The sequence below is a fragment of the Eleutherodactylus coqui genome, chromosome 1, assembly GCF_035609145.1.
Source record: "Eleutherodactylus coqui strain aEleCoq1 chromosome 1, aEleCoq1.hap1, whole genome shotgun sequence".
Taxonomy (NCBI): domain Eukaryota; kingdom Metazoa; phylum Chordata; class Amphibia; order Anura; family Eleutherodactylidae; genus Eleutherodactylus; species Eleutherodactylus coqui.
In genome coordinates, this window is record NC_089837.1 from 98,612,100 (window position 1) to 98,684,188 (window position 72,089).

Below are 72,089 nucleotides of genomic sequence, written 5' to 3' on the forward strand. Positions count from 1 at the left end.
CCTGCCGGCGAGCACGGGATGAATTGTCGGGAAGGGCTTAAATATATAAGCCCTTCCCTGCAATTCATCCAGAAATGTGTAAAAAAAAAAAATATATATATATATACTCACCTTGTCCCGACAGAACGATGTTAGCCCATTGAATTCAATGGAGCCGGCAATACAGCCGGCTCCATTAAAAGCAATGGGCTGCCGGCGATCGCGGGATGAATTGTCGGGAAGGGGTTAAATATATAAGCCCTTCCCTGCAATTCATCCAGAAATGTGTAAAACAAAAAAAAAAAAAATATATATATATATATATATATATATATATATATATATACTCACCTGGTCCCGGCAGACGGAGTTCAGCGTGGCCAGCGGCAGTCCTTCTGAACTGCTCTGAACAGCTGTGAGTAGTATTCAGCAGCCGGGGATTTAAAATCCCCGCCTGCTGAATGAGCTGCCTCTAATTGGTCACAGCCTAACCAATCAGAGGCAGATTCCACTCACACACCCATTCATGAATTTATGAATAGGTGTGTGACTGCTGCCTCTGATTGGCTCAGCGGGACTAATCAGATGAGAGGCAGCTGTCACTCACCCATTCATAAATTCATGAATGGGTGTGTGAGTGGAATCTGCCTCTGATTGGTCAGGCTGTGACCAATTAGAGGCAGCTCATTCAGCAGGCGGGGATTTTAAATCCCTGGCTGCTGAATACTACTCACAGCTGTTCAGAGCAGTTCAGGAGGACTGCCGCTGGCAGCGCTGAACTCCGTCTGCCGGGACCAGGTGAGTATATATATATTTTTTATTTTTACACATTTCTGGATGAATTGCAGGGAAGGGCTTATATATTTAAGCCCTTCCCGACAATTCATCCCGCGATTGCCGGCAGCCCATTGCTTTCAATGGAGCCAGCTGTATTGCCGGCTCCATTGAATTCAATGGGCTAACATCGTTCTGCCGGGACAAGGTGAGTATATATTTTTTTTAATTTTTACACATTTCTGGATGAATTGCAGGGAAGGCTTATATATTTAAGCCCTTCCCCACAATTCATCCCACTGTATTGCCGGCTCCATTGAATTCAATGGGCTAACATCGTTCTTCTCTGCCACAGCTGTTACAGCTGTGGCAGAGGAGAACGATCTTTATGCTAACAGTGCGGGGGAGGGGGGGGTCTCACTCTTGCCACTATTGTGGCTTAATAGTCGGACCTGGGAACTTGAGATGCAGCCCAACATGTAGCCCCTCGCCTGCCATATCCGTTTCTGTGTCGTTCCCATCACTTTCTTGAATTTCCCAGGTTTTCACAAATGAAAACCTTAGCGAGCATCGGCGATATACAAAAATGCTCGGGTCGCCCATTGACTTCAATGGGGTTCGTTACTCGAAACGAACTCTCGAGCATCACTGAAAGTTCGACTCGAGTAACGAGCACCCGAGCATTTTGGTGCTCGCTCATCTCTACTGACCATATCAAATTTTGTACCAAGCTATACACGATACAATAGGGTACTAGAACCTCCAAACCCACCTGTATCACATCTTCCATCCAAGCTAGAGGTGGTACAACAGGGTACTAGAGCCTCCATGCCCATATCACATCTTCCATCCAAGCTAAAGGTGGTACAACAGGGTACTAGAGCCTACATGCCCACCTGCATCACATCTTACATCCAAGCTAGAGGCGATACGACAGGGTACTAGAGCCTCCATTCAAGGGGTCAGTTTTCAGCAATAAATGATCCTTTTGCTCTGATATTGTAATCACTTACTTATATCAACGTTACGATCACACAGAGAACGTTTCATTCCATTCCTACAACTTCTAGGTGCTTGATTCTTTCTTAAATTACTGTACAAGATGTTTATTTCTCCAGGAACAAAAGAATGAGCTGCTGTTAAACACCCAGTGCTTATGTCATGGGGACCCAAGGATTGGTCATACTGAAATGTAACTGCCTAATACCGGTGGCATTTGATTCGTCCTCAAATTATAGTAGATTGCTAGCAATTATTGCGCAGCCAGGTTTCTCTAATATGTACAGCCTGCTTTATCTGCTGCTACTTTAGAACCAGCTCTTACAGCATCTGCATTTTCCTAATAAATACTCCTACGGCCATGGAACAACTAGTATATTACATGAGTATGACTCATTAACGTCTGTGCAAAACTTTTATTAGACTGGACAAAGGGCACCTAGAACTAATACTCTCCCCTATAGTAATAAGGTACAATGTGCATTCGAGAGTACAGTCCACACTGGAAGCCTGCTAGTATGTCACTGTATATGGTGAGGAGACCCAACAACTATGCATCCTTCTATTACATCCTATATCCCTGTCAAGTGAAACAACTTGTTCATACATATGCCTATTAGGGCATATTGACATTATGGAGGGGGGGTGTCCACTCTGGACCCCTCTATGAGCCAGAACGGAGAGTCGATGCATGAAAGTGGCTCCCAATATGGCAGACTTGAGCCATCCTTCTGTAACACAGAGTACCAATTATCTGAATGGAAAACATGTAATACATTTCCCATGCTGTGGCTGCTGCCGGGGACATATCTCGTTGGCCACAGCTTCTCCCAGCAAATTTAGCTGTATTTTTAAAGGGGTTGTCTATAATGCAGGGGTATCAAACTCATTTTCACCGAGGTGCACATCAGTCTCATGGTTGCCTTCAAAGGGCCAATTGTAATACTATATAGCAGTGGTGGCGAACCTGCGGCACACAGAGCCCTCCTTGCTGGCACGCGCGCCGACGGCTGCTCACCACAGTTGTGAATACCGGCCGGGGTGCCGCTGCTCCCCTGCCGGTATTCACTCAGCGACACTGCTAGTGTGCTGATCCCAGGTGCACACTGTGGGTCAGTGTGCAACCGGGATCCTCCTCCCCTGAAGCCTCCTCCTTGGTTCCGCGAGAGCAGAAGGGAGGAGGTGTCCGAACACTGACACTGACATCACAGTTTGCACCTTGGATCAGAGCCGAGCAGCAGTAAGTACATGGGTCTCAGGAGGTCGCTATTACTACTGGGGCTGATATAGGGAATACTATTAGTAATAGTGTCTCCTATATCGGCCCCAGTAGTAATAGCATTACTACTAGGGGGCGCTTTGGGGGTCACTATTTCTGCTGAGGCCACTGTGGTGTCACTATTTTTACTGAGGCCACTGTTAGGGTCACTGTTACTAGTGGGCCCGCTGGGGGGGGGTCACTATTACTACAGGAGCCGCTTTGGCGGTCACTATTACTACTGAGGCTACTGTGGGGGTCACTATTTTTGCTGAAACCACTGTGGGGGTCACTATTACTATGGAGACCACTATGGGGGTCACTATTACTACGGAGACCACTGTGGGGAACACTATTACTGCTGGAGCCGCTCTTGGGGTAACTATAAATGCTAAGGCTGCTGTGGGGGTCACTAGAACTACTGAGGCCACTGTGGGGAGTCACTATTACCGCTGGGGCCACTGCGGGGGACACTATCACTACTGAAACCACTGCAGCGATCACTATTTCTAGTTGTGCTACCGTGGAGCTCACTATTACTACTGTGGGGGTCACTATTACTACTGAGGCCACTGTGGGGGTCACTATTGCTGCTGTGGTATGTTTACATGTGGTGGAAATGCTGCAGAATGTCCTCAGCGGAAATTTCCGTGGCAAATTCTGCAGCATTTCCGTATCCAAAAAGCAGTCAAAATCTGAACCCTGTCTATTTTGAAACAGCCTTGTCCTTTTTACAACAACGGAGGTAAAATCATATGTCGTGATAAGCCCCGCCCATGACGTGTTAGCACTTTGCGATAAATAAGTGGGCTTTGGGTTGTAGTTTAGGCACTTGATCTCCAAAAGGTTTGCCATCACTGCTATATAGTAATAGTGCCCCCCATAGTAGCCCCAATAGTAATACTAACTGCCATGGTGACACCCATAGTGGCCTCAGTAATAATAGTGACCCCCATAGTGCCTCCAGTAATAATAGGGTCCCTCATAGTGGCCCCAGTAGTAATACTAACCGCCATGGTGACCCCCATAGTGCTTCCAGTTATAATAGTGACCCCCCCATAATGCCTCCAGTAATAATAGGGTCCCTCATAGTGGCCCCAGTAGTAATAGTGACCCCCATACTGGCCTCAGTATTGATAGTGACCCCCCCCCCATAGTGGCCCCAGTAGAAGGAGTCCCTTATATTGGTGGCCCCAGTAGTAGGAGTGCCCCCCATGGTGGGTCCAATAGTAATAGTGTCCCTCATAGTGGCCTCAGTACTAATAAGTGACCCCATAGTAGTCTCAGTAGTAATAGTGACCCCCTTATTGGCCTCTGGCCGACCAGCATCTCTACAGGTATTCCACTCACCGCTGACCTCTCCCCTTGGCATCAGCGCTGTGTGGTGGCCGGATTCGTCCCGTGGGCCTTGTGTTTGACATGTGTGCTCTAATGAGACAACTGTCTCTACGGTGGTTACTCTGGCTAGTACTGTTTATAGTAATGAAGGCTCTGGTCCCTGGAAACCCATCAACCATTTATGACACCCAGTAGGCAGCATAGATAACTCAAGATGTGCAGAAGACTCCCGAAGGAAAGAGCAACGTGTCAGAGGAGGCCATTCTCCCAAATACCCTTGGTGCCACCGTTGGTGGTTCAGTCACCGTAGTGGCATGAGCACCTGTCTCTGCCACCAAGTGGGTGTTACACATGGGCAAATTTTTGGTCCGCATTCAGTCCATATGTTTTAATGGCTGAATATGGACGGCACGCGGAGCCCCTGGACTACATTGGTGCATTCAGATGTGCGCAGAATAATGCTACACGTAATAAAGAATAATCGCAGAGCATCCTAATTTGGCGCATATTCCTGCACCAAATCGCACATTAAAGTCTATAGGTGCGTAAAATAAAACAGCGAACACGGATTAGAATCCTATTTCACTGGATTTCTTTTGCGCACTGTTTTCTGTGGGTTGTGATCAAAAAACTGGCATCACTTGGGCTTTTTCGTTTTTAAACTTTTTCGCTTATATGAAAAATGGCCGACATACGGATGCAAAATGGATGAAAAAAAATGCACACATACAGCATAAACGCCTGAAACACGCATGTATACATGTAATCACATGGTGCGCTTTTTCCAGACCAAATTTGTATACCGTGTGAATGAGCCCTGAGCTACCAGGGTGTCGTGGCAATGGCTGTCCATTCAGCGGATAAAACAATTGGCGCTGTGGCTTTCACTATTTCTGGGGGAAGCGTTATGTGCTCTCTGAGGAGCAGCAATCATAATGCAAGCCCATTAGGTTGTGAGGTGTGGGAATAAATAGTCTGAAATGTTAGACATCCACACTGAAGCTCCTCCATGAGGTATTTCTTAGAGAATGACATAACTAAATAATCTGCATTATGGATTAAATTTAGGAAGAAAAAAACAAACAACATAGTGCCAACCACAACATGGCTGACCGGAAAGGGCAATGAGTCCACGTCACGGAATCGCCTCATATTGCCAACCACAATATGGCCGCGGAATTCCCCCAGAAATGAGCACAGAAGCCGGAAGTGGAAGGAATGAAACCTCGCGAGATCTGCTCGTAGTCCCGGAAGCTCCACGTCAGTCAGAGGGAGAGAGAGACCAGGGGAACCGGAGACATGGTGAGTGCAGCTGGGGGGCTGTGTGCTGGAGATGGCAGGCTTGTAAGGGGGCGCTAATGCTTGTGGGAGCGAAGACGGGCACTGGTGACATCAGGCTGGGTCTGGCCCACCATTCATGGACACGTCAGAGTGCTGTACATGGTGCAGCTGTGCATGCTGGGACTTGCAGTTCCACCGCAGCTGACACCTAGTTATATAGACCTTTTCTACAGGGAGGACATTCTTCCTAATGTCACACTGGAGGGTTTATAGCGGACCTCCCATGTGGGCTCTCCGACCGCCAAATGTGCGCCATTTACAGTAATTTGGGTGAGGGGGTGAATTCTGCTTCCCAATCGGCACCAAATGTTGCGTTTTTTGCAGCGTCGCTCCGCTGGGGACCCTCTGCCCCGTGTGAACAGAGAATGGGCCCCTCGCTTTCAATGGGTTTGTTCACATTTCCATACGTTTGTGCGCACATTTGGGGTCGTGCAAAAGAACAAAAAAAACACACACTAGGGTCATTTCACTCCGGCTGCTTTTCACCGCCATTAGCGTAGCGTCCCGAGCACCGCGGTATAACGCCGCTCTTGATTTTAATGGGACCTCGCAGACATGCGCTCAAACGCAGTGTTTTTAACACCGTGATTTTTGGGCGCTGTCTGTTCAATTTTCGCGCTTTTTAATGCACCTTCCAAAAACTCTGCTCAAAATCACGGTAGAAAAAAAGCCGCAGTTTTGAGTGTTTCTGAACGAATGTATGAGAGCGGCTTAAAGGGCCCCATGGCAGTCAGTGGGACGGGTGCGCAAATGTGCACAATACGCTAGAAGATTCACGAAACGCGGCTGAATTCTGCTGGGAAAAGAAGACATCTGGGACCAATTAGTCATTTCAGTCGGTGTTTGTTTGCCGCGCGCAAATGAACTTGTCCTGTGGGGGCAAAGGGTGCAGCGATGCATACGTAAAAAAGCATCGTTCGTTCCGCAAAAATGCAGCGCTCATGTTCGTGCGAGCCCCGCCTCAGAGTGTAACCGATGCCTGTACCTGGGAACATTTGCGTAACACACGGGCATCGGGTGCCGGCAGCTCACTATTCTGGCCCCTGATAGGGCATATGGGCAGGGATGGCTGCATGTGACCACCTTTTATTTCCATACAACCAGGCAGTCCCTTTAAACCCTTCCCTGCCCCCCTCCATATTTGTACAGAGCTGGTGCTGGCTGTCAAAGGGCTCATGTCCACAGGCGGGTTTGGATTCCAGGATCCGCGTGGATGATCCGGAGTTCAGGCAGCCCATAGACAATTCAAGGGCGCCCACAGCTTAATTAAACCATGCGGGTTTGTTTTCCTTCTGGTCCGGAAAACAAATTGCAGCGTGCCACGGGGACGGCTTCCATTGAAGTCATTGGAGGTCGTCCGATCTGCGGCACACCCTGGACTGTCACTCCAGGTGTGCTGCGGGTCCCGCGGGAAATTTACCCAACCCGCCTGTGGACATGAGGCCTTAGGCCGGCTTCAGCCCCATTGAAAACATAGGGAGTACATCACTGACTTCTGCCACAGCTGTGACAGCTATGGGAGAGGATTCCTTCATCCCCGCGGGGATGAGGGAATCCTCTGTCACAGCTGTGGCAGAGGTTCGTGATGTTATCCCATTGTTTTTAATGTGGCTACTGCCCAATTAAAAGCAGTGGATTGCAGGCAACCCCTGCAGTGATGATTTTCAAGGAAGGGCTAGAAATATAAGCCCTTCCCTGAAAAATCATCCCTAGCTATTAAAAAAAAATAAAAATTAACTCACCTAGACGAGCCGTCCGTCTGTCCGTCGTCTTCTGGAGGCCAGAGATTGAAAAATCCCCGCTTCCTGGAAGCGCTGCCTCTGATTGGCTGACCACTGTGACCAATCAGAGGCAGCGCCCGGCCATCATTGAATTCATTGATGAAGGAATCCCTGCCTTAGCTATCACAGCTGAGTCAGGGGAGCGCAATGTACTCCCTATGCTTTCAATGGGGCCAGCGCTGCTGCCGCCTGCCGAATTGAAGACAATGGGCAATAGCACAGATTTTTTTCTTAGCGCTGCGAGTGTGCAGTGAAGGCATCGCCAATGAGAATGAAACCATTGAAAATCATTGGTTTCATAATCATGCGTTTTCACGCCCTCTCGCATCAGAAGAAGCCCATCGCCAGTGTGAAGCCGGCCTTAGGGTACTTCTACACGGGACTACCTTGTGCGCTCACACAGCAGCAATAGTCGTTCCGTGGATAATGTAGCAGTGTTTTATGCTAATAAGATGAAGTTTCAGTCATTCTCGCATCTATTATTTTCAGCCTCTGCGACTTGACATCAAGAGGAAGCTGACTGCTCGGTCCGACCGGGTCAAGAGCGTCGACCTGCACCCTACCGAGCCATGGATGCTGGCCAGTCTGTACAATGGCAGCGTGTGTGTATGGAACCACGAGACGCAGGTAATGGGAGAATATGTGGTAATATATAGGTACAGCGGGACATCCACACTTTCCTGGCCATAAAACTTGTTTTTGTTCCTTCAGACCCTGGTGAAAACTTTTGAAGTTTGTGATCTGCCAGTCAGAGCAGCCAAGTTTGTGGCAAGGAAGAACTGGGTCGTCACCGGAGCAGTAAGTATGAACAGACATGGCTTAGTTATGGTGGGTTTTTTCAACATAAGACTTTATGACATGCCAATCACTTTAGGAATAATAAGGGCTCTTGTAAGGTTTCCTCATTCCCATTGAGAGGTCACCTTTTCAGTATACACATAAACGGGGTTTTCCCCTATGCCTGAGCCCACGTCCCTCCGGACAGGGACCTCCCAGATGTGTACAAAGGTGGGGACACCCTTCACTCCTAATATTACCTCCCACAGAAAGTTTGTGTAATAAACTTTCTTTGTGAAGCCACGTCCGTATGTGAAGGAGTAGTTGTAAGCTGCCTTCACCCTTGACTTTTTGCTTTCACTAGGCTCTGTTTTTGTTACTGCGACTTCAGTTCTGACGTGACAAATAGAGATGAGTGAGCGTACTCGGAAAAGCACTACTCGCTCGAGTAATTTGCTTTATCCGAGTATCGCTGTGCTCGTCCCTGAAGATTCGGGTGCCGCTGCGGCTGACAGGTGAGTCGCAGTGGGGAGCAGGGGAGAGCGGGCGGGAGAGAGGGAGAGAAAGATCTCCCCTCCGTTCCTCCCCGCTCTCCCCTGCAGCTCCCCGCTCCGTGCCGGCACCCGAATCTTCAGGGACGAGCAGAGCGATACTCGGATAAAGCAAATTGCTCGAGCGAGTAGTGCTTTTCCGAGTACGCTCGCTCATCCCTAGTGACAAACTATCTACACGAATCGTCCTAAATTTCCGGTTTAGAGCTGAAACTAAAACCTCTGTTCAGAAGGAAATTTGGGAAAGTTTGTTCATTGCAACTATTTTGGTTGCAGCTTTCATTCTTCAAAGCGCCTCTGAATGTTGTTCTCCTGCACTATCTTAGATCAATCTCCTATTTCTTGGAGCAGCGGTTCTTACTAGCCAGGTAATCCTGTAGGCAGTTGTGTTGATTATGCAGTCATTGATCTGATGATCTGTCTTCTCAGGATGACATGCAGATCAGAGTGTTCAACTACAATACATTGGAGAGAGTTCACATGTTCGAGGCTCACTCTGACTACATCCGCTGCATCGCCGTCCACCCCACTCAGCCTTTCATACTGACCAGCAGTGGTAAGACTTTAGGCTTGTTAGCTGAAACTTATCTGTCTTATAGGATTTTGTGTGTGTATATATAGCTGGGAGAGTAAATCACTTAATATACGTTCATTAGCAGTATTACTTCTGCTACAAACTTAATGAAAAGCAATTACAAGGAGATGAAATTCGCTGCAGGTGCCCATAGAGTCTGTAAACAACCTCAAGAAAGCTTTTTATGGTGATTTACAGGGTGTCCACAGAAAAAGGCCCTTTTAACACACAACGATTATCGCTCAAAAGTCATTTTTTGAGTGATAATCTTTGTGTGTGTATGTGTGCCCATCGTGCACTTTTCATCCATCGCTGAGTTCAGCTCAGCTTAAAACCCATCGGGACTGATGAGAGGGACCTCCTCAGGCTGCGCTCATAACATTCTTTCAGCAGCTGTCCCACTAGAGAACAATAGTGATGTATTTAAAGAACAGACCACCTGCTGTTCTCTAAATACATGCAAATGAAGCTTGTTAGCTGCTAATGGGCTAATTAGCCCATTAGTACCTAATGCAAAGTGATTGCTCAAAGCTGTCAGTTTCTGACGAATTTTGAGCGTTCATCTATGTATGTGAATGCACCTTTAGGGTGCGTTCACATGAACGTATATCGGCTCGGTTTTCACGCCGAGCCGATATACGTTGTCCTCGAGTGCAGAGGGGGGAGGATGGAAAAGCCAGAAGCAGGAACTGAGGCTCCCGCCCCCTCTCTGCCTCCTCTCCGCCCCTCTGCACTATTTGCAATGAGAGGAGGCAGGACGGGGGCGGGGCTAAGGTCCGAGAATTAGCCCCGCCCCGTCCAGCCTCTCCCCATTGCAAATAGTGCAGAGGGGCGGAGAGGAGGCAGAGAGGGGGGCGGGAGCACAGTTCCTGGCCCTGGCTCTTCCATCCTCCCCCCTCTGCATACGAGGACAACGTATATCGGCTCGGCGTGGAAACCGAGCCGATATACGTTCATGTGAACGCACCCTCACAGAAGGGAAGCAAATTACAAACAAATAAACAAGTTCTGACTGTAAAGGATAAAGACTAATGTAGGTCTTGAAACAAAAAATAAGCTTCATTATCTTACAGAAAATGATCAAAACGACCGCCGTCAGTAGCCACACAAAGATGTACACGGTTGAGCGTGGCGGAATGGAGGGCAGGTAACATTTCTGGGGTTGCCGCTTAAATTTGTCTCTCCAGTTCGCCAACATTATGAGGTGCTGCTGGGTATCCATCCTACACAGCTGCTTTAAGGTGAACCCATAATAAGAAATCCGGATGGGTCAAGTCTGGGGAACGTGGTTGTCCAATCCAGCGGGTTCCAAACTGAGCTGCAAGCTACTGATGCAATCTCTCAGGGACTGAGGTGAAGCACCATCTTAGGCTACTTTCACACGGCCGAGAAACTCGTGTGAGATTTGTGCATTGTGAGATGCACCCCATTCTTTTGAATGTGGTACTGGAAAGAATCGTGGCATGTCCTTGGGACGCATCGCCTATTGATTTCAATGGAACCTTTAACTTATTGCATGGCTCTCGCATGCTGTGCAATGGGAGGTTTTCCATTGAAATCAATGGAAAACCCTTCCGATTCTCTATCGCTCGTGAAAGCCAATGCAATGTCGTTTTGCCTGAAAATCAACTTGCATCTGTGAATAAGTCAGTTGTCAACGAGTGTGATATTGGGCTGAGTTTCTCGGCCTGATATCGCACTCGCCGTGTGTAGGTAGCTTTCCTGGTACTAAACCCATTGACATCGAGCCAGTAGCAAGACATTAAGCCATTCCTGTACCATTGTGTTTACAATACTCAGATATTGGTCACCATTCAGGGGGATGTAAATGAAAAGGGGAGAAGCTGCTGCTGACATCGAATTCCACACCAGACGTTTAGTGCAAAACTGGCATCGTGTGTTGGAATAGGATTCATCCAGATTTGTGTTATGGTTTGCATCTTGGCCTGATGTTAGAAAAATGTACCTATTGCTACTGATTTACCGTGCGGATTGTCGCTGCACGCTTTATTTGATTAATTTTATTTCCCCGATTGCAATAATTCAGTTGATGGTGTTTTTTAATTGCCACCATAGAACTGCTACATTTTTATGCAAAATTGTCTTAAATTGATTTCTTTTGTTTAGTTTAGTGCTGGAACAAGCATTTTCCACACGTACCCCCGTGCAATGCTGGAAAGATCTCTTTTGCCCTGGATAGGTATTTCTGTGGACGCCCTGTATAGTTTGCTTAGGCTACTGTAAAAAAAAAAAAAAAACTCATGTCAGTTGATGAGGGGAAAATAGTGAAAGAGAATTTGGTTTTCCAGTTTTTTTTCCCCTCTGTATTAGGAATAGCCAACAATAGCGCTCTTATAGCATGACCCGTGGACCTCCGTACTGGGGTACTCTGTATTCAGAATGATCCGCATTGTGAAATGTATACACTGATATCCAGTAGGAGCCACAGGCTGTGACTGGAGATCCTAGTTATTCAGTTGGCCCAAAACATGCAAAGCCTGAGCCTACGGTTTACTTAAAGGGGGTTTTGTGGCTAAAATCCTCTTTTCCTGTTTATAATGCAGTGCCTGCACTTCGTATTTAGAGTTGACCTCTCCGACTTTCACATGCACGGTTCTGCTGCTTCCCTGCTAGTCATGTGACCACCCACAGTCCGATAAAAGGTGCGTCTCTCCAGCCTCCCAGAACACGGCCAGATGCCATCCGTCTGGTTCACAGCCCATGCGCTGGGCTACGGATATAGCCAAGACTGATAAACCAGAGGGGAGTTGTTTAGGTCACACAATGCTGTGATGCGCCAACTACCAAGGACGTGTTCAGCACTGTGATGTAGGGCACAGTTGGTCATTGCCAATGACAACCAATCGTCTTTAGGGACACCTCGGTCATGTGACTGGCAGGGAAGCAGCAGAATGGCGCATCTAAACACCAGAGAGTTCAGCTCTGGGTAAGAAGTGTAGATGTTACATTGTATACAACAGAAAAGAGCTCTAACCCCTCTAATTTGCATGCTGGAGTGCAAGGGGTATATCCGGGCACTGGTCATCCTTATAGACCTACATAGAAAAAAGTAAAGACTAGTATTCCTTGGAGAGCGTACAAACGTATATGATAATTTCAGGTGGAGGAGATGGCGGTGTAGTGAGGTACATGGCATATCGGATGAGCAGCGTAGGTGTGCTGAGGTTCACAAATAATTGCACTGCTCCTCCATAAGAGGCCTGTTGAGTGCTCGAATACCATATGATACATGCTAAACCCAATGTTACATCTGGTACCTTTCAGATGACATGCTCATTAAGTTATGGGACTGGGATAAGAAGTGGTCCTGTTCCCAGGTGTTCGAAGGCCACACACATTACGTCATGCAGATCGTCATCAACCCCAAGGATAACAACCAGTTTGCAAGTGCCTCTCTAGACCGCACCATTAAGGTAGCGTATAACATGTTCCTGTATTGAACAAGCCAGATGAATTGTCAGCTTTATGTATTTCTGTATTCACTCCGCTAATCTTTCTGCTGTGCAGGTTTGGCAGCTCGGATCCTCCTCCCCCAATTTCACACTGGAGGGGCATGAGAAAGGGGTCAACTGCATCGATTATTACAGCGGAGGTGACAAACCTTACCTGATCTCCGGAGCTGATGACAGACTCGTCAAGATTTGGGACTACCAGGTTAGTTAAACTAATATCCTAGCAGGAGGGACTTTAGATAATGCAAGATCCATGAGATCATATGAAGACCTTTTATTGTATTTTCCCTAATTTAGAACAAAACTTGTGTGCAGACCCTGGAGGGTCATGCTCAGAATGTCTCCTGCGTCAGCTTCCACCCTGAGCTTCCCATTATAATCACTGGTTCAGAAGATGGTAAGTGTGTGCCGAAGAACGTACTTGTCATTATCCGGTTGGTTTATGATATTTACAAAGCTGATCCACATGCTGCAGACTTTTTACATGCAGTGCGCATATCGTAGTCTGCAGCATGTCAATTTCTGCTGCAAAACTTAACGGGTTTTTTACGCAAATGCTATTGATGCCGTTTCCACAGAATAAGTCTTCAATAGTTGATCAGATCCGGTCAGTATTTTACATCAATATTTTGGAGCCAACAACAGGAATAGATCTTGAACAGGCACTAACTTTTTCAGACCGCTTCTACTCATATACTAACATGTTAGTCTCATCCTTTCTGTAATATACTTGCATTAAAAATTGTGTTGCTTTACCCCAGTAAATCACATTTGAAGTGGCTGCTACTAGGGGTCTCCCTTCCAGCTTTCCTGCAATCCACTGTTCCATTGGGTACAAAGGCTTTGTAGTAACAAGGACACAGACATTTCCATAGCAACAGGATGAGGGGCCATCTTCACATGCACTCAGAGGTTATAGGCTGACAGATCTGCAGACACTGTGATAATGATCTCCATAGTGTCTCCCTCTCCTGCTGTTACAGCGGATGTGTGCACACATTACACATATTATAGTGTGTTTACTAGTCATTTGGTCAGAATGTCTCTGTAAATGCCTGATCTTCTTGAGAGAGCAGAGGGGTGGGCATTAAGATATGGTCTCCCTGTTGATTGGACTAGAGACAGTGCAATGCAGAATGGGAGGTAAGAGCAAGGAAGTCAGGTCATGAGCTACCGGCAGAGTGCTAGACCTGCTACAGTGAAGCCCCCCCCCCCCCCCCCCCCCTCCTAAAAATCAGAACATACAGACAAGCAACAGGATGCAAATAGCTGCAAATGGGAGGAGAACCTGGTGTAATTTAGAAAACTTGTTGAAAACTCAGGTACACTTACATTGCATTTCGCCTGTGCTTTTACTACTTTTCTTTGTGTGCACTTCTGATTTCACTGAAATATACTGACCAGATCTGTCATGTGTGAAATAATGCCTAAAGATGTTTTTTACACTCCTTATAACCTTCTTCATCCTCTAGGTACTGTGAGGATATGGCATTCCAGCACCTACCGTCTGGAGAGCACCCTGAACTATGGCATGGAGCGAGTCTGGTGCGTGTCTGGTCTCCGTGGCTCCAATAATGTGGCTCTAGGATACGATGAGGGCAGCATCATTGTCAAGGTGAGGTCTGCTGTTTGTGCAAATAATTATGGCAAGCTATTTTTCTCTCTGGTAGTGTTCTTACAGTCGTCTGTTAAGGTTTTTTGAATTTTTGGCATCTTCACCGTCCACAAGTCGGTATGACATTTTATGCTTTCACAAAACCATACAGTTCTGTACAATCTATAGGAATTATTAGAAAAGAGCCAGGTAAGAAACCAATGACTTTCCACAACTGGAAATAAGGAAGATGGAACAACGCCTCTGCAGTGCCACCTATTGGAGGGCAGCATTCCTACAAATCAATGTCCGACCCTTTATACGGGTCTGTAGAGATATGATTGGGAATTTGAAAACCAAGCAGAATCCATACATATACAGCTGTTTTGTGGTTTTGCCACCTTATCAGTGTGCAGTAGGATCCTGGCTTAGCTAGTCAGAGGTCTATGATGTGGGGTGGGAGGGTATCCTCTCTCCTTAAGAAGAGCACCTAGAGGGGGAGTGAGGAGGTAAGTCTCCTCACTGACCTTCTAGGTGCTCTCCTTAAGGAGCGATGATACCCCTCCCGACTCTTTTTCACAACTATCAGAGATGCAATGGAGAGGGCAGCACTAAAGCATGTACTCGCCTGCATTGAATCTGCAAAAGAGGGCACGGGAGACTCGGCTATCCTGTGGACATATCTTGTTTAGCACAGATGGAGATACTCCCTTAAAGCAAATGTTTTTACATTTATTTACTTTCTGAAAAGTCATTATGACATGTCAGGGTTGTGTTTGTGGGGGTCCTTGAACTGAGAAGTCTACCGATCAGCAGAACTAAGGGGCCTAAAGTGTATAGGATTTTTTTTTTAGATCTCTATGAATAGAAGTCCCATCATGCTTAATAGAACTGTGTAGTTTAATTACACTTCTTTTTTTTATTTTTTTTTTTTTATACCGATGACCATATATAGTCAGTTATGATGCATTTCCAAAGTTGCTAAAGGTGTATAAACTATTCTTTGAATTTACTCTCCTGCCTTCTATAGCAGTGTCTATCACATCATTTCTTTTTATACCTGTAGTTGGGTCGTGAAGAGCCAGCAATGTCCATGGATGCAAATGGAAAAATAATCTGGGCCAAGCACTCTGAAGTGCAGCAGGCTAACCTGAAAGCCATGGGAGAAACCGAGATTAAAGATGGAGAGAGGCTTCCGCTAGCTGTGAAGGACATGGGCAGCTGTGAAATATATCCCCAGACTATTCAGCACAACCCTAATGGAAGGTATGACTATGGGTGTAGAACTTACAACAGAAGTGTGGACTATGGCTGTGGGGTGTGTAGTGGAAGTTAATATGACTGTGGAGGGTACAATAGGCAGCCTGTACAGCTGCAGTTAGGGTCATTTTTATACCAGTTTCCCACTTATTATTTTTTTCAACTCTCAATACCATTCCAGGTTTGTAGTTGTGTGTGGAGATGGAGAATACATCATTTACACTGCCATGGCCCTGAGAAACAAGAGCTTTGGATCTGCGCAGGAATTTGTGTGGGCTCATGACTCCTCTGAGTAAGTCTTAATTTTTATTGCAGTAATGCATAGATGTGATGTATAGTTTTAACCTAAATATCTAGTAGTATAATTGGCAGACTGTAGGTATTCATTCCCTTCTACTTCATGTGATTTTTTTTTTTCCCCCTTCTAATCAGATCTCCTTTCTTACTTATAGATATGCTATCCGTGAAAGCAGCAGTGTAGTGAAGATTTTCAAAAACTTCAAGGAGAAGAAGAGCTTCAAGCCAGATTTTGGTGCAGAAGGTTAGTTTTCTCGTATCTTGTATCTATGAAGAACATTTGGTGTATATCTTTAACATGTGTATGTATAAGACACAGAGCCTTGATGCAAAATAGGGACGGGCAACTTATTTCTTGCAAGAGTCTTCTGGAATGTGCTTAAAGGGAATGTATCATGTACTCAGTTTTTAGTTTCAGTAATTAGAATATAGGGCTGCATTTTAGTGTAGCTGATTTGTTGAGGATTTTCCACAATGAATCCTCTAATTCCACGGCTCCTCAAGAAAGTTAAAATGGAGGGTGTCCCACTGATCCTCAACACACCAGACTAGCCACGTTGTCCTTGGTACACTGCTCACGTGTCACTACTGGTCGTCACATTCTGGTCCTTCCACTTATAATGGATCTACTGCGGCAGGGCTCAGCTTTTCACTCACATTTATGTATGTTACATTTGACAGTGTTTAATCCGCAGTCTTGAAAGTGCGAGGGATTGCGAACCCTGTTGTCTGGGCTATGCTCAGGGCCAGAAACCACCTTCCCTGTCGGATCTACCATATGGTGTTAAAGTTCTTCAGATGGTGGGAGCAGCATCATCTTCCCTGTGTATGTTTCAGTTCCCAGAATCGTTTCCTTCCTCGATTGAGGCGTGGGTATGTGCTTGAGCCACAGTTCCTTAAATGGTCAAAACTCTGCGCTATCAGTCCTTTTCCAACGCCCCATGGCTTCCAAATCTGCAGTGCGTACATTTCTTCAGGGAGTGGCACACACTGCCCCTCCTTGCCATTCGGATTCTTTTGTTCCTCATCCCTAATGGTCCTCATTGAGGTCTGGCGGCCCAAAAGTTCACAATCACCCGCTGGATCATGTCGGTGATCACGGAGGCCTACCATTCCAAAGGCAGTACTCTGCCCCTTCGGGTCACGGCTCACTCTATGCGCGTGGTGGGTGCTTCCTGGGCATTGGCTCATAAGGCTTCTGCTTTTTAGATTTGCAAGGCCGCGACCTGGTCTTTCTTTCAAACGTTTATGAAGTAGCATCTTCTGACGCTGTACCCTGACCAGTATTTTGGGCCCCACCCTAGGGCTTGCTTTTGAACATCCCAGGGTTTTCGCTGTATCCCCAAATAACACAGCTAAGCCAACAGGATTTTTTTGTATCAGTAAAATCAATTTTTCGGAAATTCATTCAGGCGCACAGCACCCACCCGTTTGTTTTGGTGGAATCCGCTGTTTTTCTGTTTTAAGCTTCCCTCATAACTACTTCGTTTAATTCCATGTTTTATTCGATTTGTATGTTCAGTTAAAATCGTCCATAGGTTGAAAAAAATTTGAGATTTTAATTTTTGCCAAAATCGATGACCCTGCGTGTGAATGCACCTTTAAAGTGAACCCGTCTGAAAACAAAATATGATAGAGGGGGTGAGTAGGTTTATATGGTTTGGAACAAGATTTCTGAGTAAAAACCGGAGTAAATCTGGGCAGTGAGTCCTGATCCACCCACACAGGATGGTGAAGTGACAGAAGAAGTAAATCTAGGTGCTACACTTAACCCTATCTGTTGTGAAGGGTTTTCCCGATCCTTGATGATGTACAATATAAATAAACAATTTATTAGGCATTGTATGAAAAAATTACTTGATATTGCTTTATAAAATGGCACGTTCTCATTTCAGGCATCTATGGAGGGTTTCTGCTCGGTGTGCGGTCTGTTAACGGTTTGGCTTTCTATGACTGGGAGAACACAGAACTTATCCGAAGGATAGAAATTCAGCCTAAACATGTGAGTTTTTATTGGGGCAGATTTACTTAGATTGGTGTTTTTATACATGAGTCTGAGTAAAAACTGTCCGGGGGTGAAGTGCGCTAAATGGAGTTTCTGGTAAATTATTGCAAATGTGATGGACTGGCTCAGTAATGCCAAGCCTTATCCACTTTTTTAAAGAATGCAGTAAGGCCACTGCAAAATCAGAGTTCCAGACAAGTAGCCATGCACCCAAAATGTGCAACCTTTTAACGCCAGTCTTCTGGTGTAAGCTGATCATAAATCTTCCCTATTGCATTGGGACTTGCAGCATCCTTTTTTCCTTACCCCTTCTTATTGTTCGGCAGATCTTCTGGTCTGACTCTGGAGAGCTGGTGTGCATCGCTACAGAAGAATCTTTCTTTATCCTAAAATACCTCTCCGATAAAGTGGCCACTGCTCAGGAGACTCATGAAGGAGTGTCTGAAGATGGCATCGAGGATGCTTTTGAGGTAAGCAGAGTTTTTATAAATTTGTCACACAGTAATGTGGCCTAGAGCAAAACAACTGGTAACTACCTGACTATATAGCTCTAGGTGCCAGTTAGATGGTCATTGCTCCAGATCAGGCAGACAAACTTTGACATTTCTGAGTTCATTAAGATTTATAATTTTTCCCATTTACAAACCAGTATATGTTTGCTGCTAATAATGCTGTAATCATCTGATTTTCTTCTCAGGTGCTTGGTGAAATTCAGGAGATAGTGAAAACCGGTCTCTGGGTTGGGGACTGTTTCATTTACACCAGCACAGTGAACAGACTCAACTATTATGTAGGTGGAGAGATTGTTACCATTGCGCATTTGGACAGGTGAGTGATAAAAAATGTTCGTTTGTCCAACAGCTATGTAAATGGAAAAATGGCATAATATCTCTGCAGCGCCACCTATTGGAAGGTAGCGTTCCTTGCAAGTCAGTGTCAGGTTTTGTTTTTTTTAACGAGCCTTATAACAATGACTGAGAATTGTAAGCCAAAGCCAGAATAACTATGCACAGAGAGCTGTTTTGGGGTGATTGCCCTTCATCAGTGTGCAGTAGGTTTTTGGCCTATAGACGTGGGTGAGGAAGGGTATTATTTCACCTTAAGGTGCTCTCCTTAAACTGTCTTTGCATGGTTATTCTGGCTTTGGCTTACAATTCCCAGTCATTGTTATAAGGCTTGTTTAAAAAATGCTGCCTTCCAATAGGTGGCGCTATAGAGGTGGTGTTGCATCTTCCCCAGAGGGGCATGGATGGCCCTACAAGTCTCTTCACACACCTTCCAACAGCTAGCTTATTGTGTATGGTCAGCATTAGATCCATCTTCCATCTCTAAGTGAAGTAATAACAAATCTGAATGGTTGATAATTGAGCAAGTTGGTTGATAATTCAGTCTTCCAGATGTGTAGTGCCGGCTCTGACTTATCTGTGCCCACCGTCTTGCATTGTTCTCCTTTCTAGAACCATGTACTTGCTGGGGTACATACCTAAAGATAACCGCCTGTACCTGGGGGACAAAGAACTGAACATTGTCAGTTACTCCCTGCTGGTGTCTGTTCTGGAGTATCAGACTGCTGTGATGAGGAGAGACTTCAGCATGGCAGACAAAGTGATCCCGACCATCCCTAAGGAGCAGAGGACACGTGTTGCCCACTTTCTAGAGAAGCAAGTAAGGAAATAACATGCAGTCTCTTGTATGTGATTGTGTCTGGACATTCTGAGAAGGACGTGTGAGGTTATGTTGTTCCTTCTCTCATTGTGCCTTTAGGGCTTCAAGCAACAAGCGCTGGCTGTGTCTACGGATCCTGAGCATCGCTTTGAGCTGGCATTGCAGCTGGGAGAACTCAAAATCGCGTATCAGCTGGCAGTAGAAGCGGAGGTAAAGTGCTTTTTTGAAGCTGCCGTGACATGTTCTTCACTTATGTTCTATTGATTTCTATGCGGCTCCATCACATCTGTACTACATTATCTTCCCTTTTTATATAAGATTCTCACATTACAGCAAAGTGTAATTAACATGAACCATTTCGGTTTTGAAAAACGGTAAACTTTTAGATGGGCTATCTTGTGTGCTGTCGGCGGTGTTGGTTGCAGGCGGATGCATACTTTATATGCCACTTATTCACATATAAGAGCCATGTAGTATATTGTTTATGATTAATATTCTCAGTCAGAGCCATTGTTAGCAACTCTTAGCTCTGCTTCATAGAGGATGCCCCCTCTCCATGATGTCAGTGTGTCCTAGTTTGACCTATTGGCATAACCCACTTTAATAGGGTTGTCCAGGATGGCTGCTTTCTCTTAAGAATTATCACTACACCTGCCCACAGTGTGTAGTATTGCAGTTTGTCTCCTTTCACTTCGAAGGAGCTGAGCAGCAATACCAGACACAACCCATGGACAGTGGTGGTGCTAATTTTTGGAGAAAACTGACGTGTTTCTGGTCCTTAACAACCCCTTTTTTTTTCCCCACTTTTTTTTTGAACAGTACAAAAATAAATCCAAACCCAGCCCTAACCCAATAAGGTACACCACTTATTCAAATAGGAAATGGAGAGCACACGTTCAAGTTCTACAAGCCATTCCTTGTGGAGAGCACCTAGTAGGCATTAGACTTTAAAATGCCACGCAATGTTCTGGGAAATTTGATATGCAAATGGGAGATGGCACAATGCCTCAACTGAGCCACCTATTAGATGGCAGCTATCCTTGAAGTCAGTGTGCGACCTTTTAACAGGTTTTGTAACATGACTGGGAATATTAGCCCAAACCAGAGTCCTCTCCAGAAGAAAAAGATAACCATGTACAGACAGGCTGTTCCTGGGGTCTTTTTCCCTCATCAGTGTTCAGCAAGTTTGTGGCTGGGTGGGTGACAGGCCAATGACATGAGTCCGGATGGGTAGTTTCTCCTTGGGGATACCGCTTAATGTAGAGGTACTGTGCCATCTCCATTTCCACAACAAATTTCCCACAGGAGCATTGCATGGACTTTCAGGCTCCTCACACCTAACTGGGTGCCCTCCATAAGGAAACATCATACCTATATCACAAAATAAGCCCACCGAATATTGAGATTATAACATTCTGGACACATTGGTGACCATCATTGTGCAGTTTCGTACCCTGAAAGCAACTGAGTAAAAGTGGTAGGACCCTACTTGTAGTTAAATTGGGTGAGGCAATACTAGACCGATCAAACCAGTTATACTAGAGGTCTTCAGATTTCTTCCCTGCTTCCCTATTCACATTTCCTTGCTAATAAGCCAATTAATCTTGTCAGTATATTCCCGTTATGTAGGGGGAATTCAGGTATATATGTTTGAGCAATGAGATTTCTGGACATATATAGCATTTTTTTGCCGCCTCCAGTTTTATAGGTTCTGAGGATGGTAAATCTTTGATGCATCCCAGAATACATATACCACTTTTCTCTGAAAATAAGACCTACCTCGATAATAAACCCTACCTGGATTTTCTGGGGGGGGGGGGGGTTGAAATAGATGTCCTCACACAAAAATAAGCCCTAGCTACACTAGGTGATAAAACCCCAAAAATACTTGCCTCACAGCCGGCGTCTGTGTCCCCTGTGACTATCTCCCATGCGCTGCGGCAGGCTGCTGTGTAATCCGGTCTGCTGTCGGAGGATTCTCTCTCTGGTAAACGGGGCTTTAATTCCCCCGGCTTCAGCAAGTAAGCGCTGTGATCGAATCGAGCGCCAGCCATTCAGTGAGATACTGATAGGGTCTATCTATAATGCCACTGAGCTCTCTACCTCTTCTCATTTCTACCACGGGGTTATGCCTTAGTCATTTTTCCCACCTGGTTCATCAGCAGATTCTTTATTATACTGTATGTGGCAGTTGTAGATGGCTATAGACCTGGTTACATGGCCGTCCAAACTCTGCATGTAATTTTGCAGATTAGGTTCTCAATTAGTCATACTATTCAATACACATCTGATACCCTTGAATTTCCAGCTACAACCACTTTCACTTTTAAGCTTTTTTCTGTTCTTGCATTCTGTCAAATTAGATGTCCATAGTACTGGCGCACATATTTAGATGCTAGCCTCTTCTGTGGGATAGATATTTTCAGTACATTGGACAGATCATGGCATAAGAACAAACACCTGCTTGATAGAACTAGATTGTAGCTCTGCGTTGCAGATAATACTAATAATTTCCTTTTACTAATCTATTTTGTAGTCTGAACAGAAGTGGAAGCAGTTGGCGGAATTGGCCATCAGCAAATGCCAGTTTGGTCTAGCCCAGGAGTGTCTGCACAATGCTCAGGACTATGGAGGTCTTCTGCTCTTAGCTACGTCTTCAGGAAATGCCTCCATGGTGAACAAGCTTGCAGAGGGGGCTGAGAGAGATGGGAAGAACAATGTAGCTTTCTTAAGCTACTTTTTATTGGGGAAGTAAGTGCTTGAAGAAAATATCGGTCCTTATTAGCTCTTCTTTCTTGGTTTAACCCTTTATCGACTGCCGATATGCCTTTTTACGGCCCGCGTCGGCGGTCTATGTATGAAGAGAGATTGAACGGCGATCTAGCTCCATAGATCGCAGCGGCCTGTTTCTTACGACCAACACCCAGTGGCAACAGCTCCCATCCGCCGCGCGGCTGATCGCAGCTGTCAACCATTTAAATGCCGCTGTCAATTTTGACAATGGCATTTAAATCCTCTGAACGATGTTCAGGGGTCCCGTACGGCCCCTCACCATGAGATGTCAGGGAGCCATGCGGGTGTCATTGCAGCCCGGGGGTCTTCTGAAAGTTTGGTATCGTAGTTATCGTACTGCCCCATAGAATAAAGTTATGTCATTTTTGTTGCAGTTTGTGCGCCATAAAAAATAAGACGCACTGAAAGATGGTGGAATGTTGGCTTTTTTTTTTCATTTTTCAGTACATTATATGATACTTTAAATAGCACCATTGAAAAATACAACTTGTCCCACAAATAACAAGCCCTCATGCAGCAACATCGATGGATAAACTAAAGGAGTTAGGATTTTTATTAAAAGAAAGGAGGAAAAAACGAAAATGGAAAAACGAAAAAAAAAAATCATTGTCACTAAGGGGTTAAAGGGGTTGTCCCGCGCCGAAACGTTTGTTTTTTAAATTCAATAGGCCCCCCGTTCGGCGCAAGACAAACCCAAGGGATGGGTTAAAAAAAAAAAGATTTAGTACTTACCCGAATCCCCGCGCTGCGGCGACTTCTTACGTACCTTACCAAGATGGCCGCCGGGATCTTTACCCACGATGCACCGCGGGTCTTCTCCCATGGTGCACCGTGGGCTCTGTGCGGTCCATTGCCGATTCCAGCCTCCTGATTGGCTGGAATCGGCACACGTGACGGGGCGGAGCTACGAGGACCAGCTCTCTGGCACGAGCGTCCCCATTCACCAGGGAGAAGACCGGACTGCGCAAGCGCGTCTAATCGGGCGATTAGACGCTGAAATTAGACGGCACCATGGCGACGGGGACGCTAGCAACGGAGCAGGTAAGTGGAATAACTTCTGTATGGCTCATAATTAATGCACAATGTACATTACAAAGTGCATTAATATGGCCATACGGAAGTGTGTAACCCCACTTGCTATCGCGGGACAACCCCTTTAACGTCTTGTGTTGCAGAACTTTGTTTCCATTTAAATAGGTTGTCACAATCATTAATTTACTTTTCCTTTCAGGATGGACACTTGCCTGGAGCTGCTTATTTCCACTGGTCGTCTGCCTGAAGCAGCTTTCTTGGCACGAACATACCTTCCGAGCCAAGTATCCAGGTAATTGTCCTGACTTTTTTTTTTAAAATTGTTGTGGGCTTTTGATCAGACACTTTTTTTTTTTTTCCATTGTTTGTATCCAGGATCTCACTTTAGGCTTCATGTCCACGGCACGCATGGATTTTTCATGCAGATTTCCGCAGTGGATGCACTACGAGTCATCATTAAATTGATTGTTTTTTTTTTTTTGTTTTTTTTATTGCTTGAGGGAGATCGCGGATTGCAGCTTTTTTTTTTTCCTTTTCTTCCTGTGCTGCTGTACTGCGGATCATCTGTGCGGAAAAAATCCACAACCCCACTTCCCAGTTTTTCCCCCACCTCCCAAATTGATTTTACCCTTCAAATCTGCAGTGAATCCGCAAATGTATTCGCGCATGCACTGCGGATCGTAAGCTCCCATAGAGATGATCCACGGTAAAATGGAGCACGCTGCATCCGCAAATTAAAGAACAAATCCACAGGTGTTAAGCCTGTGGGTGGCTTGATTTGTGGATCTCACGTGGGGGTGGCACTCGCAGATTCCACAAATCAAATCCGCCCATGAACATTGGGCCTTACTGTATGAGGATTCCGTATACAATTGTCACTTTTCAGATGTGATTGTTTTGACGTGAACCTGTTTTCAGGGTGGTGAAGCTGTGGAAGGAGAGTCTATCCAAAGTTAACCAAAAGGCTGCAGATTCCTTGGCTGACCCCACAGAGTATGAGAATTTGTTTCCTGGCTTAAAAGAAGCCTTTATGGGAGAGCAGTTTATGAAGCAGAAGGACAGTGCGCTCCGCCCAGGCAGCCAGTATCGCCACGTTACTGTAAGTATTGTACCGCTCCTGCCATTTATATGAAGCTTGGTTACGCAGCTTGCCTACCTTTTTAAATGGAGGCTAATGAAGTAAAGGTCAAAAATATTTTCCCTTTCTGCAGCCAAATGAAGAGAGAAATGTCTTGGAAGAAGCAAAGGGATTTGAATCCCCTGAAGATGTCAGTGCAGAAGTAAGTTCTGTAATCAAACCTATAAATTCCCACAATAATTGCCTCAACCTATCAAGCTTGTTAAATGTTAAAGGGGTGGTCTCGCGAAATCAAGTGGGGGTATACACTTCTGTATGGCCATATTAATGCACTTTGTAATATACATCGTGCATTAAATATGAGCCATACAGAAGTTATTCACTTACCTGCTCCGTTGCTAGCGTCCCTGTCGCCATGGTTCCGTCTAATTTCGGTGTCTTCTTGCCTTTTTAGACGCGCTTGCGCAGATCCGTCTTCTCCCTTCTTCTCCCTTCGGCTCCGCTCGGCAGCATCGGCATTTTGGCTCCGCCCCCTTGTACGCATCATCGCGTAGCTCCGCCCCGTCACGTGCCGATTCCAGCCTCCTGATTGGCTGGAATCGGCACGTGACGGGGGCGGAGCTACGCGATGATGCGTACAAGGGGGCGGAGCCAAAATGCCGATGCTGCCGAGCGGAGCCGAAGGGAGAAGAAGGGAGAAGACGGATCTGCGCAAGCGCGTCTAAAAAGGCAAGAAGACACCGAAATTAGACGGAACCATGGCGACGGGGACGCTAGCAACGGAGCAGGTAAGTGAATAACTTCTGTATGGCTCATATTTAATGCACGATGTATATTACAAAGTGCATTAATATGGCCATACAGAAGTGTATGACCCCACTTGCTGCCGCGAGACAACCCCTTTAACTATATAGCGTTGAGCGAACCAAACTCGTGGAACCTGGTTTCGGGTTGGACTTTCAGTTTGGTGCAAACCCGTATCTCAAGTGGTTCTTGCTTAAACATTCTAAAAGAAGGTAGTTGTAGCTGGCCAATGTGGCTCAGTGGTTCACATTTCCTTTGTAGCGCTGGGGTGCTAAGCTCAAATGTAACCAGGGACAACATCTACATAGTTTGTATGTTCTCTTGTGTTTCTTCATAATTCCTTTTTTTATATAGCGCATACATTTATTAGAATGGAAAAACAACATGGGGAGAACACAAAAGCTTCATCCAGATGTCCTTTGTTAGGTTTGAATCTAGAATCCATTGGTGCTAACCACTAAGCCACTTTGGAGGAGGACCGCTACCATGTTATACACTACTTTTAGGCTGGGTTCACACAGGGCGGATTTGTTGCGGTTTTGTTGCGTTTATTCCGTTGCGGTTTTGCCGCAGAAGAACTGCTTCTGCGGCAAAACCGCTTCAAAAGGTTATTTTTGTCTTGCGTTTTTTTCCTGCAGCGCTTTACTTTTGCAGTGTATTTTGGTGCGGATTTTGCTGCGTCCATAGAGGTCTATGGACAAAAAAGCGCTGTGGAAAAGTCAAAAGAATGGACATGCTGCGTCTTGAAAAAACGCGCCGCAGTTGCATTTCCGCACTGCAGCAGTGCGGAAAAAATCCGCACTGTGAGAACAGCTTTTTGCCCAAACACATTTGTACTGCATTGCACTGCAAACGCAGCGGTTTTGCTGGAGTGCGAATATGAAACGGCAAAACAGCAGCTAATCTGCCCTGTGTGAACCCAGCCTTAGGGTTTTGGCATATATATATATATATATATATATATATATATATATATATATATATATATATATATATATATATATATATATATATATATATATATATATATATATATATATATATATATATATATATAAAACCATTACACTTTGCACAAATGATACTTATTGAAGAGCAGTAAATAAAAAGGCCAATGACTATGAATCACTTCCTCGCTCTATATTGCTGTAGATCTGGGGTGTAATACAAATATACCTAAGAAATGGCAAAATAGAAGATAACGCAACTCTAGGATTTAGTGCCCAGATATATTAATTCTGCCTTAAAGCCAGCAGGCAGAAACTGCTCACGAAGGCTTACAGCCTACAAGGGAAGGAGGCAGTAGGTGAGGGGAGACTCTTCTCATATGGTATAGTATAGTGTCAGCAGGGTTATTCTAGGCATCCCTTACTGAATAGATAGGTTTTCAGGTTGGTTTTGATGGTGAAGGAAAGTCTGACTGTTTTGGGGCAGTGAATTCAGAGTATAGGGGATGCACAGAACAAATCTTGGAGACCACTGTGTGAGGAGCAGAGATGAGATGTATGGAGGAACAGGTTATTGACGGCCTTGTAGGACACTGGTAGTGTTTTTTTTAACTGAGTTTTCTAGACGGTGGGCAGCCAGTGAAGGGATTGGCGGGAAGAGGGGTGATGTGGTTAGAATTAGATTAACCATGCAGCAGAGTTGAGTTGTGGATTGGAGAGATGCAAGAGTGCTGGATGGGAGGCCACAGAGGAGGATGTTGAAGGAGATGGTGCATGTCCACATTATCATTTTGATTGGCTCCAGGTTAATGAAATCTGATGCAAAAAATGGTTTTGAGTTGGTGGTGACAGGAGGCAGAAAAGGTCACGGATGTGAAGCCTGAAAAACAGGGTGGAATAAATGGATACCCCTGGACTTGTAAGACTGAGGAAAGTATGGAGTGTATCGGGTGTGCAAGCCTCTGTCTAATCTTCACATTTCAGACCTTTTATACATATGAGGGCCAATGTCATAAGTAGCCAACTATATGTAGAAATGTGTTGAAGGTCATTGCAGTACTCAAAAACATGGCGCGCATACAAACTGCAGATATTGTCTTGCTTGGGTAATAACTGTTGGCTGCACCGTCAGCTAATGGAGTGCGCTAAGAACAATTACAGTGTTTTTGTACCTTATTTACTTGCTGTAGGAAGAGGAAAAGGAAAGAGAAGTAACCCCTCCACCAGCATCACCTGTACCTGCAGTGCTTACACAGAAGTCACCCAGCCCTGTCCCAGAGCCAGTCCAGACCGTCTCCAAGAGCGCAGAAGAGAAGGTAAGAGGTTGGCGCTGCTGGTTATGGCAGCCTGGGTTGTGTTGCTGGACCACAAGGTGCATTTTAAGAATTTAATTGGTTGAGATATCTTTTTTTCCCCCAGTCGTCTCCACGACAGCACCAATGAGATTGCCTCCTCCTGGTAGGACAGGAACATACTGAGAGGTTAAAAGCTCCCCCCCTTCCCCACTTTCCTCAGTGTCTTCCTGTCCTGCCAGGAGGCAGGATCTATGAGAGGAGCTGGTGGAGAAGCCAGCGAAAGCATACAGGCGGATCGGAAGGCAGTGGCTCACCCTGTCATCCCTTCGCAGCCAGACGACTCCCGGGACGCCACATCAGGGTGGTAACCCCCGGGCCAGGTTCCTCCCGCGGCGGCCCATAGGGGGTTCAAAGCGGGAGCCTCAGTCCCCCTCGTCCTCCGGCAGAAATTACAGCGCGGCGCTCCAGGAAGCCCTTTGACGGCAGGGGGCGGGGCGCCGCATCTCACGTCCAGCGCGATGACGTCATCGCGTCTGCACTAGGAGCGGAGGGGGCGGGGCTTAGCGCAGGAGCGCGAAAATTCAAATAGGAACCTGAGAGAAGCCAGAACACCAGCATCACAGGTCGCAGGGTGTCTGCAGCACTGGTATAAAGATGAGTGCTCCAGCCCCAGAGACAGCTGAAACCTCAGCCTCAGCGGCCGTAAGTAGCCAGTGCGGCAAAAATACAATGCAAATATCCAGTATGTTGTGTATGGAAAAATTGCATGTTTACCCGCAAAAATGCTTTGTTTGTCAGGGGGATAAAAAAGACATCCCCCCCAGAACAAAACTGCGAAAGTGCGTGGAATGCGGGACGAGACTGCCAGCCACGTATCAGAGGCCTCTATGCAAGGCATGCGTGGCTAGGCTAGTCAGAGAGGAATCGGGGGGATTCCTGGATGACGTTAGAAAGCTGGTGAAGGAAGAGGTTCAATCAGCTCTAACGTCACTGCCGGCACCGCCAGCAAAACGCCAAAGAAAGGCATATGTTCCCGAGGAGTCTTCTGATTCCGAGAACTTCATCGGATCAGAGCAAGAGGAGCAGGCGGCCGAAGAGTCCTCAGAGGAGGAGGACTACAGGAAATATTTGTTCCATCAAGATGAATTGACGGAACTAATTAAATCAGTTAGGGCTACGTTAAAAATAGAACAGCCCAGAGAGGATTATGGCGGAGGTAGCCGCCCACCTGAGAGAAAAATCGATCCTAGTAGTACCCTACCTGGACGATATTCTATTAATAGCAGAGTCCAAAAAACTCCTAACCAAACGTTAGGAGAGCAGTCCTAACCTACATAGATACAACGAGCCACTGGAGGCGGGATGACAACCTGTTCGTCCAGTTCAGTGGCCCAAATAAGGGTAGCAAAGCAGCGAAAAGTTCCATAGCCAGGTGGATCCGCCTGGCCATCATAGAATCCTATAAAGCCCTCGGGAAGGAGATCCCGTTAGCGCTTAAAGCCCATTCCACAAGGGCAGTAGCGTCCTCATGGGCCGAACACAGTTCAGCCTCGGTCGAGCAAATTTGCAAGGCCGCAGTCTGGAAAAAACCCCACACGTTTACTAAACACTATAGGGTAAAAGTGCAGCAGGACGAGGACATGGCCTTCGGCCGCAAAGTCCTCTCGGCAGCAATCCCACCCTAATAAACTTTAGTTGGTACGTCTCATTGGTGCTGTCGTGGAGACGACTGGGGGAAAAAGTGGATTATACCCACCTGATAATCAGGTTTCCAGTAGTCTCCACGACAGCACCCGTACCTTTCCCGCCCTAGAAAAATAAAATAATAAATTTAAAATTAAAAAACCCCGGTTAGGGGAAAAAATTTAAGTTTAGCTCCTGCCCCGGCAATTCGTTAGAATCCACTGAGGAAAGTGGGGAAGGGGGGGAGCTTTTAACCTCTCAGTATGTTCCTGTCCTACCAGGAGGAGGCAATCTCATTGGTGCTGTCGTGGAGACTACTGGAAACCTGATTATCAGGTGGGTATAATCCACTTTTTTTTTTCTTGTTTCTCCTAGGCTTTCCTGGACTTAGAAGATGATTTGGACAACATGGAGTTAGATGACATCGATACAACAGACATAAACTTAGACGATGAGCTCTCTGACTAAACTCTCCACCAGGATTTTTATTTAAGTGACCAAACCGGTTTTTCTATTTTTGTTTTTTGGCCAAACTGCACATGAAGCATGCTGGTCGCACAGATCCAGCGCCTAGACGTAACCCATCTCTAGAAGCAGGGCCTTCCTTGTACATTTCCTTATCATTAGTTCTTCTCTCTACTCTGTTTTGTCTAAACAAAGGCCTTTGATTTTTATGCAATGACAGAATAAAGGTTGTTGCAAACTTGTCTTCTATTTATTCTCTTTCACTGGTCATTAAAATCTGTCCATTATATTCCCGAATTCTTAATTTGATCACTTGATTGTGACAGGCCAATCATTGTTCATGAGACGTCTAAAAGAGGACATCAATTAGATTGTAATGAGAAGGAAATTACTGCTAGAATAAAAATGGCTGGGAATATAATGACCTGAGAGAATTGGAGTGACCCATTGTAAGATTATACCTAGAGCCTCAGAAGCCTTTAACCTGTTGATGTTTCGGGAGCGTACATGTACCCCTCCCAGCGTTGGGGTTTTTATGGAGTGGCTGAGCTGTTATGTGCGCAATGAATGGCACATGACTGCTCACTGCCTCTTCTGGGTTCAGTGCGGCGGGCACTGGGTCTGCAACGCTGGACAGGGAATCACTTGGATAGGTGAGCATTCAGTTTTGCTTCCTTTATAAGCCCTTTAAAAAAATGTATATCCTGTAAGACCCCTTTAATTATATGAAGGTGTTGAAACATAAACAATGTGCTTTGGTTATGATGTTCGTTTGCTTCATTGACTATGGCAGTGCCCTGCATTAAGGGAGAAAGTGAAAATTCCTACTCGGCAATAGCCATATTTCATTCACAACAGTAAGCTGTTGCTATTTCACTATGATCCAGCTTTATCCTGCCAAAGCAGGAAGTCGATGTGCCTTGTAGCTAAAAAGGCCATTATGAATTAATAGATATATTGGGCCTATATCTAAAAGTTACATAGTAACATGTAAGACCGAAAAAAGACACATGTCCATCCAGTTCAGCCTATTAACCCCCAATGTTGATCCAGAAGAAAAAAAATCCCAAACGTAGTAGATAGTCTTACAATTCAACAGATTTATCATTCAGCAGAGCTATTGTGATAAACCTGCAGTATTTCAAGACTTAAGTTTAGCTGACTGGACACCATCAAGAAGGATACGGAAATGGACATCAGGCAATTAAAAGCAGTGGTGGAGAGGACTGACCTACAGAGTATGCAAGAGTCGGACACGAATAAATGTAAATAAGACCCATTATGTGGTGGGAAAAATAATCCATCATAGGTAGGCACTATGTTATTACATGTACGGCCATTGTGGCTTTCAGTGCAAGCAGTTTGGATGAGATTTGAAGGAATCATCCACACGCTGCAGAAAAAAAACTGCATAAATTGATCTGTGGTGCGTATTTTACAGCTGCAGCAGTCCAACTAGAATTTCAACCTTTGCAATGCAAGGGGTGAAATCTGCCATGGATTGGCAGCATTTCCGAAGCAAAATCTGCTTAAAAAAACATCATTTGCTGCGTTTTTCACTGCTGCAGATCTCACCCAATGTGGTCATTCTCTATGGGATTTTCTGCAAGGAAAATTTGCATCATTTACAGTACGTGGTGTGTAATTTGTGCTATGGATCTGCTGCAGAATGTCCACGACACTCCGCAGCAAATAGAACTTTCTAATGTTAAAATCCCATCCTACAAAATTCGCAAGTTCATGCTTTGCAATGAAAAAGAGGCCCCAGAGGTAAACATAGAAGATAAAAAAAAAAACACGCAGAAAGATGGGATATGTTGCAATTTTTTTTTTCTTTAACATCGCATGAGTGAAAACATCGCAAATGTGAAGGAAACCATTGAAAATCGTTGGTTTCATAATTTCAATTTCACTGCATGTTTCATGGGTGCAGCGATACCAAATATGTATTTTTCTTTTATTGTAAATATGGCAATTTTTTTTTAATTATTTTTTTTAATAACTATTAAAACTTTTTACTCTTATTTTTGCATTTTCTTTTAGTCCTCCTAGGGGACCACCACATTCAATGCTTTGATCGCTCCTGTAGTATGGCGTGTTTGGCGTCCTGCTCCCTCTGTGAATTCTTTCCCTGCCGCGATCTACTTAGATCGCGGCAGGGAAGGGGTTAACCCCCCCCCCCTGCTGTTGCAGCGGGACACCGGCTTAGACTGACAGCCGGCTCCGACTGACAGCCGGCTCCCGCTGCGGGATAGCGCGGGATCATATGTGAACCCACGCTATCTCCAGGACGTAAGTTTACGTCCTGTTGCGGGAAGTACTCCGCTCCCAGGACATAAACTTACGCCCTGCAGCGGGAATGGGTTAAAGAAAATCTGTGTTATCCATAGCAACCAATCACAGCGCAGCTTTTTCATTTTACCTTAGCAGTATTTACATTTCAATATACAGCAAAACACGGATTAGATTTTTAAAAAGTAACAATTCCACACCGGTAACAAGATACTGTCCATATGATGTTTGTTTTGGACTTCATGCAAGAAAAAAAATTGCCTGTGACCTAGCACTTGTTTCAGGAAGGGGCACACCGAGGTGGTGTGTGAAAGACTTCTAAAGCGACCCATGCTCCTCTGAGAAAGATAGAACAATACCTTTGCAGTGCCATCGATTGGAAGGCAGCATTCCTGCAAATCAATGTCCATCCCTTTATAACGATAGTTGGGAATTGAAAGGGAAGCAGTACCAGGTTCTTGAGAAGGAGAAAGAGGTACAGCACGAAATGACTCTACCCACAAAGAGCAGAGGAGAAAGAGGTACAGCAAGAAATGACTCTACCCACAAAGAGCAGAGGAGAAAGAGGTACAGCAAGAAATGACTCTACCCACAAAGAACAGAGGAGAAAGAGGTACAGCAAGAAATGACTCTACCCACAAAGAACAGAGGAGAAAGAGGTACAGCATGAAATGACTCTACCCACAAAGAGCAGAGGAGGAAGAGGTACAGCATGAAATGACTCTACCCACAAAGAGCAGAGGAGGAAGAGGTACAGCAAGAAATGACTCTACCCACAAAGAACAGAGGAGAAAGAGGTACAGCAAGAAATGACTCTACCCACAAAGAACAGAGGAGAAAGAGGTACAGCAAGAAATGACTCTACCCACAAAGAACAGAGGAGAAAGAGGTACAGCATGAAATGACTCTACCCACAAAGAGCAGAGGAGGAAGAGGTACAGCAAGAAATGACTCTGCCCACAAAGAACAGAGCAGAGGAGAAAGAGGTACAACAAGAAATGACTCTACCCACAAAGAACAGAGTAGAGGAGAAAGAGGCACAGCAAGAAATGACTCTACCCACAAAGAACAGAGCAGAGGAGAAAAAGGCACAGCAAGAAATGACTCTACCCACAAAGAGCAGAGGAGAAAGAGGCACAGCAAGAAATGACTCTACCCACAAAGAACAGAGCAGAGGAGAAAAAGGCACAGCAAGAAATGACTCTACCCACAAAGAGCAGAGGAGAAAGAGGCACAGCAAGAAATGACTCTACCCACAAACAGAGGAGAAAGAGGTACAGCAAGAAATGACTCTACCCACAAAGAGAGCAGAGGAGAAAGAGGCACAGCAAGAAATGACTCTACCCACAAACAGAGGAGAAAGAGGTACAGCAAGAAATGACTCTACCCACAAAGAGAGCAGAGGAGAAAGAGGCACAGCAAGAAATGACTCTACCCACAAACAGAGGAAAAAGAGGTACAGCAAGAAATGACTCTACCCACAGAGAGCAGAGGAGAAAGAGGCACAGCAAGAAATGACTCTACCCACAAACAGAGGAAAAAGAGGTACAGCAAGAAATGACTCTACCCACAAAGAGAGCAGAGGAGAAAGAGGCACAGCAAGAAATGACTCTACCCACAAACAGAGGAGAAAGAGGTACAGCAAGAAATGACTCTACCCACAAAGAGAGCAGAGGAGAAAGAGGCACAGCAAGAAATGACTCTACCCACAAACAGAGGAAAAAGAGGTACAGCAAGAAATGACTGTGCCCACAAAGAGCAGAGGAGAAAGAGGTACAGCAAGAAATGACTACCCCCCAAAGAACTGTATAGTAAGCACACACAGTCCTCTTGAATGGAGAAATAGAAGTGCTTTTGTGAAGAAGAAAAGGAGAGTGGTGGTTGTGGGGGGGATTCCCTATTGAGAGGAACAGAGGCTGCTGTCTGCAGACCTGACACCTCACCAGAGGTGTGTTGTCTTCCAGGTGCACAAATCAAAGATGTGTCTGATAGGCTGTCAAGACTCTTCAGTCTTACAGAACACCACCCATTCCTAATAATACATGTAGGGTCAAATGATACTGCAAAAAGGACCTTGCAACTATCTGCAGAGACTTTGAAGACCTTGGAAAGAAGGTGAAGGAACTAGGAGCAGAGTGGTCTTCTCATCCATCCTCCCAGTGGATGGCCATGGAATAAGAAGATGGAACAGGATTTTAGAGGTGAGCAACTGGCTACGTTGATGGTGCCGTCAGCAAAGATTTGGTTTTCTAGACCATGGATTGAATTACCTATATGATGGACTGCTTGCTATAGACTGGTTGCACCTTACAAAAACATGTAAGCATATATTTGGTGGGTGCCTTGCTTCACTCATTAGGAGAGCTTTAAACTAGAATATGGGAAGGTAAGTGAAAGGCCAGGTAAAAATATACAGCTAATTAATACAATTGAGAACCTGGCTCTTAGAAGTGGAACAAAGACAAAAAATTCTGAAGGAAAGTAGAGGAGCAAGAGACACCGATCACAAACTAAAATGTTTCTTCACCAATGCACAGAGCATGGGAAACAAACAAGGAGAATTGGAGCTCCTAATGCAGGAAGAGAAATATGATGTTATAGACACCATGGAAACCTGGTGCTATGATACAAGTGATTGGAATACAAGGCTGGAAGGGTACAACTTATTTATAAGAAACAGATGTAATAAAAGGGGAGGAGGTATTGTATGTTAGGAAAACATTCATCTCCACTGAGATTCAAGCTTCAGAGCATGGTAGTTCTGTAGAAACTGTTTGGGTAAGAATACAAGGAGAGAACAGAAAGGACACCATTGTAGGCATTTACTATAGGCCACCTGAACAAGCAGAAGATATGGATGAACTCTTTCTACATGAGATGGCCAATCTTTCAAAAAAGCACAACATAGTGATCATTGGAGATTTTAATTATCCAGACATTTGTTGGGAATCTCTCTCAGGTAAAAGTAATAGATTCAACAAATTCTTATCCGCTCTTGCTGACAACTTTATCTTCCAAAAAGTAGAAGAGAACACAAGGATATCTGCTATCTTGGATCTAATTCTTACCAACAGGCAGGAAATGGTTGAGGAAGTAAGGGTGACTGGGACCTTAGGAGGCAGTGATAATCCTTGAATTCTGGATAAAAAGGGGAGGAAGACCTGAGAAAACTGAGACCTCCAGGTTAGATTTCAGAAAGGCAGATTTTAAACTCAGAAGGAGGGTAGGAAGAATCCATTGGCTGGATGTTCTTAAGGACAGAAATGTCCAAGAAGGTTGGGGAATATTGCGAAATGAGATTCTCAAGGTACAATCTTTAACAATCTCTAAAAGAAGGAAGAATGGGAAGCATTTAAAGAGACCAGGATGGATGAATACAGAACTTGCACACGTTAGAAATGAAGAAAAATATGTTTATCAAATGGAATGAGGGGGGAATATCTAAAGAAGAATATAATGCAGTCTGCAGAAACTGTGGGGCAAGTGTCAGAAAAGCTAAAGATGATAATGAACTGATGCTTGCAACACAGGTCAAAAGCAATAATAAAAGGATTTGGGGGGTATGTCAAAAGCAAAAGAAAAAGTTAAAGATGCTATAGGATGCTTACAAGATGAAAATGGTGAACTGGTTAGGAATGATGTTGAGAAGGCCGAACTTTTAAATTCCTTTTTTGCATCTATTTTTTTCTCAGAAAGTAGATGAAACATCAACTGATCTTCCCTGTGCTATTGGGGGAATAAAAGAATGCAGGCTGTCCATAGGCAGAGAGATGGTGAGGGAACACATAGCTAGCTTAAACGAATTCAAGTCTCAAGGTCCAGATGAATTACATCCTAGAATATTAAAGGAAGCAGTGGAGGTAATTGCTGAACCACTCGTCATAATCTTTGAAAATTCCTGGAGAACAGGAGAAATCTCAGAAGATAGGGACAACATTTGCCCTTTTCCAATCTTCAAAAAAGGGAAGAAGGTAGATCCAGGAAACTGCAGGCCTGTGAGCCTGACTTCTATACCGGGAAAGATCTTTGAACAAATTATTAAACAGCATGTATACAAGTACTTGGATAAAAATGGAGTAATTAACCAGAGCCAGCATGGGTTTGTAACAAACAAGTCATGCCGGACGAATCTAATTTCCTTCTATGACAGAATCACCAACTGGGTTGATCAGGAAAATGTGGTGGATATAGTATATCTTGACTTTAGTAAAGCATTTGACAACATATCTCATCCCATACTTATTGAGAAAAATGATCAAATATGGGATTGACAAGGCAACTGTTAGGTGGATTCACAACTGGCTGAGTGACCGTACTCAAAGAGTGGTCATAAATGGCTGCACATCCAAGTGGAAGAATGTATCAAGTGGGGTACCACAAGGCTCTGTCCTAGGCCCAGTGTTGTTCAACATTTTTATAAATGATCTGGAGAAGGGAATTGATGGGAAACTGATCAAATTTGCTGACGACACAAAGCTAGGTGGGATAGCTAACACTAGGGAGTTCTCCTTCGATGGAAGCCTTCAAACAGAGGCTGGGCAAGTATCTGTCTGGGATGATTTAGTGGATCCTGCATTGCGCAGGGGGTTGGACCCGATGACCCAGGAGGTCCCTTCCAACTCTACCATTCTGTGAAAAGCCAGTAAACTATACACAGACAGCTGTTTCAGGGTGTTTGCCCCTCATCAGTGTGCAGTAGGTTTCTGGCTTGGCTAGTGAGGGGCCTATGAAGTAAGTCGGGAAGGGTATTATCTCTCCTTATAAGTCTCCTCCTAGGTGCTCTTGCAAGTTTCCAGTTGTGACACAGTGTATAAAAAAAAAAAAAAAAAAAAAAAGCTAGTACTTAAATCTAGTTGTACGAATGCTGCTGCACACTTTTACTTTGACTGCTCCAAGTAAAGCGCCCCATTGTTTTAGACCAGACTGTACATTAAGCTATGGTTATTCAAATTATTTACAGATGGAGCATCGTGGTTTGGAGCTGCTTTGCTGCCTCAGGGCTTGGCAGTCTTGCAGTCATAGAAGGAACAATGAGTTCTAAGGTGGATCAGAACATTCTGCAGGTGAATGTAAGGACAGCAGTACACGACCTCAAGCTGGAGACTGAGTGATGCAACAAGGCAAGGACCTGCAGCAACAATAAGCGACTAAAGAATGGCTGAAGAGTTGTGGTTTGGAACAGCAAAGTCAGAGTCCAGACCTTTAAGGGGCTGTTCCAGAATAGTTACAACCTATTCATAGGATAGGTCATAAAAGTCTAACTGGTGTGGGTTTCCCTGCTGAGACCCCCAGAGAACAGTGGTCTCATGCCCCCCTCATCTCATCACTGCACCAACCAGCAGTGATGTCAGATTGAATGGAGCAGCAATCACACAAGCACGGCATTGTTCTATTCATTTCTACAGGACTGACAAAAATAGTCAAAGTATAAGGTCGCCTGCACACGGCACAGCCGGATTCCGTATGCAGAATACACCCCTGACCGTGGCTGGTGACCTCGTGGACCTGTCGGTCTTTTTCTGTACTGTGGCTGGTCCAGACAGCTTGCTGTCGTACATACGCAGTACAGATTTTTCCACACAGTCACTAGGCGATGGCGCAGGTCCCGCGGCCTTTAATGGAAGCCATCCGCGCGGACACGGCATGCTGTGATTTTTCCTCCGCACGCGGAAACCGCAATTGATTTCTGCTTGTGTGCAGGAAGAATCACTTTTCCATAGTACTGTCTACCTCTGGCAGTCCCATTGAGAATGAATGCAGTAGTGCGATGCATACATAACCACTGCTGGATTCAATCTCCCTGCGTGGGGATGGGGGGGGGGGGGGGATGTGCAATGATTGCACAGAAAGGAAGAAATTAGCAGGATCCCCACACTTAACATTTTATCAAACTTTCCTATGGAAAAAAAAAGTTTATTTTAGTACAACCTATTTCACCGCATTGAGATGCTGTGGCATGATCTATAAAGGGCTGTGCAAATCAGGCATCCCAGAAATATTGCTGAACTGAATAACATTTGTAGAAAAGAATAGCCAGCATTTCATCCTTAAAGTTATGGTGCTTATAGCTGCTGCCAGGTTCCCTTCAACATCACGCAAATCTTATTCGCAGCGACAGAATTTTTGGTGGAGGAGACGGCTGCTAAAGGGGGAATCAGGTGGTTATTATATTCAACTATTCACCTAGTTTTTTGTCTTTTAGTCTCGCTGCACTTTAGTGGTTCAGAAAACGTGCTCAATAAAATACAAGAACTGTAAAACGGTGTGTTTTTAGTTTAGTTCGATTCTTTTTGTCTACAAGTATGACTTGGATTACTAATATAATGCGATGTGTTATCCATGTAGCAATCCAGGTAACTCCCAAGGGATCACTCACTTATATTTTTCTTGCCATTCACTAATAAAACCTGCTGTAACTATATGTTTTTTAATAAGGATACGTTCACACGTAGCAGAAATGGTACATATTTTGATGCACATCAGCCGTAGAATTCAACCAGTCAAATGAAAGGGTGAAATGTGCATTAAAAAACCATGTCAAAATCGCTACAGAAAAACGGCCCATTTTCCGCTACGTGCGAATCTATCCTATGTATTGTGCAATCCACACGGCAAGTAGATGCATGCAGATGTGATCCTTCTTTCCGGCGTGCGGATTGCACGCGCAGGAAGCAATCGCAGCATGCTCCATTTTCCTGCGGATCCCGCAGGGACGGCATTCATTGAAGTCAATGGAACCCATCCGATGCCCAGCACACCCGCAGCTGTCACAATGGCTGTGCTGCGGATCCGTGGGAATTCAAAACAAACAAACAAAAAAAAAACACCGCACATTTATCAGGCGCGTCACCTGATGCTCCCAGACGCATCTGCCGTGCTGAAGAAAACATCCGGCTGGCTCAGAGGAGACCCGCACTGGATCCGGAGAGGTAAGAAATTTTTTTTTTTAGTGCTTGCGAGAGATCGCAGATTGCGTTTTTTCCCCCCACGCGGATGCACTTTGGATCATCCTTGCGGAAAAAAAAACCGCAACCCCAACTCCCAGCCGTTTCCCCACCTCCCTAATTGATTTTAAACTTCAAATCTGCAGTGAATCTGCAAGTGTATTTAAATGTATTTTCGGATGCACTGCGGATCCGAAGCTCCCCTAGAGATGAATGGAGCCACATCCGCGTATGATCCGCGATCAAATGGAGCATGCTGCGATCAGTGTGTGGCATCCGCAAATCATTTACAATCAAATCTGCAGATGTTAAATGAAGTGCAGATGGCCCATGCTTCTCTATGGGTGGCGTGAATTGTGGATCACCCTATGGATTTTGCGAATCACATCCACCCATGGACATTGGGCCTAAATAGGAGTAATGGATATTTCTTAGAGTGAATGTAGCAATGATTTTATAGGACTCCATTCTTGTTTTAATGAATATTTCTGTAGAAACGAACGGCCATCAATAATATACAGTTATGAGAAAAGTAGAGATTAGTAGTACACAGAAGTGCTTCCAGGGTAACTCATTGGCGCGTGCTGTGATGTCAGGACAATGCGGCTTCGGCCTCCGAGTAGACTTGAAGAGCGAGCTCCAGGTAGCCGGGCCTCTGAGCCTCCATTCTTACAAACAGCTGCAAAATGAAAAAATGTAAGAGATATTACTAATGAGAAAGAAACATCCGACTGAGGATCTGCAGCATTACCTCCACTGATCTCAGTGACTTTAGTTAGGCCGGATTCACACATTTTTTGCTGGATGGGCGTTGCATATTTGCGCATGCAAGTGCGTTCTTATACTGTCTTTTGGTGCATGCAAAAAACATGCAGCGATGCTCTCAGCCATTGAAATGGCTAACCTCGCGTTCAATATATGTTCTGTCCATGCACAAATGCGTAAGGAAATAAAGCATGCTGTGTATGTTTTTTTGCGCGCCAAATACACGCATGTGAACGAACCCATTGAAATCAAGCGGTTCTCTTCTCTTCATATTATGCATCCAAATCCGACCTTAGCAGTCAAGTTCCTCTAGGGTTTGTAGACCAGAAGGACAAGTGCTTGGCTCTCTCTTACAGCCATACTGAAATTAATGGAGCGGTAGTGCACACATGACCAACACTCCATTCATTTTGGCATCTTTGGGATCCAATGATCAGACCACCACCAATCAGCTACTTATCTTCTGTGCATGGGACAACTCCCTTAAAAGTGGCCATATACCTTAGGGTTAAGCGTGTTGACCCCATATATTTTGGAGAGATCAGTTGATTATATCATGTGTGTGGGGGTGTCCTGACTCTCCCACAATGGCAGATATCAGTAAGGAATGAACAGATACGTTGGTTTCTACAAACCCACTCCTTTTGTTCTCATGGGAGATAAGCTGTTACTAGTGGTTTCTGGCAGTAGCTTATTCCTACCTCTCCACATTGCAAACACATGTGCATTCGGTAGACCTGAGTGTGCACGTGTATGGAGAATGCAGGAGACTAAATGAGCATTCATCAGACAGCTACTGAAGGTGTGCGGCGGAAAACTGCACGATTCTGGGCACCGTGTAATACCTTAATAAGTTCGCTGCCATCCACTCCCTGGGACTCCTTGGCACATGTGGTGTCTGGATGTACCATGTGATATAGTCGCACCAAACTTACCGCATCATCTAATCTAGAACGAGAAGACAGGAGACCCTTACAAGACCAATTTAAGGCTCTTCAATTCTTTTATCTCAGTAAAAATAGGTTACTAGTAGAGATGAGCGAACATACTCGCTAAGGCAAACTACTCAAGTGAGTAGTGCCTTATGCAAGTGCCTGCCCGCTCGTCTCTAAAGATTCGGTTGCCGGCGGGGAGGAACGGAGGGGAGATCTCTCTCTCACTCTCTCCGCCCCGCTCACTCCCGCAACTCACCGCTCACCCGCCCCGGCAGCCGAATCTTTAGAGACGAGCAGGCAGGTACTCGCATAAGGCACTACTCGCTCGAGTAGTTTGCCTTAGCGAGTATGCTCGCTCATCTATAGTTACTATAGATCTGCAGTACAACGCTGCACTGTACTAAGGGAGATGTACTGCTTTATGATAGGACTTACTTACCAAGAATGCAGAGAGCCAGATTGCAATAGAAGCAAGCTAAATGTCCAATGCCGACTAGTATACAGCCACCCAGCTGAGATTGGGGAGGGGTGATTGCTAACAAACATAGTCTGCACATGTGAACTGATACCAAAGATGTCAGCCACAGATAGGTGCAACATACCGTACAGGATTACAACCCCTACTGGCAAAGCAGTGGATTGCCCTGTATCACCACAGTGCGCTACACTGGCAGGGCATCCCTGGCTCCCACAGCATCTATAGCAGACTGCATAAAGAATAAAAACAAACACTACCATTCGATGATAAATGTAGGTGCTAGTCTGCACTTTGGTCAACACACATAAGCCGACGGGCCGCGGCAAGGCACCAGACGTCCGTCAAAACCTTCACTATCTCACTATTAACTAAATGAAAAAAAAAAAAAAAAAATATCACAGAGGTGAGAAAAAAACCATGTGCGAAGAAAAAAAACTCACAGAAAAAGAAGCCAAAAATGCACAATCTGATAAACTGATCTATTCTGCTAATGCAGGTAAAGGTAAGTTGTCAGTCATCCTGTACCTGTACTCCAATACTTGCTTAGAGAAAGACTGCAATCATGGTGGCTGCTTGACTTAACACTGTATTGGACAGGTATCGAATTGGTAATATAGAAATAGTCTATCATGAGCACCCAACCCACAATAGGCGCCATCTAAAAGGCATTGACTTTCACTATTGATAACCTATCCTTATCCATAGTTGACCAGTGGTGGTCCACTGGCCTGGGATCCCCACTGATCAGTGCGATCGCCAGGCCCACTGTTTTTGAGAACAGTGCTGAATGTAATAGGAACTGTGCCTTCAATACCAAGGCCACCACAACATGGACAGCGCTGTTTCTGGCACTGTCTGCACTAATAAAGGGCCGGGCAACAGCTGACTAATAGGAATCTTGAGTGGTGGCCGCTGCTGATCAACTATTGATGACTTATTCTGAAGATCGGTCATCAATAGTAAAAGTTCTGGACAACCCCCTTCCCCTTAAGTATATGGGATAACACACAGACACTTACAAGTCTCTTTGAAGCATATCTATAAGTAGCCCATCGATCTTCTTTTGAGAACACAAGTGCCACACCATACCGCCAAAGTGCCTTGTGGATCGCAATAAGTCATACTTTCCTTGTCTCTCGACGTCCTCAAAAACGTGGTTTCTGATCTACATTAAAAAAAAAAAAAAAAAAGACGCGTATGAAGATGGCACAGACAAGGTGATATCTAAGAGACGATGGACTCGAGAACTAACCCTGATGTAGTCTGCAGAGTCGGGTTCAAACTGGACAAGGCAGCGGTTGAGGAGCTCCTCATGTCGGCCCTGCTGAAATGACAGCTGAAGAGACAAATGCGAGGTCGTTAATGGTCACTTGTTACACCAGGCAGAGTCCCGAGGTCACACCCCAACGTCTTTACCTTTAAGTTTTCCTCCTTAAAGACACGCGGTGGAACCATTTTACGACCTTGACGAGGGAAATATACCTGGATCATTCGGTCTCTCTCCTCCCACGTGGCTTTCCTCAGGACACCATTCGGCTCTCTTACTACGATAAACCTTTCCTAAGGACAGCAGGAAATACAATAGTCAGCGCCTGCAAACATAAGTGGAAGGCAGCGGTCACAGCGACGACTGAAGAGGATACGCACCCGGTGGGGGGTGCTAAAGGTGATGTCTGTGAACACAAACTTAGAGGTTTCTGTGCCATCGAGGATCTCGTCCACGGTTAGCGCTTCATCTATCGGCTTGCGCTCACTGAGCATAGGTGGCATCTCCAGGTACTGCTGGGCAACCGCAACCGCTCTCTGGACTGCCTGTTGGGGAAGATTTCATATTACATGGGAAATACAGGTCATCATACAGATCACACAAATGAGTCTACCGGAGGAGAAGTCCCGAACCTACCAAGGATGCATGATCCAGATCTGCCATCGCAGCTCCTTCTTGTTAGCGGTAATGTAGTCTGGCTAAACCAGGTGGGATCCAAGCAACGGACCCCCATTAAAAAAGGGGTATTCCCATTTCTGCCAAATATGGCGACGGTGAAATTACCTGCCTATACACGTCGGCCACCAAGGACTTGGATTATGGAAATGGTTCACTTTTACGGCTATGATTAGTTACGGAAAGTGTAGAACAGCCAATTGAGCAGTTGATCCCCAACACTAGTGGCAGTGGAGAGTAGCTGAGACTTGGCTGGGGGACCAGAGGTGGGAACATTCATGGCTTCTCCCATGAATTACCTTGTTTTTTGGATTTCGTATTTACGGCGTTTGGCATGCAGAATGAATAATGTGATAACATTCTCCGGGTCTGTTTTTGTGTCGCCGCATTCCAAGAGCCAAATATGTTTCCATCGGCAACGCTCTATGACGGCTGTTTTTCTTCTTCCAGGATCAACTATATACTTCATTTATCTAAATTTTGGTAACACAATATTTTGATCCAGTTTTTTTATTCCGTCTCTTGTTAGAGGGAAGATTAACACAATCTGCCCTTCTGACATGATTTTGTGTTGTTTACAGCGTTCACTGTGCGGTATAAATAATGTTCAATTAATTCTGCGTCAGTACGATCCGGTCTACACCACATTTATACAGCTTATTTTTGCAACTTTTTCACCCTTTTTCTCTCTCGCCACATTCAGACTCCTAATATTTTTCAGCAATGGTGCTATCTGAGGGTTTTTTTGGCGGGACGAGTTGTACTTTTTAACGCTATCATTTTTTTTTATCCATAAGACTATTTTATTGCTTTCTATTATGTTTGGCGAATAGGCAAAATTAGTAATTTTCTCCATTTTTTTGCATTTTCTTTTTTCACTGCTTTTTTTTTTTTAACATACTAGAGGGGAAAAGATGGGGTTTGACCCTTTTTTGTATTTTTGCTTTTTTTTCTCCCCTTATTAGTTTTGAGCTTCATAGGCCACTATACCTGGCAGACCCAGAGGCCATCTTCAAGCCTCCATGAGCCATAACAACCTTCCAAGACTCCACAATCACATCATGAGGGTACAATAAGTGACAGAGGGAGCCTCCTCCCTCTGTCATCCCTTTTACATGCCATGGTCTTAACACATCTCCTCCACTGGGATGATTTATTGATCCTGCATTGCGCAGGGGGTTGGACCAGATGACTCTGGAGGCCCCTTCCAACTCTACCATTCTATGATTCCACCAGATACAGTTAGGGCCAGAAATATTTGGACAGTAACACAATTTTCGCGAGTTGGGCTCTGCATGCCACCGCATTGGATTTGAAATGAAGCCTCTACAACAGAATTCAAGTGCAGATTGTAACGTTTAATTTAAAGGGTTGAACAAAAATATCTGATAGAAAATGTAGGAATTGTACACATTTCTTTACAAACACTCCACATTTTAGGAGCTCAAAAGTAATTGGACAAATAAACATAACCCAAACAAAATATTTTTTTTTCAATATTTTGTTGCGAATCCTTTGGAGGCAATCACTGCCTTAAGTCTGGAACCCATGGACATCACCAAACGCTGGGTTTCCTCCTTCTTAATGCTTTGCCAGTCCTTTACAGCCGCAGCCTTCAGGTCTTGCTTGTTTGTGGGTCTTTCCGTCTGAAGTCTGGATTTGAGCAAGTGAAATGCATGCTCAATTGGGTTAAGATCTGGTGATTGACTTGGCCATTGCAGAATGTTCCACTTTTTTGCACTCATGAACTCCTTGGTAGCTTTGGCTGTATGCTTGGGGTCATTGTCCATCTGTACTGTGAAGCGCCGTCCGATCAACTTTGCAGCATTTGGCTGAATCTGGGCTGAAAGTATATCCCGGTACACTTCAGAATTCATCCGGCTACTCTTGTCTGCTGTTATGTCATCAATAAACACAAGTGACCCAGTGCCATTGAAAGCCATGCATGCCCATGCCATCACGTTGCCTCCACCATGTTTTACAGAGGATGTGGTGTGCCTTGGATCATGTGCCGTTCCCTTTCTTCTCCAAACTTTTTTCTTCCCATCATTCTGGTACAGGTTGATCTTTGTCTCATCTGTCCATAGAATACTTTTCCAGAACTGGACTGGCTTCTTGAGGTGTTTTTCGGCAAATTTAACTCTGGCCTGTCTATTTTTGGAATTGATGAATGGTTTGCATCTAGATGTGAACCCTTTGTATTTACTTTCATGGAGTCTTCTCTTTACTGTTGACTTAGAGACAGATACACCTACTTCCCTGAGAGTGTTCTGGACTTCAGTTGATGTTGTGAACGGGTTCTTCTTCACCAAAGAAAGTATGCGGCGATCATCCACCACCGTTGTCTTCCGTGGACACCCAGGCCTTTTTGAGTTCCCAAGCTCACCAGTGATTTCCTTTTTTCTCAGAATGTACCCGACTGTTGATTTTGCTACTCCAAGCATGTCTGCTATCTCTCTGATGGATTTTTTCTCAGCCTCAGGATGTTCTGCTTCACCTCAATTGAGAGTTCCTTTGACCGCATGTTGACTGGTCACAGCAACAGCTTCCAAATCCAAAACCACACACCTGGAATCAACCCCAGACCTTTTAACTACTTAATTGATTACAGGTTAATGAGGGAGACGCCTTCTGAGTTAATTGCAGCCCTTAGAGTCCATTGTCCAATTACTTTTGGTCCCTTGAAAAAGAGGAGGCTATGCATTACAGAGGTATGATTCCTAAACCCTTTCTCCGATTTGGATGTGGAAACTCTCATATTGCAGCTGGGAGTGTGCACTTTCAGCCCATATTATATATAAAATTGTATTTCTGAACATGTTTTTGTAAACAGCTAAAATAACAAAACTTGTGTCACTGTCCAAATATTTCTGGCCCTAACTGTATAACCATTGAAGTAAACGGAAGCCATCCGATCTGCAGCTGTCACTGTGGATGTGCTGCGGATCTGCAGGAAAGCAAGAGATTCAAAAACAAGAGGACATCACTGCGCATGCACTTGGCGCATCAGCCGATGCTCCCGGACACATCCGTTGTGCTAAAGAAGACGATCCAGACGGCATGGAGACCCACGCTGGAGCTGGAGAGGTAAGAAACAAACATTCTTTTCCTCTCCATGTTCGCGGGCACGCATGGATTCCACTGCGGGATTCAGCAGTGGAATCTGTGTGCAATTGGACACTAGGCCTAAGGCTGGCTGTCCATGGGAGAGTTGTCATTGCAAGATCTGCGGTGGTAAATCGCCTGCAGACCCCGCATAACACGCTTTCCATAGGCTAACTATGGAAAGCGCCGCCAGACATCCACGAGCGGAGAATCATAGCAATTCTCAGCTCGCGAGATTCAAATCGCAGCATGCCGCGATTCTCCGCAGTGAGCCTATCTATTAGATAGGCTTATTGCAGAGACCTATCAGTGCTCCTGCGGCGGAATATCACTAGCGATATTCCGTCCCGGCCATGGACAGGCAGCCTAACATGACACATTTTTAGACTGTCTAGTGTAAGTTTGCCCTGCCTACCTTTTACACAGTATTAGTAAATGAGCTCCAAGAGTAGTTTTTTTCACGGACTGCAGCATGTCCTATTCTGATGCGATTCTTGGACTAGGGTCGCTCACTGAAGTCAATGGGCACGTGAAAAAAAAAAAACACAAAAAAAGGATTGACAAGGCATGTGAGTGCCTTCCGGTTTTCCCATGCCCCCGTTGACTTCCATGGGAGTTTTAAAGGACATCAATTGGGCAACCTTCTGTTTTTTTTTTCCATGCACATGAAAAAAGTATTTCCCTCAAATGACACTCACGTGTTAAAAACACACAAACTAAACGAAAAGTGATGTAAACGCACTCACCTGTGCAAGCAAGGCCTTACGCTTTTTTTTACCTGGATCACCTGTAAATAAGTGGGCCTATACCCAGCCACTATGGAGCCGTCTCCCCCAGGTGCTACATGCTTCTGCCTCGTTCTATATTACTTCAACTGCGTACAGCGTTTGAGAAGCAGACGTCTGTGTGCGGACAGTCCGCAGCATTGTGCGCGGTGTGGACCATCTCCCGCTGTGACGCACGTTAGTAGTAGTGTGAGCGGCAGCGGCACCGCATCCTGCCAACGTACCTCCTCATACTGCTGCTGCGTCATCAGCTTGTACGTGGGCGGCTTGGAGTCCTGCTTGACCGGCTGGAACACTTTCTCCAGGTTCAGACCAGTTATCGTCTTCAAGATGCTCTGCACATCAGGATCTGCGAAGCGGGCGGGCATGGAGGGCGAGCTGGGAGCTGGCACATGGCAGAAACAGACAAAATGCATGAACGGTGCCCATCAGAACATAGCAGTCATGTAATGTAATGCCAAGTACTTGGCGGTATCCAGAGAGAACATGCACACAGCAGTACAGTCCAGCCCCATAGACATCTGTGGATGCTAACTGGGAGAGTTATGCGTCGTCCAATAAGAAACCATGGAGTGTGATCACATGACCCCGGTCTGTTGATGCCAACGCTGATGCCAACAAGGTCTGGTAGCAGAAGCGCTTGCAATGGTCTCACACTTGTCTCATGACTACTGAGGGCAATGATTGGCTGTAAGAGCGGCCAAGACCAGAGTGGTACGACGTTGCACCAGAATTACATTTTATTACCCATCTACAGGGCAGGTGATTAGTGGGGGTCTCACCACTGACCCCAAGAATTGAGAACCCATGTTCCCATTCAGCCACTGTGAGGTCACTTCTTCCATGGATGGCCCTCCATTCATTTCAGTGGGGCTGATGGAAATACTCAACTACTTGTACTTCTGTCAGCTCCATTGAAATGAATAGTGCAGTACCTCAAATGGCCACAGGGAGAAGGGAACTCCTATGCTCAGGATCGGCCAGGGTCCCAGTGGTGAGACCCTCACTGATCAGTCTTTTATCACCCACCCCTATAGATAGGTGATTACAATTCATTCTGCTACAACCCCTTCAAAGGTAGGTAACATTTTTTTTCTTTCATCCACTTATCTGTCCCACAATTTCAAGGGTATAACTTGCTGATTGGTGGAGGTCTCCCCGCCGAGACCCCCGCTATCTCCTGTCACTGTGGGTGGCCCTTCCTCCCCCGCAGTGACATCACTGTGACGGAGCGCTGGCCCCACCTGTGCAATCACCGCTCCATTCATTTCAATGGGGCTCGCGGACATACCGAAGCGGGCGCCACACGAGGTATCACAGCAGGGAATAGGAAGGGAGTGGGGTGACAGTCCTCGCTGTGGGGGTGCAGTATGGAGGATGGGGGCACAGGACCCCTATTCTTGAGATTGCCAGGGGTCTCTCTGGTCAGCAAGTTATCCCTTATGGCCAGGGAGATAAGCTGTCATTCTGGTACTGCCCCTTTAAGGCTTATTCACAACAGCAGCGGAGCGCCAATTCTGATCTGCATGGAAATATAAGATAGAAAGGTGCGTCACGCAGCGCTACTTCATCTGGTAGAGCGCCAACCGGGTGGATCCGTTATAGCGATGCGTCCAGCTCCGTCACACGGGGGTCATGTGCTGCGGGGGGCGGCCTTACAATTCAATCAAATGAAAGAGGTGAAGTCTGCTGCACATCAGCATCAAAATCTGCGCCGTGTGAATGCCATCTACAAGGGATCTGTTCAGCCAGTGGATCCCGCTCCCAGAACAGATCCCACACCACAAGAGTGAAAGAAGCTGAAGATGTTGCAACATTATTACGGATACTACTAACTCCCGCCGCAGTGACGTTTGGCGCCATCTGACAACCGCTGCGTCGCCCCAAAGCAGGGACGAACATTTTAAGGGGCCGTTCACACATTGCGGAAAAAAACCTGCAGCGGAAATGCTCACTATTAGGAGAAACCGCGCCGGTTTTCCTGCTGGACCTCCAATCTGCGGTTTTTCTGCGACCCTGCAAGGTGTGAACAATTTTTGTGTCTCCATAGAATTACAGAGGGATCTCCAATAAACCCCCTTAATCACCTTATACCCTCCTGGCAGCACTACCCACCTCCCGCACACAGGCTGCGCTGCCCGGGCACCCTCTGAGGACGAATCCTCCGTAGAAGCCATGCTATGCGAGCCGCCATGTCTCCACCGGCACATCCGCCGCAGGGAGCCTCGGGAAATGTAGTCCGGAGACGTAGAGCGCCGTGTGCGCATGCGCAGCGGCTGTGCTGCAGTGTGAGCGTTTGTACTGTGTGACCGCTAGGCACGGTGTCATCAGGAAGCACCGCCCACCAGGTCGTTAGAAGCTCCGCCTTACAGTATAGCCACACTCACAGTTCTTGGTCAGACCCACCGTAGTAGTGAACGATAGTGCCGCCCTCTACTGGTAATTCTATGCAGCTGAGAGCACTGAGTAGGGTGACATGTAGCAGCCAGCAGCCCCCAGTTGGTGGGGTTTGTACATGAAGTGAGTGCCCGCTTCACACGAGCATTGCCTATTTGCTGGCACCTGAGCGAGTGTATTGGCAGAATGAACATGCTTCTTTGTACGAGCATCGCATATTTTGCTGTAGTTTTTACGCCCTCACCATGGCATATCCATGCGCGCGGCACATAAAGACGCACCATAATTTAAATATCTTAATTAGGCTTAATGAATTCCAGATGTGTTCTTTTTCCTGCACATTTACGCAGCGTTCGTGCATCTCCTAGATCAATGGTGGTGAACCTATAGCATACAGAGCCCTCCCTGCTGGCACGCGCGCCGTTGGCCACTCACTGTGGTAGTAATTACTGGCTGGGGTTCTGCGGGCTCCCAGACTGTTGATCATGCCGCCGCACTGATCCCGCTGCACACTCTGATGTCAGTGTGCACCTAGGATCCTCCTCCCCTGAGTCCTCCTTAGTTTCACAGGAGAGGACAAGGGAGGAAACGTTCTGGGCGCACACACTAATGTCAGGGTGCATCGGGATCAGCGCCGAAAAGAGGAAGAGCAGCGCTGACTGCAAGGAGGAGGTAAATATATGGGAGAGGGTTAGTATTACTACTGGGGCTACTGAGGGGGTTAATATCACTATATAGGGGACACTATTGCTACTGAGGCCAATATAGGGGACGCTATTACTACTGGGGCCACTGTAGGGGTCACTATTAATACTGAGGCCACAGTGGGGGTAACTATTACTACTGAGGCCACGGTGGGGGACGCTATTACTACTGAGGGCCACTGTAGAGGACACTATTACTATTGAGGCAACTGTGGGGGATGCTATTACTACTGAGGCAACTGTGGGGGACACTATTACTACCGAGGCCACCTTGGGGGACACTATTACTACTGGGGCTGATATAGGGGCCACTATTACTATTAAGACCACTGAAGGGGTCACTATTACTACCGTGGCCACTGTGGGGGACACTATTACTACTGGGGCCACTGTGGAGGACACTATCACTACTGAGGCCACTGTGGGGGACATTATTATTACTGAGGCCATTATGAGGGTCACTATTACTACTAAGGCCACTGTGGGGGACACTATTACTGCTGGGGCCACTGTGGAGGTAACTATCACTACTGAGGCCACTGTGGGGGACACTATTACTACTGGGGCTGCTGTGGGGGACACTATTACTACTGAGGCCACTGTGGGGGACATATTTACTACAAGGGCCACTGTGGAGGACACTATTACTACAGGGGCCACTGTGGGTGATACTATTACTAGTGGGGCCACTGTGGGGGACACTATCACTACTGAGGCCACTGTGGGGGACACTATTACTACTGGGGCCATTGTGGGGGACTCTATAATTACTTGGGCCACTATGGGGGACACTATTACTACTGGGACTGCTGTGGGGGACACTATTACTACTGAAGCCACTGCCCGGAACACTATTACTATAGGGGCCACTGTGGGGGACACTATTACTACTGAGGCCACTGTAGGGGACACTTACTACTGAGGCCACTGTGGAGGTCACTATTACTACTGGAGCTGATATGGGGGTCACTATTACTACTAAGACCACTGTGGGGGGTCACTATTACAACTGGGGCCACTGTGGGGGACACTATTACTACTGAGGCCACTGTAGAGGACATTATTACTACTTAGGCCATTGTAGGGGTCACTATTACTACTGAGGCCACTGTGGGGGACACTATTACTACTGAGGCCACTGTAGAGGACATTATTACTACTTAGGCCATTGTGGGGGTCACTATTACTACTGAGGCCACTGTGGGGGACACTATTACTACTGGGACCACTGTGGGGGACACTATCACTACTGAGGCCACTGTGGGGGACACTATTACTACTGGAGCTGCTGTGGGGGACACTTTTACTACTGAGGCCACTGTGGGGGTCACTATTACTACTGAGGCCACTATGGGGGACACTATTACTACTGGGGACACTGTGGCGGTCACTATTACTACTGGGGCCATCGTGGGGGACTCTATAATTACTTGGGCCACTATGGGGGACACTATTACTACTGGGGCTGCTGTGGGGGACACTATTACTACTGAAGCCACTGCTCGGAACACTATTACTACAGGGGCCACTGTGGGGGACACTATTACTACTGAGGCCACTGTAGGGGACACTTACTACTGAGGCCACTGTACTACTGGAGCTGATATGGGGGTCACTATTACTACTGGGGCCACTGTGGGGGGTCACTATTACTACTGGGGCCACTGTGGGGGAAACTATTACTACTGGGGCCACTGTAGAGGACATTATTACTACTTAGGCCATTGTGGGGGTCACTATTACTACTGAGGCCACTGTGGGGGACACTATTACTACTGGGGCCACTGTGGGGGACACTATCACTACTGAGGCCACTGTGGGGGACACTATTACTACTGAAGCTGCTGTGGGGGACACTTTTACTACTGAGGCCACTGTGGGGGACACTATTACTACTGGGGCCACTGTGGCAGTCACTGTCGACTACTGAGGCCACTGTTGGGGTCACTATTACTACTGAGGCCACTCCACTATGGGGGACACTATTATTAATGAGGCCACTGTGGGGGACACTATTACTACTGGGGCCACTGTGGGGGACTCTATTATTACTGGGGCCACTGTGGGGGACACTATTACAGCTGAGGGCCACTTTGGGGGACACTATTACTACTGAGGCCACTGTGGGGATCACCATTACTACTGAGGCCACTGTGGAAGACACTAGTACTGCTGAGGACCACTGTGGGGGACACTATTACTGCTGAGGGCCACTGTGGGGGACACTATTACTGCTAAGGGCCACTGTGGAGGACACTATTACTACTAAGAGCCACTGTGGGGGAAACTTTTACTACTGAGGCCCCTATGGGGGACACTATTACTACTGAGGCTACTACGGGGGACACTATTACTACTGGGGCCACTGTCGGGGTCACTATTGCTACTGAGGCCACTGTGCAGGACACTCTTACTACTGAGGCCACTGTGGGGTACACTTACTATTGGGGCCACTGTGGGGGACACTATTATTACTGAGGCTACTGTGGCGGTCACTATTACTACTAAGACCACTCTGCACGTGGCAGCATAACTCAAGTTGACTCAGGATATGTTTACACATGATGGAATGTCTGCAGCAGCGGAAATCTCCACATCAAAAGAACCGTTAAAAGCCGTACTATTGGTGTGGATTTTGACAAGAGATCACTTGCGTACCTGCAGCTGATTTAATGCTATGTGGTTCTTCCTCTTCCGGCTGTCAGCGCTCCCCAACTTCCAATTCCCAGCGGCCTGGTCAGATGCGGCGCTGCTGATCAGGTGATGCTGGTAAGGTGATGCCGCTACAGGCTGCAGGGAACCGAAAGCTGAGGAGCGCTGCAGCGGGAAGTCTTCGGAGGAGGTGAGGGGGAGCACCACATAGTGTGAAATCAGCTGCAGATACGTGGCTGATTTCCAGGCACAATCCGCACCATAGTACTCTTTAGGGAAAAAAGCACACGGCCTTCCTCCTTTCCCTGTAATACATCGCAGTCAGCTGTGTGAATGGACAAATTAAAAAATAGCAAATAATCGCCGCAACTGTGTTGCAGCTATTCTTCGTTAATGCTATTTTCGTCAGAGATGCAGGCAGCATTAAAACGCAGCGTCCATGTCAAGGAGGCTTTAGGACTGGTTCACATGAGGGACCTAATCATGCGGAAATTCTGCAGGCAAAGAAAAGGGAGACTATCTCTGTTACAAATCGCGTGAATGGCCGATTTTTCTCGAGTCCTGAGCCTCATTAGCGTCTAAATTACACATTCACACAATCAGGAGTGGCATGTTGCAGAAAAAATGCGCTGCTGTTTGAAATTTCCACGGTCCGTAGAAATCCTCCGAATGACTTCTAATGTCTTCTTTTCCGAGAGTTGGACGCAGCTAATCTCCCTCCCCCTCCCCCTCCCTTGTCATCCAGCTGCCATAGGAGTCTAGAGAAACTCCTGCACTTTGCGCACCTAAGATAGATCAAGTCCTTTCTTTTCGTGTAGCGCGAACATGTTAGTTCCCAGCAGCTGCAGGCTGGAGGGCGCTGCTGCAGTTACATCCCTGGGTCACAACTCCTGGGTTTTAGCACTTGTTTCTACGGTGGGCTGTCTCATCTATATTGTCCACTAGGTGTCACTATTGTCTCACTGATGACTTCTTAAGCATCTTCTGCCTACACAATACCTTGCATTACTCCCATCTCTCATTATTACATCACTGACTAGTAATCCACCTGAATAGGCATCGGTGTCGCTGTCACTAGTCATGTGCTGTACATCGGGATCTTGGAATCAACTCCTCTTTCTTTTATGGATTTCTAGCAGCGCTGCTTCTGATGATAATGTCTAAATATACAGTGTAATACATATAATGTATTTGTAGAGTATATTGTATTATTAAATTATATCCCCTATGTATATTATATTGTTCCATATAATCGACTAATCTATAATACATCAGTTAACGCCCAGAACATCACCTTATGTGATCACCTTCCTACACTGGTGGATTATATTTATATATATTTATGTCTCCATTGATTTATGTTTATGTTCTTCAGTGCTGAAATTAGCATTTTCGGCAAAAAAAAAAGAACTCTGCAAAATGGAAGTCAAACGGAAATTAACAGAAAGCATTGTTTCCAGTGTTGTGGATGATCCATCCAACGGATCCTTAAAAAACAAAAAAAAATAATAATGAAAATAAATTTAAAAAAAATTATATATATATATATGCTTTCCATTAATTTCCGCTTCATTTTCATTTTCAGCATTTTATTCGGATCTGTTTTTTGTACTTCTTGGCTTCTTTATCTTTTCCTCCCTCTCATTATTTTCAAAAATAAAATCTGATACAAAAACAGAAAGGAAGAACTTTAGTTCCAGCATAAAAAATGAAATGGAGATGGAAAATTGAGAAACACGTGGAAACTGCCGGTCTTTGGTTTCAGTGCATTGCTATTAGCAGGAAAGCAAAAACACCAGTGTGAAATGGCGCTAACGAAATTGCCTGTCCTGTTTATCAAATACAATGAATTATTCACGTTCAAGGCTTGTGCATGGCGCCTTTACGGTGGCCGCCGGAGCCCCGAAACTGTTCCTTATTATAGAGCAGCAGCCGAGTCAAATCACAGTACGGAGAAATACAGGATTCTATAGTAGCATTTATATAGTAATAATAATAATCTTTATTTGTATAGCGCCAACATATTCCGCAGCGCTTACATAGACAGGGGGGATACAGAAAGACAAAAAGAAATACAAAAAATTACAGAACCACGGTTACATAGTAATCAGTTGATGGAACAATAGGGGTGAGGGTCCTGCTCCAACGAGCTTACATACTACAAGTAATGGGGTGATACAGAAGGTAAAGGGCTGGAGATGTGCACAGTATGGCGAGGTGGAGAGTGAGGGATTCTATACACATAGACAATGGTCAGACATTTAGCCGTGTGACGGCAGAAACAGTATGACTGCAGGAGCGGTTTATGGTGGCTAGCAGGGATTCCAGTCAGTAGGTTAGGGAGCATGTTATCAGGCGGAGTACAGAGGGGTTTGTTTAGGGAATGCGGTATGCCTCCCTGAAGAGGTGTGTTTTTAGAGCACGCCTGAAGTTCTGCGAGTCCTGAATTGCCCGGGTAGCCTTTGGTAGTGTGTTCCAGAGGACCGGTGCTGCTCTGGAGAAGTCTTGGAGGCGGGAATGAGAAATTCGAATTAAAGGGGCGCTCAGTCTGGTTTCGTTAGCAGAGCGGAGAGCCCGGGCTGGGTGATGGATTGAGACGAGGGAGGCAATATAGGGTGGCGCTGCGCTATGGAGGGCTTTGTGGATGAAGGTAGCGAGTTTAAATTGAATTCTGAATTTAAAGGGCAGCCAGTGCAGTGACTGGCACAGGGCAGAGGCATCCGAGTAGCAGCTGGACAGGAAGATGAGCCTGGCTGCCGCATTCAGGATGAATTGGAGAGTGTAGAGTCTGGTGCAGGGGAGGCCGATCAGCAGGGAGTTGCAATAATCGAGCCAAGAGTGGATGAGGGCAACAGTAAGCGTTTTTAACGTGTCCACGGTGAGAAAAGAGCGGATTCTTGCGATGTTCTTGAGGTGCAGCTGACATATTAGCAGCATAGTGGATGGGATTTTACTAAATCTCATCCACAGACTGCGGAAAAACATCATAAATTGACCTGTGGTGCAGAGGTTAAATCCGCAGCATGTCACCGCAGGCCTCCGCCACACTAGGGTGTTTAGGACTATGTCCGTGTTAATCCACGGGCAGCACGCAGCCCCATTATTGCTTATAAGGATAGACATATAGACATTTTTTTATATGGACCCAGGGACTTTGTTAAAAAATTCATGCCGCCTTCTATTCTTGTCCGTCTTGTCCAATGCATGTAACTGCAGAGTCCGTGTGCTGGGTCTCACATTATGGCTAGTGCACACCTAGCCTGGTGCTGCGGATTTGCACCCCTCAAATAGCCGTAAGCGCAAATATGCTCGCCGGTACGGAGCATAGTCGCACTTGAATTAGTTTTTTTCCCCCCTCTCTTGCTGTTCAAACTCCACGTCATAGCGCAGGAATTTTAAAAAATAGTGGTAAGTCCTATCTTTTCTCGTCCGTACAATTAACAGACGAGAATCTGAATCCGAAATTGAAATCGATTGAAATCAGTGGTTTCGTTTAGTCCCGTTATCTCTAAAACTGCCCTTAAAATGAGAGGGCAGCATCAATGGGAAACCTCACATCACACTTGCATGCAGAGTACGCAGGCGCCATGCGATCTCTGTAAAGGTCACATTGAAAGCAGTGGGCAAGGCGTTCCGAGAAAAGGCCAAAAAAATAGGATGTGCATCGTTTTGTTTTTTTTTAACCTCGCAGCATCGCTGTAAGGGAAAAAAAATCATTCATTTTAATAACTCCATTCGAAAGAGAGGAGTTCATATTCGCACTCGTGTGTAGAATGGAAATGACCCCCCAAAAGTATTACGGCACCGTGCGACCGCCTAGTTGTATGGAGCAACAATCTGCACGTCTATGGGGCCTCCACTGGACTTCTGTATAACTCTTTCCATAGGTCGGATTTTATACCACGGAGGGAAGTATGGTGTCATACGGACTCCATAGTACGACGCCATAGCTCTGCGGTCTGCATATAGATAATGGCTCCAGAGGCAATATAGACTTTCTCCATCCATAGGGTGTCACAGACTGGATTAGCAATATCTAATTAATTACGGCTAAATCTTGTATCTTGCTTTCAGTACGTCTTCATTGATCTCCAACCTGTAGAACGGGCCGCAGCGGCGGACGCATGACTGCAGCGACTTCCAAGAGTTAATGCATAGATAAGAGCTTTGTCACCACATCCACATGTGCTTTACATTAGCGTCTAATTCCGAGGTTCTTAACCTTTCTCGGCCTGGGACCAGGATTAGGTTTGGCAATTCGCTGTAGGACCTATAGTTCGGTTTTGAATTAATAACGTGTTTCATTTTAATTATCATACTTTGCTGTTGGCTGTCAGTTAAATGTATTATCTTTTCTTAAAGTGTAACAGTAAGGATGTCAGGGGCTCCTATAGAATAATATCCGCTCTCACACACAGGGCTTATACGGCGCGGGTGACTCAGAAGACATCATTGTATGGATCAATGATCCTTCACTGTGTTCTAAACACCTTAGAAGTAAAGGCGCTACGTCATAAAATAAGATTGTGTATATATATATATATATATATATATATATATATATATATATATATATATATATATATATCTAATGAGAGATAGAGCTTAGATAGGTAGATAAATGGATGGATGGATCAGACACATATACGCTTTCTCTTCTAGTCTGTGCACTATATATGGATATCACAGTAGCTGTAGATGCCCCTGGATGGAAGGGTTTACACACCACATACGGGCGGACCGTACAGCTGTAATGTAGGCCTAGCCATGATTGCTCCTAATCTCTTGCTTAGCTCCCCTCTGCAGAGGAATTGTATTGCCATCTATATATCTAACTTTGGCGCATGAAATATGGACCAGTTTAAATCATCCGTTTTTTTTCATGCGTGCCAAAAAAACCTGAATTTTTTTCTCTAGATGTGCTTAGCAATGATCAGTGAAGAACCGAGCGCATATTTGACCTCCGTGTGCTCTGTTTTTTGGGTTTTTTTTGCGCAACTATTGACTTGAATGGGTAACTATTGTCCAAGAAATTGGACCAGAATAGGACAAGCTACAATTTTTTTTACAGTACAGCCCATGTAAAAAAACAGCATGTTTGTAGCCCCATTGACTGTAGGGGGCAGTGTGCTATGTGAGTGCAGTCACTTGCAAATATGGACAGCACACCGAAGTGAAAATTACTTATGTGAATAAGCCTTTGGGGTATTGAAATCTGTATAAATGTGGATTTCTGCAGCAGGTTTGCATATTGGCTGCCACAGATCCAGATGTGTGTTGGTCTCAATCAGTCGGGCCACTCCTAATACAGAAAGCCTGATGCATGGCATCCTTGTGGAGAAGCTGCGTCACTTCTTTGTACTGCAATGTGGATTTGAGATCAAGCAGAAATAAAAATACATGAACAGAATTGGAGTGCATTCCCATATAAATGAATGAGATTTTCCGCAGATTTGATCTAGAATCAGTGTGGATTCCGTGCAGGATCAAATCTGCGGCAAGATCCGCCATATGAACATGGCCATCACCAAGAAGTATGTATAAAGGGAAACAACCATTATAGCCATCTGTCCTGAGTGGTAAAACTTCACTCCATTATGGAAGGGCCCATTGTGATCCTTGTATGTATAAAGTCCCCTCTGCTCCAGGTAGGCCACTAGTAGTCGGAACGAGCAGAAGGGTAACATTCACTATTTAGGTTTATCGCTGCATGCAGAGAAGTGCACACAATAGGGCATAGCTGATTGGAAAGAGATTTCTAATTTCATTTCAAGACACAACAAGTTGATTTCTTAACCATTTTCCATGTTCTTAGATGCAGCAGCCTATATAGCAACATACGTCAGCAAATACATGAGGAGTTTACACTGCATGGCTTGTCAAACATCAGGTATTAACCCTTTCCAATCCAATTTGTATCCTGGTTTTCCTAGGGGGCTTACTCTTTTTCTGCTGTTATTTAACGGCGCTATCTGCTGGCTAAAGCCAGTACTGCATGAGGTGACACGTTGTAAAGGCTCTGACAGCAGAGAGGCTGGCAATATACAGTAAGAGAACCCCGACGACTGTCTTCCAACATCGGAGCTGTACAGCCTTAAATCATAATGTCTTCAAAGGTCAGGCAGTGGATTGGAAAGGATTAAGTAATTCAGTTACAAGGGCCCAGTAAGTATTTGTGAGATTCACTTCTTTAGGTGTATTCCACTTGTACTAGTCCAAAGGGTGTTTTATTAAAAATCTGCCACCTGGTTTAGAAAGTCCATATTCAAATGCCCTATTGGAGAAATCTATTATCAACTATTACCCAAAGTGGGGAGCCAGGATGTCTAGTTTTTGTAACTACAGCCCATGGAGTTTTGTGGTAACTGTGTAATGCTTAATTTTTCCTGTGGGGGTGCTGTAGGGAAATTAAACATTGCTGTCAGATTCTACCACAGAGTACAGTTAATTTATCGGAACCCAAGTAGCCGGTCACTCTGCAATTAGTCTATTTTCAGGGGACGTTTCTAAACAAAAGAGATTGTCCAAAACATATAACCCCTTTCATATGTAAAAGGTTCTAAAAAGTCAGACTGCATATGAGGCCCCTTTTACACATTGCCCCAGTGATGATCATTCTTGTGCTTTTACACAGGAGCCATCATTGCTTGTGAATGGAAGCACAGCGGGTCGGGGATCGTTCCGGCCATTCATAGTGAACAGGCAGTTGTTCATAGATGAAGGACTGCCTGTTTACATGGGCCGATCTGTCATTCAGTTTTCAGGCAAACAGAAATTGTGCGACGAATGCATTTTTCACTCGTCGTTCAGTCATGGATGCATTTAGGCTGAACGATAAAATCATTCAGATTCTCGCTGACCGCAGGAACCGGTACCATTCCTTTGGTCCTTGTTAAAGAACCCTAAGAAGTCCCACATGTTTGTATATGTGCTCCACTCTGTATGGTGAGCAAGAAACAAGTACAGATTGAAATATAGGGCCAATTTCACGCAACGGATTTTAGGTGGGGCATTCTTTTGGCACTTTGCTAACATTTTTGGGTCAGTACTGTTTTTGTCTTTCAAAATGCGGGGAAAAAAACCTATTTAAAACCTACAGCAAAATTCCTGTAAAAAATAGCAATAAAAATACTTGAAAGATGGACTTTTAAAACAAAAGAAAAAAATGTGTATGCGGGAGGCCTTCCAGTGAACTTCATATCTCCGAAGTCAGGAAACGTAGATCTGCTGCATATTTTCTCCAATTCTCCTCTTCAGGAATGAGGGAAGACAGAGGTCTGGCAGCCGTCCGCGGAGGATGAGGGAGGACACAATCCCCAGCACGGATCTCACAATCTATAAGCACATTCATGGGCCATTGCTTTTTATCTGTTCCTCCTTTGCTCTGCACCGCTGACCCCAGCAGAGTTATCGGTGGCCACCGGCGGCCTCTTGCTGTGTTGTATATCTATATAGGAGAACGAGGATCCCAAGGACTGTATACCGTGCAGTGTATCTGTTGGTGGCAGGGAATGAGTAGGGGCAGTTTTTAAGTTGGCGACTTTCCAATGCCAGCCTTACCCAATGTCTTGTGTTCCCTTGTGTGGGCAGGGTATGGCATGCTGTATGAGTATTTCAATTAGGTGTCTAATAGATTTTATATTGTCACTGCTATTGTAATATGAAGCCCATCCCAACATGAATATAATGGGGGTGAGCTGATGTGCGCACAATCCGCAAGGAGATGCTCGAAACACTGCGTAATTAGCCATTTCAATTGGTGCAACATTCTTTGCTCTGCACAAATGAACAAGCCTTGCGGGCGCAAAACATTTATTTTCAATTGCAAAGCTTGCGTTGTACTTGTGTGCGCATCACACACCATGCAATGTGTTTCCGGCCCCATTGAAAACAATGGGCGAGGCATTCCGAGGGAATGCCCAAAGATAGGACATGCCATGAGTTTATATGACCCCATTCAGAAAAATGGGGTGCGATATTTGTGCTTCTCGCAATGCACAAATCTCGTACAATTTTTACGGCCATTTGAAAGCGGCCTTAGGGCTCCTTCACATGAGCGTAATTTTGACACAGAATAGGCACGTCAAAAAATCGCATCTAAAAGAAACTATGGTTTCCTATGGGTTCTTTCAGATAAACGATTTTTGGATGCGGCGAAAAAATCATGTGGCAAAAGATTTTTTTTTACACCAAGCTTTCTCTCCATCAAAAGAGAAGACTAGCTTTTGACGGCACAATGCTGGCGTCTCCCATAGACTCATATGGGAGCCGTCTGGCAAAGGGAGGGAGGCTAGCGGCATACTCACAAATAGTAGCTGCGACATGCTTGAGGCTGCTATTCATTCACATAATTTAACACATTTAGCTCTGCTAAACTCCCTCCCCCTCTCTGCCCCTTGCCGCCTGCCAGCTAGTGTGTTAAACTCCCCCCTCCCTCTGCCCCCTTGCTGGCTTCCGGCAAAAAGAGCGGGCTGGATGGGGCAGGAGCTTAGCAGAACTAGTGTGCTAATTACCCACCCCATCCCAGCAGGGGGCAGAGAGGGGGAAGGAAGTGGCGGGAGTTTAGCAGAGCCGCTGCTAAATTTCCTCCACCCTCCCTTTTCCGGCAGCTCTCATAGGCTCCTATAGAAGTCTACGGGACCGACCGGCGCATTCCGGCAAAAGATAGGTCCAGACCTATCTTTTCGAGTCAGCATAAAACTGGCCGGCCGGAATGCGCACCATGTGCGCTATCTTTTCCAGCCGGCCAAAGAAAAAACATTTGAAATCATGTGCTTTGTAACCCGGGAAAAGATAGGACCTGCCCTATCTTCATGGTGCGGGGAAGTTCGGGCAGCGGCTTACTTCCCGCCTCTTTTTTCAAACTCCTACGCTCTGGCGTGGAGTTCGACCTGCCGGCGAGGGAGAAGAAATCTTATTCTTCTGTGATGTGTGAACCCAGTTCTTAAGCTTCCCTATATGGAAGTATTTGCATGTGATTGTTACAAGCTCTGTAAGGCTTGTAGTTAAAGGGGTAAATCAGTGCTAGAATCTACGCATATTTATACTGTATTTATGTCTTAAAATGGGGCTAAAGAAAATGTGAGTGAGATAAAGATGCCGGGATTATAGTGGTGAAAACTAACAGGAAAGTAGCAATTCAAACCAGCGCTGCGCTTTCTAGGCAGCCCTGCATCAGGATCATTTATTTGGATTGGGAGGCATTACCTACTACAAACAATCACTCCAATTAGGAATTGTTCCCCGTTCCGGCACAATACTGCGGGATGAGGCGTGATCGCTCCCCTCCGCACACTCATTATTTACATGTGAACGAGGTGCAGACTCCAATGTTTCTTTTTACTAGTGAAATCTCTAAAACCTCGACTTGTTGATAAAGATTAGTGCTAATGAGGTCAGGATCCATTATCTCCTCTCCCTGAAACACTAACAACCTGAGCCGCTCGGTGACGCTGATCAATTTGCAGCCATGTGTTTCTTCTTTAGATAAAATCTGAAAGAAAAATACAGAGAGAATCTGGATCAGCTGACATTAAACCCCGAGGCTTTCACCTTACAAATCCCACCGTACAGCTATCTGTCAGGAAATCCCAGATACACTTAATGTGCTGCAGTGCTTAAGGGGTTAGTCCGTTGTGGAACCGTGGTGTAGGACAGCGAGGCCGCGCCAAACCGCACCATGGAAAATACCACATCGCTAAAACCAACATTTGGTGTAAGACGGGGTCAGAAGTTTCACTTAAAGGAGCAAGAAGCCTAGAGGAAAGATGTAGCAGAGCTCAGTTTCTCCGAGTTCTTTCTTTAGGGTGAGCTAACCCATTCTGTTATCTCAGTACATAACTAAACTAACCAGTTTATCGCGAAAAACGATACGATGATATCGTAATGAGTTGTGTCAAGTAATTAAATTAGCTCCGCTACTTCTGTATGCAACGTGGAAAGGGATAACAAGACGCTAATGTCATTCACACTCATATATACGTAATGGTGCTATAACGGGGCAACTATCAAAAGAGCGACCACCGGCCGGGTGGTGAGCAAGAATGCATTCACTAGTTCCTTTGTTTCAGCGCACCTAAAAGATAGTCACTGGTTGATTAATTATCGTGTGGCGTAAACAGGCCATCGTTTGTCTTTTTCGGATTAGCCAATAACTTTGCAGGGACGAGTGTTTCAGAGAGCGCAGAATTGAACAACCATCGCTTTTTGTGAAAGCACACAAACAATAGGCGGTCATATGCTTACGAGCACAAATTGGCTTCTGCCCCACTGGAGTTTTTTTTTGCCTTCCTCTTGATCAACAAGGAAGGAGGGGTTGGAAACCGGCTGAACTAGATGGACATTTGTCTTTTTTCAGCCTAGTATGTATGAAGGGATGGTTTGGAGAGAACAGTGGGTGCTGGACTGGAGAACCAGAGATTTCTTGCTGACTGGAACCAACAGAGGAAGAGAGAGAGCTGCCATGCTACAGCTTCTCATGATGGAAGCCACTGGACTGCAACAAAGGTCATGAAGATCGGTTGTAGAGTTTCGCTCCTCACATCAGACAAGCCCAGGCCAGTAGTAGCAATGACTTCCACACCACAGAACTGTAAGTGAGGCCGGCCTCAATTCTAACAATAGGTGTGCACACCGATAGAGATGAAACTAGTTAAGCAACAGGACTGTTGTATAGTGAGGTGCCACGCTAATGAACTTGAACTATTTAGCAAATTGCCATTGCTTATGGTTACAGACTGAGACGGTGTAAGCATATAATAGCTTGGAGTTTGATCGCTGTGTTTCCAGTGGGTTGTGTCAATAATTATAGTTTGTTAATGCCTTAAAGACGAATTGTGTGTTACCTTACATAATTTGTCTTTCTACACTGTAGAATCTACAGCATTATTGTTCTTCCAGCATTACTTTGCTTTGTGCTTATTAGCCACGGTTAGCAAAGTATTTGTAAGTAAATGTTTAATTGCTTAACCCCTGACCAAGCTTTTTTGCTTATTTCCATTTTCGCTTTTTCCTCCCCCACTTTTAAAAAATCGTAATTCCTTTATCCATCGACTTGGCTGTCTGAGGGCTTGTTTTTTGTGGGATGAGTTGTATTTTTCAAAGGTTCCATATAATGTACTGAAAAACTTTAAAAAAATTCCAAGTGTAGAGAAATGAAAAAAAAAAGACATTCCACCATCTTTCGGTGCGTCTTGTTTCTACGGCGCACAAACTGCAGCAAAAATGACATGATAACTTTATTCTATTGGTCAGTACGATTACTGCTATACTAAACTTATGTAGTTTTTTTTGGCTGTAGTACTTAGATTTGTTTTTAAAGATATTTAATTTTTTAAAATTTTCTGTCTCCATCTTCTGCACACAATAACTTTTTTATTTGTCCGTCGACATAGTTGTGCGAGGGCTCATTTTGTGCGGGATGTCCTGTAGTTTCCGTTGCTATTTTTGAATACATAACTTTTTGATTGTTTTTTATTAGATTTTTTTCTTGGCAACAGGATGACCAAAATAGCGCATTTCTGGCATTCTTTATTTTTTCTTTCGGACGATGTTTACCATGCGTGGTAAATAATGCATTATTTTTAAAGGTCAGACTGTTATGGACGCATCGTTCGGGGGATTTAAATGCCGCTTTCAGATTTGACAGCGGCATTTAAAGGGTTAACAGCCCCGATCGGCCTTGCGGCTTGTCGGAGCTGTTGCCCGCGGGTGTCAGATGTAAGAAAAAGCTGACAGCCGCGATGTATGTATTACTCCATCTGCTGCATCGTATCCTGAATCCTGAGTATCTATACCACCACCCACGAGGCATACGTCAAATGTCCCCTCTATTTCTGTTATGTGTCTGACAAGATGAAATGAGCTGCATGTAGCAATTTTGTTTTAGATTTTAATGGAAACTGCGATTGAGACTCCAAATTTATTCCACAGAGGGGAGTTGGGTGCCACCAAATCCCCCCGATCCAAGTTCACTCATACAAAATTCAGCCCAAGTATAAAAAGCAGCGCAGGAGAGTTTTCTTCTGGTGATCTTTTATTATTATTTGTGCCCGAGGTCGTATGGCCCTGGGTACCTCCGTTGCCACTCTCCCTGCTTCCTGATATCTGGTGGGAACATATGCTTGACATTCTCTGAAGGCTTGCCTCGACCGGAGCAGTGGAGACTTGTCATCTGACAGGTTCCCCACACCAGGTGAGTCCATCTCAAAATCTTACAACATCATTATTTACGTATAGACCTCTCCTGGGAGCGCAGACACCACTATCTATAGACTCCAAATGGATCCTCCAACATAGATATGAACAAGATCTTAGATGCATATTGGCCGAACACTCTAATTTCAGTAGGTCCGGCCAACCATATAATGTGTATGGCAGCCCCCTCCCAAGGGCAGATTTTAGGTAAGATAAGGATGTCGCCCAAGCCGTGTTGGGATGTCATTGCCCCTGTTGCAGCAAGTGGAGGGTGCCAATGGACCAGGCAGCAGCAAAACTGGAGTGTTGGAGGACTGGATGAGGTCGGTGAGTTTCTGCAGCAGGTTCAGTGGTTTAGCACATTTTATTAGCCGAATAACAGCTTTAAGGGGAATCCAACCAGAACTTGAGGCATTCTTTACAGCTGCTCCTCCCTCTTGTTAGATGACAGGCGCTCTCAGAAGGGGACTTGTTCTCTTAACCTCTTCATCACCCTATTAGGATATATGGGATGGAGTTGGTCTGATGGGAATAACCCCTTTAAATGGACATGTTGTGCTGTAATCATTAAATGCATGGATGCAAATTCTGCATTAGGCCCCTTTCCATCGATCGGCAGAAATCCTCGGAATGACTGCTAATGCTTAAATAGAGCCAGCCGTCTGCTTTTCCTTAGCATTGGACGCAGGTTAACTCCCTCCCCTCCCTTTTTTTTCTGCTTCCATAGAAGCCTATGGGAGTTTCTTGTGTATCTTGGCCAAAGATAGGGCAAGACCTATCTTTTGATGCGCGGTATAAAATCGGAGACCGAAAATGTGCTATTTTTCCTGGCTTGATTTTTTTTACGAGCCCAAAAATCAGTCATGTGAATGAGTATATAAGAATCAAATGCTTCACATGGTGGCGATTTTTGGACTGATATTGCGCTTGCACACATGACTTTCCATGTGTGCGCGATGCATCATGGTATATGCATATTTCACGCTCATGAAAATAGCATGTTATTTAAATAGGAAAACTAAAAATAGTATAGCACTTGCATTAAAATTGCATCTACAAGTGAGTGTAATGCGATTTTTTTTTACACTCCCATAGGAAATAATGGACAATATTGTACAAGAAATAGGATGTGTGGCGGAGAGAAAAATTGCTTATGTAAATAAGCCCATTGCAAATAATGTGTTCTATTGTCATGCGCGTTTTATACACCCTGAGTGCGCTCTAGAGGTATAGTGTTTCTGTCCTATGAGCGCTCTTATTACAGATAGTTTGAGGGGGGTAGGGGCTCACTACTTGTCCCCGAGCCCTTAGGAAAGAGGACTGCGTCATCCTCTAACACTTTTGAATAAACCAACCTACCATCAGAAATGTGGGGACCCAGGAGAAGTGGGGATTATAGGAGGGGGACCTCCCGACCTTCAGGCAAAACTTTTTTTTTTAACTTTTGCCTGGGACTTTTGTTATGTATGACTTAATACGTTGTGAATGAGCACCAAATGTTTCTCTGCAGAGCTCAGTACAAGTAAAGCCTGGAGATGTTCATACTTCTGGGCTGTGTGGGAGCAATGAATGAATGAACGTTCCTATTCCAAGCATGTATCTGAATTATGATCTGCACTGTTCTGTATGATTTACTAGTGAACACGAATGGCGTTCTAGGCAGGAAAGGAATTACATGGATTGTGCGGGTCAGGGAGGGTGCAGAGCGGGTTGCAGGGTGAGATGTTCCTAGGTCAGCCTGCCCCAAGTCTCCTCTGCGTTCTGGCAGCTTATGACATGGACCTTGTACATCTGCTCGGCACACACAGCTGTGTTAGTGCTACGGTCCCACTCTCACATTCTGCAGCTAGCGCTACGTCTTCATTCGGAGTTTGTTCGACACGGAGACTTCATATTCTTTCTATGAGAAGCCAGGCATGGGCTGCGTGCCCACATGGAGGTTGTGGCACAGTGCGCCACTTCTGCTGCTTGTACTTTTAGTTGCCAAAATGGGATTGGATCCATAAAGGAACTGATGTATTATAGAAAGAGTCACAACTTTCTTCTCTTTTGACCCCTTTGGATATATGGGGCGGCAAAAATGGAGCACCATGCTATGGCATCTGTATACAAGTGTGACCTTATATACTTGGGAATCACATAGGATTATCTGCAGTACCTTTCCATTAGAAGTATACAAGAAGCAGGGCTTGTTGGTGCAATAATCTCTATTCAGTTAGCATATATAGTATATACAGGCATAGGTTTTATTCACACGAGCATATATTGTCTATTGTTTTCACGGCCGGCTGATATACGCTACCATCTGATGCATTGAATTCCAATGCATCAGATCACACAAACGTATTCCCATGGCGTAAAAGTGCCCGACCGGCCAATATGACACAGGGCACTTTTACGCTAGGCAGGAAAGATAGTCCTGGAACTATCTTTCCCATCTGGAAGATGACCGCTGCCATAGACTTCTATAAGAGCCAATGACAACTGGTGAAGATGGGAGGTGAGAGGGAGTTTAGTAGCGTTACTGCTAAACTCCCCCCCTTTCTCCTCCTCTCAGCCCCTTGACGGCTGTTTGCACTGGGAGGGGCATGACAGGGTTGGAGCTAGTTGCTAAGCTCCCGCCCCATCCTGTCCCCTTGCATTGCTGGCTGCCAACAAGGGGCAGAGAGGGGGCAGGGGCTTAGCACACTAGCTCCCACCTCGTCCTGCCTACTCCCGCCTGAGAGCTGGCAAGGGGGAGGGTAGGGAAGGGAGAGACAGCTTAGCAAAGCTAAACTGTCTCCCCCCTCCCAACGGCAATGTGGCCTTGGCATATATGCACCGGGCCCATGCTGTCTGAATGAGCGTACAAATGTTGGATTTGTTCACGCGTTTTTACTGATTGTAATCTCTGCTAGCCGCAATCAAACCGATTTGGCCACTATTTGTCTCAATTTGACCATTGTCTATGTGTATAGCATCCCCCACTCTCCAGCACGCGATACCATGCACATCTCCAGCCCCTTTACCTTCTGTATCACCCCATTACTTGTAGTATGTAAGCTCGTTGGAGCAGGACCCTCACCCTTATTGTTTCCATCAATGGATTACTATGTAACCGTGGTTTTCTTTCTGTTCCCCCTGTCTTGTAAGCGCTGCGGAATATGCTGGCACTATATAAATAAATTATTATTATTATGTAGGATGTAGCATTATAGTCCTCAAGGCACCCCAACAGGTCATGTTTTCAGTGATGTAATTAGTATCAGTGAATCAGACATTGCCACAAGTGTTCTTACTATAGAATATCTTGAAAACCTGACCTATTGGGGGTCTCTGAGGACTGGAGTTGGAAAACTACGCTATGGCATAAGCAATGATGGAAAATTTTTTGATTATGTTGTTGTTTATTCGTTCAGTCGCTTCCGACTCTTCGTGACCTCGGGGACCAGTCCATGTCAGAGCTTCCTGTCGGCTGTCGCCACCCCCAACTCCATGAAGGTCCAGTCCGTTTCCTGAAGGATATCATCCATTCATCTTGCCCTTGGTCGGCCCCTCTTCTTTTTGCCTTCCACTTTCCCCAACATCAGCATCTTCTCCAAGGTATCCTGTCTTCTCATTATGTGGCCAAAGTACTTAAGTTTTGCCTTTGATATCATTCCCTCCTGTGAGCAGTCTGGCTTTATTTCCTGCAATATGGACTGGTTGATCTTCTTGCGGTCCAAGGCACTCTCAGAAGTTTACTCCAACACTACAGTTTAAAAGCGTCTATTTTCCTTTGCTCAGCCTTCCTTATGGTCCAGCTCTCACATCCATAGGTTACTATGGGGAATACCATTGCTTTAACTATGCTTTTGATTATACTCACATGTAATGTGCTGTCATGAAAGTATTTACTTTCTATGGTATTTATTCTGGAATTTAAGTTTATTTCATGTTAATATTGTATGCTGATTCACATAAGGGATATGGCTATGATTGGGTTAATAGGAGTGGCCTAAGGTGCCACACATTTTATGCCTTTAGGAGGTGTAAATCCTGTAACACCTTTCATGTAGTATTGTGCAATATAGTCTACAGCAGTAGTCCCCAACCAGTGGCTTGTGATCGCCTGCTGTGTGGCTCGCCATAGGAATTTTGAGTTATAATTACATAGTTGAAAAAGGATACAGGTCCATCAAGTCCAATCTATAATCCTACCATATTGATCCTGAGAAAGACAAAAACACCTTTGAAATGGATGCCAATAGCTCCATTTTGGAGGAACATTTCTACTTGACTCCAAATAGCAATCAGAATAAATCCCTGGAACAACATCCCATCTTCAGTCCCAATCTAGTTCCCATAACTTGTAATAATATATCTTTCAAGAAAAGGCATCCAAACCTTTCTTGAACTTGTTCAGTAAATCTACATCATTATAGCAGAGAATTAGTAGTCTCATTGCTCTTACAGAAAAGAATCCCTATCTGATGGTGAGATGTTTCATCTACATTTAAAGAATGCCACCTCCTCGTGGTTACAGGCCTAAGTGTAAAAACATAATTACCACATTCATCCACATATTTGTACATTCTAATTAGATTTCCCCAAGCTGTATTTTTTCCAAAATGAATAGCAGCAATTTTGCTAACTTGTCTTGATAGTGAGCATGGAGCCAACATGGAAGTACAAGGATGTCTCAGTCACCATCAAACGAAGGTCAATCACAGTCATTGTCTTCCTGATTGCAACATATATCTGTGAGACATGGACATTGAGGATAGCAGACAGAAGAAAAATGGACGCTTTCAAGCTGTGGAGTTGGAGAAAACTTCTATGAATCCCCAGGACAGCTAGGGTCCCCAGCAAAGCTGTCCTGAACCGTATCAACCCAGAGGGGTCCCTGGTAGGCAAGATCACAAGACAGAGAGTGACTTACTTCGGACACGTGGTGAGGGCAAATTCACTGGAAAGATAGATGCTACTTGGAATGGTCAGTGGTAAATGGACACAGGGAAGACAAAAGACACATTGGCTGGACACCATCAAGAAGGACAAGGAATGAATATCAGGCAATTGAAAGCAGCCTTAGAGCATAGAGACGCATAAAGAGAACTGGCCAATAGAGTATCCAAGGGAGAGGTGTTTATAATTAGAGATGAGCGAACGTACTCGGTAAGGCCGATTTTGCAATCGAGCACCGCGATTTTCGAGTACTTCACTACTCGGGTGAAAAGATTCGGGGGGCGCCGTGGGTGAGTGGGGGGTTGCAGAGGGGAGTGGGGGGGGGAAGGGAGAGAGAGAGAGCTCCCCCCTGTTCCGCGCTGCTACCCCCCGCTCCACCACGCCACGCCCCGCCCCCCCGGCAACCCCCGAATCTTTTCACCCGAGTAGTGAAGTACTCAAAAATCGCGGTGCTCGATTGCGAAATCGGTCTTACCGAGTACGTTCGCTCATCTCTATTTATAATACAACAGAAAGAATACTAACGCTTTCATATAAGGTTATACGGAACCATAATACAGTGTTGTGCGTGAACCCTCAGAAATTTGAAGTATCCCATCCATGTTAGATTTTTTCAGTGTGGATCTGACACTTTTATCCTTGGCAGAAATCCAAGGCTGAGCGCTGGGAGTCCTGCTATGAATTTTCATGCAGATCCACACACAAATTATTCCCATTGAATAGGGCAAACCTGTGTGCAACCCCCAGATGTGCAATATACAGATTCCACATCAAGAGTTGAAAAGTCAATGCTTTTTTTTTCTGCAACGCTGATTTCAAAATCTTGCATGAACAATGGAGTAGGTTTCCATAGCATTCAATGGAATACTAAATTGAAAGGAATTTCACCTCAGATTTGGGCATGGAAACCATGGTGAAATGACGCTGTGTAAACTGAGACTAAGGATTCTTTCACACGATCGTGAAACGCATGCCGTAGTTACCCACAGCCTCCTCTGTACACTGAGGGGTGTTAAAGTTATCACCTAATTTCAATGATTCTCAAGGGGTATCGTAGCTTTATCAATCAGGTATGCCTAATTATTTATCGATGCATCCGAGAAGAGTATAATGAGAAACAATCAGGTGATGTTTCCAAGCTCTTCTGTTTTATTGTTCCCTTGCAAGAGGTTTTATACTGTGGCTTTCCCCACAAAATCAACAAGTCTACAGCATCTGTGATATGTTTCTCTTGGGGCTTTTACCTACTAGCCTTTTTTTTAACGCTGCGACATCGCTGCGTTTTCTTCAATGGGACTTTTTAATGTTAAAATTGCAAGTTTGTACTTTTGCGATTTTTATGCGATTTTTAACATTAGAAAGTCCCATTGAAAAAACCGCAGCAATATGGCAGCATTAAAAAAAGCGATAGTGGGTAAAAGCCTTTAGGGTGCATTCACACAAGTGTGTGCGTGTGCCATACATAGGTGCACCCAGAAGCCCTCACCTAAGTACGTGCACAAACACACGAGAATGCAGGTCCATGCCCACTGCCCTCAATGGGTGTGCGGCTGCTGCCGGCGACCCCATTGAAAGCAATGGGCTGACGGCAACCCCTGCAGTGATTTTCGAGGAAGGGCTTAAAATATAAGCCCCTCCCTGAAAAATCATCCCTGTTTGTTTAAAAAAAAAAAAAAATTAATAAAAAAAAATAATTATATATATATATATATATATATATATATATATACTTACTCACCTCTCCGCCACTGCCATGTAAATATTCGCCATGGGGAGTCCCCTTGTCACTGAATACTGTGACAGCACTGTCACAGTGTTCAGTCACAAGGGGACTCCCCGTGGGGAGAAAAGAATCCCCTGCCACAGCTGTGGCAGAGGATTTCTTCATCTCCGTGGGGAGTAAAGAATCCGCTGTCACAGCTGTGGCAGAGGATTTCTTCATCACTGTGGGGAGTAAAAAACCCCCTGCCACAGCTGTCACAGCTGTGGCAGAGGATCGCAATGTTCTCCCATTGCTTTCGAAGAGATCGACACTTCTGCAGTCCAACTAAAAGCAATGGGCTGCTGGCAAGCCCTGCAGAGATTTTCGAGGAAGGGCTTTAAATTTAAACCCTTCCCTGAAAATCATCCCTAGAATGTGTTAAAAAAAAATTATACTCACCTCTCCTCAGCTGACGGGGATCAGGCGTGTGATTGGCTGATTGGT

General features: G+C 45.3%; 2 protein-coding genes across 2 annotated transcripts; one reads left to right on the plus strand and one right to left on the minus strand.

The window, feature by feature from the left end:
* The first annotated feature begins 5,537 nt into the window (after positions 1-5,537).
* Positions 5,538-30,005, plus strand: COPB2 (COPI coat complex subunit beta 2). The gene is made up of 22 exons (XM_066598193.1): positions 5,538-5,650; positions 7,960-8,097; positions 8,182-8,268; positions 9,228-9,354; positions 12,658-12,806; positions 12,901-13,047; positions 13,143-13,242; positions 14,318-14,460; positions 15,506-15,705; positions 15,881-15,991; positions 16,152-16,240; positions 17,892-17,998; positions 18,328-18,471; positions 18,699-18,829; positions 19,459-19,666; positions 19,766-19,876; positions 22,203-22,417; positions 23,691-23,783; positions 24,410-24,590; positions 24,703-24,771; positions 27,511-27,636; positions 29,674-30,005. Exons 1-22 carry the CDS (start codon positions 5,648-5,650, stop codon positions 29,764-29,766), a joined length of 2,772 nt encoding a protein of 923 aa, XP_066454290.1. The 5' UTR covers positions 5,538-5,647; the 3' UTR covers positions 29,767-30,005.
* A 9,436-nt stretch (positions 30,006-39,441) lies between these two features.
* On the minus strand, positions 39,442-49,282 carry MRPS22 (mitochondrial ribosomal protein S22). The gene is made up of 8 exons (XM_066598194.1): positions 49,125-49,282; positions 47,234-47,394; positions 42,825-42,989; positions 42,594-42,737; positions 42,430-42,513; positions 42,197-42,342; positions 40,610-40,712; positions 39,442-39,678 (listed from the first exon to the last, which is right to left on the minus strand). The coding sequence occupies exons 1-8, from the start codon at positions 49,201-49,203 to the stop codon at positions 39,592-39,594; spliced, it is 969 nt and encodes a 322-aa protein (XP_066454291.1). The 5' UTR covers positions 49,204-49,282; the 3' UTR covers positions 39,442-39,591.
* Positions 49,283-72,089: the final 22,807 nt, after the last annotated feature.

Bases quoted from the DNA above. Each gene is read 5' to 3' on its own strand.
- COPB2 (XM_066598193.1), top strand. The intron at 13,243-14,317 runs GTAAGTGTGTGC...TTCATCCTCTAG, and splicing joins AATCACTGGTTCAGAAGATG to GTACTGTGAGGATATGGCAT. The intron at 23,784-24,409 runs GTAATTGTCCTG...ACCTGTTTTCAG, and splicing joins CTTCCGAGCCAAGTATCCAG to GGTGGTGAAGCTGTGGAAGG.
- MRPS22 (XM_066598194.1), bottom strand. From the start codon at position 49,203: ATGGCGGCTCGCATAGCATGGCTTCTACGGAGGATTCGTCCTCAGAGG. The intron at 42,990-47,233 runs GTACGTTGGCAG...CTTCCCCAACAG, and splicing joins CGCAGCAGCAGTATGAGGAG to GCAGTCCAGAGAGCGGTTGC. The intron at 39,679-40,609 runs GTATTACACGGT...TTCATTTTGCAG, and splicing joins ATGGCAGCGAACTTATTAAG to CTGTTTGTAAGAATGGAGGC.